The 71,022-nt window shown below is 38.5% G+C and overlaps 6 protein-coding genes and 1 long non-coding RNA gene across 14 annotated transcripts in view; 3 read left to right on the forward strand and 4 right to left on the reverse strand.

Moving 5' to 3' along the window:
* Positions 1-10,944: 10,944 nt before the first annotated feature.
* Positions 10,945-12,957, reverse strand: LOC144091013 (uncharacterized). The gene is made up of 3 exons (XM_077622979.1): positions 12,828-12,957; positions 11,528-11,737; positions 10,945-11,466 (listed from the first exon to the last, which is right to left on the reverse strand). Exons 1-3 carry the CDS (start codon positions 12,892-12,894, stop codon positions 11,312-11,314), a joined length of 432 nt encoding a protein of 143 aa, XP_077479105.1. The 5' UTR covers positions 12,895-12,957; the 3' UTR covers positions 10,945-11,311.
* A 1,379-nt stretch (positions 12,958-14,336) lies between these two features.
* Positions 14,337-19,648, reverse strand: mtfp1 (mitochondrial fission process 1). The gene is made up of 4 exons (XM_077623686.1): positions 19,482-19,648; positions 18,040-18,167; positions 16,852-17,084; positions 14,337-15,782 (listed from the first exon to the last, which is right to left on the reverse strand). Exons 1-4 carry the CDS (start codon positions 19,549-19,551, stop codon positions 15,716-15,718), a joined length of 498 nt encoding a protein of 165 aa, XP_077479812.1. The 5' UTR covers positions 19,552-19,648; the 3' UTR covers positions 14,337-15,715.
* A 604-nt stretch (positions 19,649-20,252) lies between these two features.
* On the forward strand, positions 20,253-26,926 carry lman2la (lectin, mannose-binding 2-like a). Of its 3 annotated transcripts, XR_013305498.1 has the most exons (10): positions 20,253-20,470; positions 20,661-20,779; positions 21,581-21,698; positions 21,784-21,866; positions 22,253-22,285; positions 22,423-22,584; positions 23,763-23,877; positions 24,706-24,828; positions 25,607-25,903; positions 25,981-26,926. XR_013305498.1 is itself a non-coding variant. In XM_077622536.1 (9 exons), the coding sequence occupies exons 1-9, from the start codon at positions 20,269-20,271 to the stop codon at positions 25,747-25,749; spliced, it is 1,098 nt and encodes a 365-aa protein (XP_077478662.1). In that variant the 5' UTR covers positions 20,253-20,268; the 3' UTR covers positions 25,750-26,926. The 3 variants fall into 3 exon arrangements, 2 of the variants coding, with proteins under 2 accessions (XP_077478662.1, XP_077478663.1); XM_077622536.1 differs by having other exon boundaries at positions 25,607-26,926; XM_077622537.1 differs by lacking the exon at positions 22,253-22,285 and having other exon boundaries at positions 25,607-26,926.
* Positions 26,927-27,569: 643 nt separating this feature from the next.
* On the reverse strand, positions 27,570-33,879 carry wbp1 (WW domain binding protein 1). Of its 3 annotated transcripts, none has more exons than XM_077622539.1 (4): positions 33,630-33,879; positions 32,493-32,595; positions 32,237-32,404; positions 27,570-30,624 (listed from the first exon to the last, which is right to left on the reverse strand). In XM_077622539.1, the coding sequence occupies exons 1-4, from the start codon at positions 33,690-33,692 to the stop codon at positions 30,125-30,127; spliced, it is 834 nt and encodes a 277-aa protein (XP_077478665.1). In that variant the 5' UTR covers positions 33,693-33,879; the 3' UTR covers positions 27,570-30,124. The 3 variants fall into 3 exon arrangements, with proteins under 3 accessions (XP_077478665.1, XP_077478666.1, XP_077478664.1); XM_077622540.1 differs by lacking the exon at positions 33,630-33,879 and adding an exon at positions 33,312-33,520; XM_077622538.1 differs by lacking the exon at positions 33,630-33,879 and adding an exon at positions 32,917-33,279.
* Positions 33,880-34,712: 833 nt separating this feature from the next.
* Positions 34,713-40,984, forward strand: LOC144090827 (ADP-ribosylation factor-like protein 3). 2 transcript variants are annotated; one of them, XM_077622681.1, is made up of 7 exons: positions 34,713-34,830; positions 36,453-36,575; positions 37,328-37,465; positions 37,553-37,669; positions 37,767-37,817; positions 39,276-39,461; positions 40,184-40,984. In XM_077622681.1, the coding sequence occupies exons 2-7, from the start codon at positions 36,573-36,575 to the stop codon at positions 40,229-40,231; spliced, it is 543 nt and encodes a 180-aa protein (XP_077478807.1). In that variant the 5' UTR covers positions 34,713-34,830; positions 36,453-36,572; the 3' UTR covers positions 40,232-40,984. The 2 variants fall into 2 exon arrangements, with proteins under 2 accessions (XP_077478807.1, XP_077478808.1); XM_077622682.1 differs by having other exon boundaries at positions 34,722-34,830; positions 36,471-36,575.
* A 22,011-nt stretch (positions 40,985-62,995) lies between these two features.
* Positions 62,996-71,022, reverse strand: part of LOC144091245 (uncharacterized) — a 28,805-nt gene continuing 20,778 nt past the window's right edge. Inside the window, exon 4 of the long non-coding RNA XR_013305654.1 lies at positions 62,996-63,129. This is a non-coding gene — a long non-coding RNA (uncharacterized LOC144091245). The remainder of the gene's footprint in view (positions 63,130-71,022) is intronic.
* The window catches only part of pax8 (paired box 8), a 16,385-nt gene continuing 9,876 nt past the window's right edge, over positions 64,514-71,022 (forward strand). For all 3 annotated transcript variants that reach the window (XM_077623438.1, XM_077623440.1, XM_077623441.1), the window contains exons 1-2: positions 64,514-64,588; positions 66,289-66,464. In XM_077623438.1, coding sequence (XP_077479564.1) covers positions 66,443-66,464 — 22 coding nt within the window. In that variant the 5' untranslated portion in view covers positions 64,514-64,588; positions 66,289-66,442. The remainder of the gene's footprint in view (positions 64,589-66,288; positions 66,465-71,022) is intronic.

The following is a 71,022-nucleotide window of genomic DNA, read 5'->3' on the forward strand; positions in this document are numbered from 1 at the left end:
ATCCCAGTTAACTCCGGGCGAGAGGCGGGGGACACCCTGAATCGGTGGCCAGCCAATCGCAGGGCACAAGGAGACAAAGGACAACCATGCACACTCACACCCATACCTAGTGGCAATGTAGTGTCCAATCAGCTTACCATTCATGTTTTTGGAATGTGGGAAGAAACCAGAGTACCCGGAGGAAACCCACGCAGGCCCGGGAGAACATGCAAACTCCTCACAGGTCGACATGACCTGGATTTGAACCCAGGACACCAAAGCCGTGAGGCAGACGCGCTAACCACTCGCTCCACAGTGCCGCCGGAGTTTGATTTCTCCTTTATAATTAATAGCCCCATCCTTTCTGCTTGGGCGAGATGTTACCTTTATGTGTAAATCTAGCCGAGCTATTTATAGGCCTTTCCTTACTTTGGCGCCGTACGACTCGCTGGGAGAAAGAGACTTGCTTCCCCGGTGATATACCGAACGTGTCCGACGATAGCGGTGCGGTTCGGACATGAATCATTTAACGCCGCTTCATGCATGAGAGGACGTGTTGTGGCACGGTGAGCGAAAAAAGGGAACCGTAAAGTCCACGGATTCCTCCTCGAGCTGCCGGGGAAAGATAAGCATCAGATGGATGAGCAGGGGACTTAGCCTGGCGGTTATTGATCCCTCTGCTCCAGGAATGATCCAGAAGTCATTCGGATAACCTTTTTTGTCCGATAGATCCTTAAAGGCTTTAAAAACGAAGATACTTGCACACACATTGCGGTGCACTTGTGTGCCGCAGGTCGATGAGATTCAAATCCGTTTGAGGAGATCTGTTTCCATATGTCGAATTTTTCCTTCTATCAGGCCCCTACTGACTTGATATGTATATACTTACTATGTGTTTAGGGGGAAAGAAAAGAGGTACAGGGGGTTTTTATCAGGGAAATAAAAAGTGATTCCTTGAGAAAACATAGTTTTCGACTCCATCTCAAAAAGGTATTGCTACCCTCAATGAAAGCAATGGAAATGCCTGCCATTCATGGGCTGGAAGGCTAACTAATGGGTTAACATTTAAAAAGAAAAAAAATACAATCTTGATCCTTTTTTACTCATTTCCATTTCTCTTTTTAAGAAATTAATGTCGGGGGTTTCAGATTGGCTTTTCCGTCTTTTGATGTTTTTTAATTTGGCCCTCGGAGAAAAAAGTTTGGACACCCCTGAGCTAGAGCGATAATGGGGGCTGGTTCACCATTGAACATTTTAATCACAATTGATAGCAGGAGAAACTTGTGGTTAATTGCATTGTTATGGACCAAATCAAAGTGGTATTTATTAAATAATGCCCCTATTTAGGGGCAGTCTAAAATACTGCTTATATCACATGTGTCAAAGTGCCGGCCCGGGGGCCAAATCTGTCCCGCCGCATCATTTTGTGTGGCCCGGGAAAGTAAATCATGAGTGCCGACTTTCTGTTTTAGGATCAAATTAAAATGAAGAGTATAGATGTATATTAAATTTCCTGATTTTCCCCCTTTTAAATCAATAATTGTAATTTTTTAATCCATTTTTTCTGTGTTTTTAGTTCAAAAATCATTTTGTAAAATCTAAAAATTTATTTTTATTTATCTAAAATAAATTTTGTTTTAGATCTATTAAAAAAACTGAATATTCAGGGCTTTTAATCCAGTTCTTTTAATCCATTTATTAAAAAAATCTAAATATTATATCTAAAATGGTCCGGCCCATGTGAAATCAAGTTGACATTAAAGCGGCCCGCAAACCAACCCGAGTCCGACACCCCTGGCTTATATGATGTGTATCCATGCCTGATTACAGAGAAAAGAAAGCAGGAAAAGGTGAATTTGTGATTTTTTTTGTGAATTTTTGTGAACTTGTGAATAGTAAACTGCAATTGAGACCAAGAGATTCATGGTGACTCTTTCATTTAAACATAGCAAACTTTCAGAGCCAATGACGATGATATATGTCCAATCATGTAGCTTTCATTACCATCATTTCAGACTATAAAAAGCTAATTTTCTCTCCCAGTTTGAGGTCGGGTGCGTCTTATTTATGAATTATTACAAGATAAAGAGTTGGATGTCGTTTGGTGTAATATGCACGCTAGTGTGGTTCTTATATGAACAAATATTATTTTGTTATTTAAAAAAAAATGGTGGTTGCGACTATAGTCTGAAAGTGATTATAGTTTTTTGTGAGTTTTTTTTCAAGTTTCATTTGAACTGCGAATAAACGCTTGCTGCTACTGGCTTCAAGATGTTGAAAATTGCTACGTGGAAACCCGACTTATAATAAATCTACAAAATAAATCATCAGAAGGAGCTATCATTTGAGTATTTCCTCCTTCTTGCAACTGGATGAGACAATCACATTGATGTGGAAAGCATGAGAAGCGCTCTCGCTCGGTGTTTCTCCATGTTTTCGCACACCGTTAACTGCGGGAGTGCTCATTAATGATTCAGGACGAGCATATTTCAAGGGAATATGCTCATGCGGACACTGAAGGGTGTTCATCAGTCATACTGTGTTGCCCCTCCCGCACGCACAAATAGCAGTTATCCAGTGGGTATCTTCATCAGTGATTGATGGCTCACTGAGCGCTAAGTTAACACACAGCAAGGCAAAGCAGCAAAGTCTGGCCACGATATCAGATGAGGGTTTCTCTCTTTGTGCAAGTGCATCACTACCTCGCTGGCATTTCCTGGAGCGCGGCAGAGTGCGGCTGAGGAGAATAGATGGTGTGCATTATAATGAACATGGGCTGACACCACCTCATCCATCACGGCACCCGGCAAAGTTAGCGTAGCGGCAGAGTGAGAGAGAGACTTTAAATCACAGGAGCATCTGCAGGTCTCAACTTTGTTGTTGTTGTTTATTTTTATTTTTTTATTTTTTTTAGAGCAGCGCAATTTCATGGTTGTTGTTTTCCTGAGGAGATGGCGTCCTGATTTTTGGTCGGTGCCTGTCACCCTTATGGTTTGTTATTCCTGTGAGCTTTCCTTATTTTGACCCTGCAATAAAAACTGCATTAGCGATAGAGAGTTGTAATTTGGTGCCATATTCAGCAAAAAAAACGGTCTCCAAAGTATTCCGTAAAGAGTTGTATTGGGTTGCAGGACTTCATTTTAACCAAATACGATGACACCTTTTTGCCAATCTGTCAATCTTTTATCCTACGAGTGTATTCATTCATTCATTTTTCCATACTACTTATCCTCTCCTGGCTTGCCGTTGGGTTCGAGCAGATGCGAGTGATTCTTGATTACTTCCTGATGTGTGTATTTAAGCACCACGGAAGTGGTTGTCATTGTCGAATTGTCCTGCGTGATAGTGCATACATCGCTGCAAAGGTACTGTTCTCCATGTTCCGGTTTTGTTTTGTTTTGGGATGTACAAGTCCTTGTTATTTTGTAAGACGTTTTGAGTCATTAAAGTTACTATCATGAGCACAGTTCGTCTCGTCCCCTCCTGCTTCCCCACTACTGGGTCCAAATCCCTCGGATCGCGCCACGACGTCTCGGCGCGATCGTAACAAACGGGCACCAGGCGAGGGAAACCCTGAATCGGAAACAGGTTTTAAAAAAAAAAACGGATCATGTTTTTGCAATGTTTAAGTATTGCTTCATTGGCTGCCTTTGCAGGCCCAGCCAAATTCTGAAAAAAGTGTGACTTATAGTCTGGAAAATATGGTACATTACTTTAAGTATGTATTTACATGACTTAAGTATTTTTCTAACTCACCATTTTCCTCTCTTGTGTGAGCATTCATAAAATTATAAGGGTTTAAACAAATCCAGACTGGTAGCCTTGTGGTTAGGAAGTCTAGCTCACAGTTGGCCTTTTCCATGTTTCAACCTCCCCTTTGAAGCTTTTGACATGGGGTTTTTCCGTATTGACCCGGGTTCCTCCCACAGTCCAAAAACGTGAATCATAACATCAAAGTCATTACATACTCTAAATTGTTCAACAAGACGAATGATTGGTCCTCCATATCGTGTCTCCGATTTGTGTTAATATTTTATGACATCTTTGCATGAGACGCATTGCACATCTGCTAGTCACTAGAATAAGTACACCCCTAAGAGAAATTTCTTAATTTTACCCAAAGTGTCTATATTTTGTGAGGCTGCCAAACACATGCGGCATTCGTCTTCTTCCATTGTAGACATTTACCATCTGTGTAGTCACATTACAAAGACATCACCGAGTCATGCTGAAATCAATATGCGGCGCAAGCACCATCATAACACCGCGCTGACAGAGTGAATCAGTCCAGATGTCACAACGTGCACTCCCGGCAACAAACCAAAATACAACGCCCTACACACAAAACATACCAGAAAAAAAGTCCCTATAAAGCCATCCTTTAAAAAATATCATTATCATAAGCGGTCAGTGCAATTACATTATGTCTCGTTGAGTCAATTCTTGCCTCTGATTTGTGATTTGAATGAAAAATAAGTTTGTGGATGGTCAAATAAGAGCTCCCAAAGGGCGTGGTCAAATGATATTCATTACGCATACGGATATAGTACAACTTTAAAAAGCCTTCCTTCTGAATGACTGATTTATTATCGCAAAAATGTTAAAAGCCAATCCTCATCCTTGGAAAAGCTCTATGATATAGTACAAGTACAACCTAGGCTATTTTTAAAATGAACCTGTAATTATTTATGATGCGGTGGGGAAAAATGATGGGTAATGCTAAAGACCATGTAGCAAATCAAATTTATTTGGCACTTAGTACAGTTGAGGGTTACCAGGGAGTCTTTTCTCACATAAAACTTTTGAAAAATAAATAAATACAAATTATGTAATAACAGTTTTGCCATTGATCTTTGTTTTGGATTTTTTTTCCAATGAAAAATAATTAAGGCAGAATCTAAAGTGTTTAAATATTACATCTGATTGTTGAGGTAATTAAGTCCAGGGGGGGAACTTCAGGAGTACTGGGGGTGCGTTGTTTTTGTTTTTTTACCAACGGTGTCAGACTCGGGTTGGTTCGCGGGCCGCTTTAACGTTAACTTGATTTCACGTGGGCCGGACCATTTAAGATATAATATTTAGATTTTTTTTAATAAATGGATTAAAAGAACTGGATTAAAAGCCCTGGATATTCAGTTTTTTATAGATCCTAAACAATGTTTATTTTAGCTTTTTTATATATATTTTTAGATTTTACAAAATGATTTTTGAACTAAAACCAGAAAAAATGATTAAAAAATTACAATTATTGATTTAAAAAGGGGAAAATCCTAAAATTTAATATACAGCTATACTCTTCATTTTAATTTGATCCTAAAACAGAAAGTCGGCACTCATGATTTACTTTCCCGGGCCACACAAAATGATGAGGCGGGCCAGATTTGGCCCCCGGGCCGCCACTTTGACACCTGTGCCCTAAACTATTGCTATACATCTAAATCATAATATATTGGTTGCTGGATGCATTCATTTTAGTCCGTTCTTGGAGAAAATGGACTAGTAGCAGCAGTCAAAACAATTGGCCTGTCCCTCTTTTCTCTCTCTTAGGGTTAGAGAGCCCAATTTACTTAACAACCAAATCTTACACTAGCACAGAAAATGACTCCTGGGGAAAACGGCAAACAGGATGGATAGATTTTTTTTGTTAGAGAGCCACACTTTTGATGTCAAATTGTCTCAAAACTACTAAACAAATTGACACTAAAGCCTGCCATTATGTTTCATGTGATTACACAGTGTAAATTTGGACTACGGAAAATGGGGGGCACATTTTTGATAGGAAAAGCCTTTTAAAACTCGATCACTCTATTGATCACTTATTGTATTGTAGGTTTCACGATACAGCACACCTGCCTGCCAAGTGGGTCCAAGTCTTGGATGTTAACCATCTCTATAAACCAGTGGCGGTCCGTGCATTTCCTAGTGACGCCTTCAGCAAAAATTATTTTTGGCTATAAAACTACTACTGCAGCTACAGCTGCGACACAAAAAATAATCAATAATAACCTCATACAATTGAAATATTATTTAGGAATATAGCCATATTTTACTCACCAAAAATCCTTTTTAACTTTACACAATATCCATCCTCCTTTCTTCCTTCCTTCTTTTCTATCGCCAACGAAGCTAATGCTGAAAGTCGAGCCTGTCGTATTTCTGGCATTGTCTGTCTTGAAAATGGCTTTAAATCAACACAACAATATATTTGCTTGTGCAGCTCGCTCCAGATACAGTTTGGTAGCTCTGGCTAATCACTAACCAATCGTAATTGGTGAAAGCGATGATGTATCCCTCCGCCTGCGAGAAGGCAATGACGGGCTAACAGACAATTTGGAATTATGTATTCATGGACAAAATATAATTAACATCAGTCCGTGATTCAGATATTTCTGACGGCACACCACTGCTATAAACTGTGTCAGAATCAAAACCAAAATATTGATTTAATTGCCAGTGATAATAGCATCAAAAGATCCGAGATAAGCAGGCGGCCTCTCGACCTGCTCGTACGGCAAAATTTCACGTGCGACATTGTCCTAGCTTCCGTGCGGAGAGATTAGCGCACACGGCGTGCACTAAGTGACCGGCCCACGTTTCCGCTCGGCTGCACCCTCTGATGCCACCTGAACAGAATTCAGCAGGAGCCTTGGAGCTGCTCATACATTATGTATTGCTGAAGGTCTGCTCCGTTTTCATGTTCCCTCTAATTCATCGCACAAAGAGAGAGAGAGAGAGAGCGTGCAGAGCTGTATGACAACCATCAAGCATCAAATCATGATAAAGAACTGTCATGTTGCTGTTTCCCGGGTATCACTCACTTCCCAGATTGCAGCTCCGTGATTGGCAAAATTAATCTAATAACATTGGGGATATGAATCATGTGCTCTCCAAGCCTCTGGTCCTTCATTTGTTTCCGATTACAGGCGGATAATTTTGGAGTCTTGTACAGTGGTACCTCTACTTATGAATGCTTCTACATACAAAATATTCAGGTTATGAAAAAGAGAAAAAAATTCAAGTTAATAAAAGTCAAATGAAACCAAAAATCCCTCGAAAATTGATATTTTTTGGGGTGTGATAGAGTTGTTTTCCCATTGGCCTCTCCCAACACCTGTCTGGGCTCCTATTGGCTAAAACGAAGCTGCATCTCCGTGATGCCGGAACTAACCAAGGTCAGCGCACTGTAGATGGACGCAAGGCCTAGCTTCTTTGGGATAGCAGCAATATATGACAGCAAAAAATACAGCCAATTTATCACATGGGATTGTTATTTACACAAGTTTATTCATATTAAAAAATACTGAAATTCTATGTTCTGCACTGTTTCAATGACTAACTTCATCTAGTGTTAAATCTGAGGAATCCAACCGAATGTAGACTTAATTTAAACTTCTTTTGTGGGCCTTAGTAAATATTTTCATAATTTGTTGCGTGCCAATAAACACTGTATATAGTGAGCTGCAGTTTGGCCACCGCTGCTTTAATTTTAAGCCCTGGCTCTCGACAGGATGTTATGTTGATGTTGCCTCAACTTGTCAGAGTGCTTCTGAGCAGAGCGAGACGCTTGTTTAGATTAGATTAGATTACATTAGATTAGATAACTTCATTCATCCCGTATTCGGGAAATTTCATTGTCACAGTAGCAAGAGGGTGGGAATACAGGCAAAAATACATTTTAGACAAAAATAAAGTGCTAATATATATATAGCAACACTCTTATTTATTTATTAACTTATTTATTACCACTATATTTATGTCTAAAATGTATTTTCCTGTATATATATATATAAACATGCATATACATACATATATAAATATACATATATATATATATATATATAAATCTACATATACATACATATATATATATAAATATACATATACATACATATATATATATAAATAAATATACATATACATACGTCCACATAGATGTACATGTATACCTACGGTTGGTCTTGTTATTGGACTGACACCACAATACTGCTTATACTCAATTTTATTCTCAGTTTGTTTTTGTTAGTTTCTTTTATAACTTTTAGGGGTGTTTCAACAAGTTCAAAGTTGACAATCTGTTATATATTCTCGTGAGTATCGTATAATCTGTTACTATTGCCGCGCCGTACTTGAAGCACGTCCTCAGCGGTTCCCACGCTGTTCTGAACTTGTGCTGTATATAAAATGTATGAGAGGAGTGAAAACATGAAAAATTCACTCTCATAACTCTACATTGTGTGTTTGGCATTTTGTTGTTGGGTCTGTGAGACACCCTGAATTACATTTATGATTTACACTACAAAACAAATTCTTAAAGAGGCAATTTCACTCCTCTTTAATGCAAGAAAAAGGCAATGAAAAGCAAACTCTGCACACGTCTGCTCGCTCTTTGTCTTTCCCAGACATATTTATTAGCAGAATGCACAGTGACGCCATGGCGCCCTCGTTTCTACTCTTGCCGACCTGCTATATTTTCTTTGTGCTGCCGTGTAATGAAGGAGGATGGTCTTTTTTTACCCCCTCCTCCTCTGAGCGTGAAGTCATTCATGGAAATCAATTCAAAGGTATAGCCTTGTCTTCTCCTTCTCAAAACGTAGCCTTGTGCTGACCTCCATAAATCCACCAGTGAGCGTTAAACATTTAAGTTAGTGCCTTGAAAGTGTTCTTTCCACAAACATGGCCGATCATTCAGAGTAGGGGGCTTCATTGTGTTCTATTTGTTTGCATCTATCTGGAGAGAGCACCACAACAACTGCGCCATAATAGAATTTCTATCAATTGACTATAACTATTGACCCTGTCATGCTGTTTTCAATTGCAATTATTTTTGCTCTTATTTTTGTACAGTTATGGTACATAACAAGAGTATGATTTGCTTAGAAATTTTATAAGAACACAATAATTTCTGTAAATATATAAATATATTTATGCGTGTTAACCCTTTTCCACATATATTCTGCAACTGACAGCATGGAAATCATTTAACATTTTTTTTCTTGCAATTTGATGTTTGTATTTATTTTTTTGAATTTCATAGCTACAGCAGGTGTCAAATTTTCTGCTTTGATTAATAATATACTGCCCTGGCTAGTTAATGCTAACATTCATTCATCTTCTGCACGAGGGTTGTGGGGGTGCTGGAGCCTACCCCAGCTATCTGTGTGCAGGTGGTAGGGTACACTCTGAACTGGCTGTCAGCCAATCACAGTTGAGGCACTGGTAATCATTTTTATTAAATGTTATTGAAAGACAATGCAATAACATTTGTCAGTCAAGTTCATGTGTACTTTATCTGTTGCTTGGCTCTTAGCCACCATTTTGTTATAACGGCCCACCCATAACAATTATTTGATCAGTGTATCTTTTAAAGATAGTGCACTCATGTAAAAATAGTTAAGATTTACATTAATATCTGTTTGCATGGAAAGAGAGGTGAAAAAAAGGCATTTATTCTAGTGTTTATCCCCTGTCAAGGCTTTTTTTACTACATGAAAAACAGAGTTGTTGTGGGGGGTGGAAGCACTGTAAGAAAAAAAGAAAAAAACGAGACTTGTAAGAAGAATGAGAAGAGAGGGAGGTCTTTCGTCCACTTGTGGCCTTCAGCGGGCAGGCACCAATCATAGAGGAACGTGGCAATCGGACTGACACATGAACAATGGCTCCATTTTACAACCCCCTGCGAACAGGCCCATCTATCAAAGGGGGGGAGAGTAGGGAGTCGGGGTGTAATTCAATTCATCAGATCCCCCAATGCCACCTGATATTGCAATGGGGGACTTATGACTATGGTGGTGGAATGGATGGGAAACAACTTCATGGTTTGTGTTTTAAAATACAATCTCTAGCCACAATGTAAAATGCAAATCAAATAAATAGAAGTCAAGAAATGGGGAGGACAAAAATAAGGTAGGCCAAATTGTTTTGTTTGTATACGTTAAGGGAGAGTTGATTTGAAAGTCAAGGAATGAATGAAGAATGAATTTAGTCTACATATTCTAAATTTGGAACCTACTGTGTATTTGGGACTTAGTGTGATGTGAGGAATAAGGACCAGAACGACCTCTACTGGTTATTATAGTTAATGACAAGAATTTGCAATTTGAAGGGGTCAACTAGATTATCAGTGCCATTTAAAATCAGATGACCAATTATGTAATGATGGATGATCAAAATCACTTTTGATGTTCAAAATAGTGTAAATTATCAATGAGCAAGTTTTAGGTGTCCATCTTGCTTTGTTCTAAGCATATAATTGTTCATGTATATTAGGAAACATGACAATACTCAGCAGTTATAATAAGCTATTAAATGATTAAGGCTGCAGTGATCAATTATCCCAGGGTAGGTCAATATATTCCCACTTAAGGACTTGTGGTCCAGTCAACTCACAAGGCAGAAAGAATTTAACATTTATGCAGACCTTTGCTTTACCAAAATGTATAATGTCCAGAAAATTATGCAAAGATTCCATCAAGAGTTAATATAAACCTGTGCTTTAGTTTCATATAGAGCACCAGTGTCAAAGTGGAAGCCCAGGGGCCAAATCTAGCCCACCGTATCATTTTATGTGGCCCGGGAAAGTAAATCATGAGTGCCGACTTTCTGTTTTAGGATCAAATTAAAATGGAGAATAGATGTATATTAAGTTTGCTTATTTCTCTCCTTTTAAATCAATAATTGTAATTTTTTAATCATTTTTCTCTGATTTTAATTCAAAAAAATCATTGTAAAATTTAAAAATACATAAAAATAGCTAAATTAAACATTGTTTTAAGTCTATAAAAAATTAATCCAGTTCATTTAATCCATTTATTAAAAAAAATCTAAATATTATATCTAAAATGGTCCGGCCCACGTGAAATCAAGTTGACGTTAAAGCAGCCCGCAAACCAACCCAAGTCTGACACCATTGATATTGAGTTTGATGCTTTAGCACTTCATTTTAGCTCATAGCAAAAGGCAATCACCGTCATTTCATTCTGATTTTATTTTTATTTTTAATCTATGAAAAACCATTCCAAGCACTTTAAATGAAAAAGGTTGCCAAACATCAAGCAAGTATAAAATCAACTACATTCATAACCCTTGTGATGCTAAACTGGAAATACTCAATAGCTGATTGTATTATTTTAATTTGTCTTGACACCCTCGGTTGCTAAATTGCAATACAGTCTTGAGGTAGAGAGAACAAAACTGTTGTTAACACCCACACTGAATAGGAAAAACAATGTAGTTCAGTTTCTCTCAAGTCATGTTCCTCGGTATTTGCAACTAATTCTTCCAAAAAAAAAAAAAACTATACGTTGGACAAAGTAGCTATAGTAGTCATTTAGAGTCAAGCCTCCACTTTGTGTGGCTGATAATGAATGCGGCCTCCTCTCCAGACACACAGGTAGTAGACCAAGCTCACACATCCCACTGCAGACAACAGCAAACTAGCCACCACCACAACCGCTGTCTTCCACGCAGCAGATCCTGTTTTTTTCTCATCTGGATTACCACAACCACAACATTTAGAATTTGCTTTTAAACTAAATAACTATTAACTCACCTTGAAGCGTTTTGAGCAGAGATCTCCTCGCAGTGGTCAATAGGTTATCATAGTCCCAGGGTGGCGTGACACCGTCAGACTCTGGGGTACCCGTGGGGAGCATCTCAATAATGTAGTCTTGGGAAGACTTTCTGAAGAGCTCATCAAGTTCGGCATCCTGCAATTCATCCTCTGGAAAGGTCCACTGGTCCCAGATGTTTGGTGAAGGTTCTGGAAAGTATTTTATATAGGGTTGTGGATGAACATGCATCTAAAAAAAAAAACCCACTACAAGTACTTGTCTGATTTCGGCCAGTTATGCTAAAAGTATATGTTTTTGTCAACAACGAATAGTCAATTCCTTACAAATATCTTTGTAGCTTAACTTTTATATTAGTCAATCTATTTTGGAATAGTCACGGCCAACAAAATGCCAATCTTTGAGAATATCGACATCACTAAGGCTGGAGCTAGGGCAGGGGTGTCCAACATTTTAGATATAATATTCAGATTTTTTTAATAAATGGATTAAAAGAACTGGATTAAAATCCCTGAATATTCCGTATATACACCGTATATTTTTTATAGATCTAAAACAATGTTTATTTTAGCTTTTTTTTAAATATTTTTAGATTTTACAAAATGATTTTTGAACTAAAAACACAAATTGATTAAAAAATGACAATTTTTGATTTAAAAGGGGGAAAATCAGGAAATTTAATATACATCTATACTCCAAAACTTCATTTTAATTTGATCCTAAAACTGAAAGTCAGCACTCATGATTCACTTTCCCGGGCCACACAAAATGATGCGGCGGGCCAGATTTGGCCCCCGGGCCACCACTTTGACACATGTGATCTAGAGGTGACTGTAGTTCCCTTCAAAAAGAGCACATTCAGCCAAAGCACCTTCTCTGTCCATGCCTGGAACTCTAACAATTAACATACATGAACTACCTTCTCTGAAACTCTTTCCCAATCATCTTAAAGACTGGCTGTTAGATGAACAAAATTGCAATCACAACACTGTCAAAACTGGGCTACTTGTGTAGCAAGTAGTATCTGTCATTGTTAATCTTCAACCTACACAAGGGATTAAAGATGGAAATTAGCCCTCAGGTACAATCTTATATATTTACATATAAAGGTTCATTAACATGAATTTGAATATGTTCATTTAGATGTGCTGTCCCTTATTAAATAAAGTCAACTCAATCTCAAGGTTGGACTACTCTACGAAAATATTTTTATATTTTATTGTCGTCTTACACCACCTGGGAAATGGTGATGACGTGCGCAAAATGGACAGGGTTTCTTACCTCCATTATTTCTTGATGTTGCCAAAAGTGCCAAAAGGGCCAAAAGCACCAAATGAAAAAGAAGCATGTCTGAGACAAGAGCCTATGGGTAGGCACGCCTTCCCTTTTAATGCGTACACTTCATTGGGACAATTAGCAACAGCTGCAGATCATTTAGCAACTAATTTTTGATATATTAGTCCCTCACGGGCAACCCCGGTGCAGGAGTGGTTCGCGCACATGTGTCAAAGTGGCGCCCCGGGGACCAGATCTGGCCCGCCGCATCATTTTGTTTGGCCCGGTAAAGTAAATCATGAGTGCCGACTTTCTGTTTTAGGATCAAATTAAAATGAAGAGTATAAATGTATATTAAATTTCCTGATTTACCCCCTTTTAAATCAATAACTGTGATTTTTTAATCCATTTTTCTGTGTTTTTAGTTCAAAAATCCTTTTGTAAAATCTAAAAATATATTTTAAAAAGCTAAAATAAACATTGTTTTCGATCTATAAAAAACTTAATATTCAGGGCTTTTAATCCAGTTCTTTTAATCTATTTATTAAAAAAAATCTAAATATTATATCTAAAATGGTCCGGCCCACGTGAAATCAAGTTGACGTTAAAGCGTCCTGCGAACCCAGGTCCGGACCTTGCATGGGTTTTTCCCGGGTACTCCGGTTTTCTCCCACATCCCAAAAACATGCATGCTAGGCTGATTGAACACTCTAAATTGCCCCTTGTGTGTGTGTGAATAGTTGTCCGTCTCCTTGTGCCCTGCGATTGGATGGCCAAGACTTCAGGGTGTCTCGGCCTGGTGTCCATAGTTGGCTGGGATAAGCTCCAGCACCCCCCGCGAGTCTTGTAAGGACAAGCTTTAAGGAAAATGAATGAATAGTCCCTCACGTGATAGACAGAAAAAAGACTTCCCAAAGAAAAACATGGACAATTTTGTATGGTTTTGAACATTTTCATATTCTGATCTAATTTAGAATGTTTTTAATTGGAATATGGGATCGTGTTTTCAGTGGTTAAGAGAATACATTAAAAAGTGTTGAATTTAAGTTTAACATCAACTATCTGTTGCCAGCCCAGTGGTTGAGTGGTTAGAATGTTGGCCCCACATTTCTGAGATCGAGGGTTCAATCCCAAGTATGTTAAAGGGTTGGTATGATAAATAGACTGGATAGGTGGCCTCGAGTTGGTGACACATGGTGTAGGGCATGAGAATGGGCTGAAATGCGTGAGAGTTAAGAATGCTGGTTTATTTAATTGAAAACTAGCGTTGAATATTTGAATAGAAACATTGGAAAGATAGTCTACAGAATCTCTTGTTAAGATAAAATTTTCCAATTGTTAATCACTTTAAAACCAAGCAATCAAAAAGTAATTTGAGCTCCTTTTCTTACCCCTCAAGCTTTGATAACACCTATTTTACAGTAAATAAAAAAACTGCACAACAGTTAATTATTGTAGTATTTATTTCACAACAGTCGCATGTTTTTTCTAGCGTCGCAAACAGTAGGCGGAGTGTTCACACTTTGACAAATGGGATTTTAATGTTGAGATCCAGCATCCCGCAACCCTGACAAGGATAAGAGGTGTAAAATGGATGAAAATACAGAAAAGGATTAAACCACCCCAGATCCAAACAACCCATCACAATACAAAAATACAAGTATTTCATTACATCAATTATATGCTACACAACTATATCATGTTGTCATGAAATGTTAAAACCGAACATGAATTTAGAGGCATTTCCAGCCTATTTTTCCCTCATTGCTCTTCACCCCCACTTCCAAAATATGTCATTAAATGGAAAACTGAGCATAGTTATTGCTAACATCAAGTACCGGTACATCAGCTCAAATATGCCCAATATTTAAAAAAAACTGCATCTTGTTGCTATTCCCTTATACAGCTCATTGTATACCTCCATTCAAGTATTTCTACACTGCAAACAGTAATCTTGTGCTTGGAGATGGTTACAGATTAGATTGAAGTGAGAAATACAAGTAACATTTATATGTTCACAGTAGTAAATAGCAAATACGGGTTAAACAGTCTTTCCAGTTCCCTAAGATCAATGGCTCCCATAGTTCAAAACAAAGTGCATAAGAGAATAAGATGAAAAGTACCATTGCTGAAATTCACAAGAATATATATATTATTATTTTTCCACTTTTGTGTGATTACTTTTCCCATTTTTACCCCAGACCTAAATTGTGAGGAACAAGGTAGTGAACTAAAGTGGCAGACTTGTTTATAGCAGAACCACAATGTACCTATATGGCTCAAAGCGAGATACACTCATATTGATTTCTAAAATGTAGTATTTATCTATTATGAAAGAAAAGCAGCGTGTAAATAAGATGTTACTGCACAGTGTGTAATCTAATCTCACAAGATTTATGTCTAGAACTGTACTAAGACTGACGTGGAAATGACAGGATATATAAAGAGAAAAGTAATATATGAAGGATCAACGTTCAGATATGAAAAAGATAAAGATTCACGCAAGAAAAAAACTAAACTGCGCAAATTACCGTATTTTCACGACTATAAGGCGCACTTAAGTCTTAAATGTTCTCCAAAATAGACAGGGTGCCTTATAATCCAGTGTGCTTTATATATGGAAAAAAATTAAAATGTGTCATTCATTGAGGGTGCGCCTTATAATAGGGTGCGCCTTATAGTCGTGAAAATACAGTAGCCAAGTACCTATGTGTATCCCGCTTTAAGCATACAGCAAAGTGCATCCCTGCCGTTTCACACAAATCGAACTTTGACTTGATGGTCATGTTTGAAGAGCAACACGTCTGCATAGTGTAATTTACAGTACATAGTTAAGATTTACACGGAAATCCCTTTTTCTGTATGGCTTTGCATATTTGTTGCCTTGTCTCTCGTTATTCCTGCTTCTCGCCATGACCGTAGACTTTCCGAAGGCTAGAATCCAGCAGATAGTCAACAGACCTGCAATTTCAGAGAATATTCAATGAGGAAAACCATTGTACAATGTGTACTGCATATGTACACTACTGTTCAAAGGATTGGGCTCAATTAGAAAAATGTCCTTCTTCCTAGAATACTTTAACATAGCGTTTAAGATTATTATTCAACCAGGCCCTTCATTGAAAATGAGGTATTGAAATTAATCTCTAAAATTAAATGTTTGAATGTGGGAGTTGCGACACCCACAACCCTCACAATTATTGCTAGGACTACTACTACATTACTAATTAGGGCTGACATCATTTATTAGATGAAACTAATTGATTATTAAATTAATCGACTTCTATTTCATTACTGATGAATCATTTGGGGACAGCAAGCTAAAAATAGGCTTTGATTTCTGTAGTACGCTATTAAAAGCAGACTGATTATCTGTTCTACTTAATTAAAATAAGATAATTGCAAACTGCTGCTTTTGGAACAAAATTATAGTTAATGTCACAGTGGTAGTAATGCATGGGATAAGTAGGAAAAAGCTCAATGTGGGAAATCTTTTTTTCCACCCGTGGGGGAATCACCAATTTCACAATGAGACGCCATAATATCCAATCTATGAGCAATTATATTTGCCAAAATGACAGAAGATTCAATTCAGATTTTGATGCTAGTTTCCAGTGGAAATGTCTGATTGATATCGCAATAATATGAAACTCTTCCTGTGATTAAATTACCCTTGTTTTTACAAATTGCCCTTGTTCTTACTGGGCCCAGTATAAATTCAAACATTAAATATTCAAATGTGATCCTGTTAGCCACATATGAATGATAATTCAACTGTTTGCAGTCAACAAAAGCAGAAAACAAACAGGATCAACTAAAATAACTTTTAAAACGGACCATTTTTTCTAAGGAAAATATATATTTTTGCTCACTACCAAAGGTTATGAAAGAAATAATATAAAATATTTAAGGATTTAAGTTTGGACATGATTTTCTTAATAAACAGCAAAAAACAATATTTTTAAAAAAAATCTGTGATTCCAAACCACTGAACAGTAGTGTATTAAAAAACACAACAACAACAGGCTACCTATCAATAGGGCTGATGATAAAAGGGATGGTGGAGAGGCCGATGGCCGTGGTGGTCCACTTGCGCACAGGTAGGGGCAATTTAGTAGTGCGGCCCAACAGGTGCAGCGTAGCGGCACAAACCCGATTGATGGTAAAGCCGGGGATGATAATGGAGGCCAATGCCTGCCAAACGAATGTGTCCACCACTGCTACTCCCACCCGTGTCTTCTGCCCTGGTTCATCCCCGTGCACCTTGACAAGCACAACGACAATCGTGTACAATTATTAATACAGTTGTTGTTATTAATGGAAATTACAGATCATCTTTGCTCCATGCAAACACAATTGCAGTGTATTTTTCACATTATTTAGTATACAGTGGTACCTCTACTTACAAATGCTTCAACTTACAATTTTTTTGGCTTGCATAACACTTTGTATTGTAAATTATTGTTCCAAAAGACAATAATTTGTCCAGGTTAAGAAAGATCAAACATCAAGAGAAAGACATTTGACCAACCCCATTCAGTGATTTCATGTTTGAACTGCTTTTGATTTGTTACTGTTTGATTCAATGATGTGGCGTCATTTAAATGGCTTAACAAATAGTTTTTAAAAATATTTTTTGCTCTGATTTTGCATACACATACATTTGTATACATATTTCATACAAAACTGGTAGACCTTTATCATTTTTAAATGGTTTGTGGTGGCTAGTATAAAAGATAGAGGCGCGAATTATGCTGATTGCATGTAAAATGCTGCTCTACTTACAAAAAGTCCAAGTTACGAAACAAGTTCTGGAATCAATTAATATAATAAATAGAAGTACCACTCCACTGCATTTCTAGTTTAACTTTCAATATCCAAACAGACTGTACATAATGGGGGGATACTGCTCCCCATATCTCACCTAAAGCCAGACAATTTCCAGATTATCATATGGTAATAATGATAAACATTACTAAAACCAAAACAAACAACAACAAAAACAGACACAAATAAATCAATCACCATTGACAGCACAAAGTGTCTATACTTCTTAAAGAATATAGGCTCTCCTTCGGGTAAAAATGTTTTTGTAATAAAAACTTGGCTAAACATCATGATGAGCAATGTAATAGTTTTACTAGTCTTAATAAGTGTAGTTCTATTTCTACGTTAGTTGAAAACGTCAACTGCTTCTCGCCGTTCATCACTCACTCACCGCTGCAGCTTTCTTCCCTTTGTCCACGGCATCAGCGGTGACGTAAGCAGTGGCTATGGCGTAGCTGCCCCACACCAGGCTGACTGGGACCAGTGGGCGGAAGGCTTCCCCGACCTCATTAGCATAACCTGCGGAATAGGGATGTTAGACCAACTCAGTCGCTGTATAGATAAATGACTAACTGTAATCTCTCAACTGTTTTTCTTCAATAATATCATAACAGTTTCCTGCAGTGTAGGAACATGCTGAATTGCTTGTTTGGTTTGCATCACATTTTATTAGTTTTTGTATTAACAGACACGTGCCAGGGCGGTCCAGCGGCACAAGTGTTTAGCGCGTCGGCCTCACAGTGCGCAACCTGGGTTCAAATCCAGGTCGGTCCACCTGTGTGGAGTTTGCATGTTCTCTCCGGGCCTGCGTGGGTTTTGTCCGGGTACTCCAGTTTCCTCCCACATTCCAAAGACATGCATGGTAGGCTGATTGGACACTAAATTTCCCCTTGGTATGAGTGTGAGGGTTGTTTGTCTCTTTGTGCCCTGCGATTGGCTGCCCACCAATTCAGGGTCTCCCCTGCCTCTGGCCCAAAGTCAGCTGGCATAGGCTCCAGCACCCCCCACGACCCTAGTGAGGATAAAACTGTTCAGAAAATGAGATGAGAGATGAGATGAGACATGTGCCAGGCGAGTAGCCTCTACTTAGGAATCAATGACATGAACAGGGCAGCCAAGCGGAAGAATGGTTAGCACATCCGCTTCACAGGGTTCGAGGGTTCAATCCCCGGGGTGTTAGGACCTTCCTGTGTGGAGTTTGCCTGTTCTCCCTGGGCCTGCATGGGTTTTCTTGGGGTACTCCAGTTGCCAAGCGATGGCTGGGATAAGTTATAGCACCCCCCACAGCCCTTGTGAGGTTAAGCGGTATGGAAAATGAATCAATGAATGAAATGAAGAGCTCAAGGATCAACACTTTTTAATCAACAGGGTATCGAACTTAATTATTTTAGGGCCATTATTTGATTTATTTGAATAAATATCTGCTAGTCTCCACAACTATACTACATATTAATAACAGCAACACACAAGTACACAAAAAGAAAAGCGATCCACGCTAGAGTTTATGACGTAATTTCTCGTGAATCACGGTCTCAACTTGCTCAACTACTTTAGTTTGACTTAGTTGCTAACACCCTCCCCACCGACAAAAAATCCCAGATCAAGCACCAAATGCTAAAAAAAAGTAAGGTGTTTGTGTCAACTGTGTGCTACAAAGTGCCCCTGCCATTCACGTTTACTATAAATAGACATTTTGACACCCAGGTGTTTGCCAAAGGAAGTTAGCAACCACGTTAGCTACCTAGCCGCGAGCTCCAGGGTCACCCTGTGCTCTCAACGTTATTACCGGCATTTGTTAAAAAAAATGACGGGAGGGAAATAGACGTCACTCACCCAGGAAGCGGACCCATGTGTCGCGATAGATGTCGACCGCTTTGCTCGGTTTTTCTTCCTTTGGCTCCATGTTTCACCGCAGCCGGTCATTTACTCCATCCCCTCCATGACAGTCAATGTTCGAAAGGGGGGAGTCGCACTTCGGTGCAGCATCCGATTTAAGAACGACGGTTCCGAGTCCAACATACGACGATCGGTTTTACGAACCAAAAACTATTACGAAGTATACTATCAAGAATAGGTTTACTGGTTTAGCGCATATTCATCACAATCGTGAGGTTTAGTTTCAGCTTGGGCTTTTAAATATCTAGCGAACCTCAACAGGTATTGTGTTATTTTAGATGATGTTTTTTTAAATTATTATTATTCATTCAGTAGGACTAGAAAAGCAACTTTAGAGTAAACTATTGTCATGAGATATTATCGATGTAAACATGTTGCAGAAATGTAATCCACGTTTATGTTCATTAACCTTGCATATTAAGCAGATGCTCATGTTGAATAACCGATTGGATCTATCTGGTAGGCCACTACAAAAATGATTTAAAATTATTAAATACTTTTTTTTAAAAATATGCATCGGATTCATTCATTTATTACGCTTTCATAAAAGTATTGCTCAATGCGCATTTTGTCCTTAATATTATACGATAAACCAATGGAGCGTGTGTGTAGTTGTCTACAGCCAATTTGGCCAATCACAGTGAGCCATGCAATCCTTGGAACCAATAGTAAAGACGTTAGCTATGAATGTGGGCGGAGCGGTTGATTTTTGACCTACCTTACTATGGCCGCCGTTAGCAGGAGCAGATACTGGCAGAACGCTAAATCAAAATCCTTTATATTACCCCACAGTAAAATGAAGGCTTTAAAGCTATTATTCTCTTTTATCCTGTGTATTTTGACTATTGGACACGGTTCTGGTGACGATGACCACGAAATGGAGGAATTCTTAAAACGGGAATATTCCCTGACCAAGCCCTATCAAGGTATACCCCTCGATTAATTCATAGAATATTCTGGAATAATGTGATTAGCTGTCATTTACTTCGAAGTTATTTAACATGTAATGACATCCACTTTGACAATTGGTAATATCTTTTAGCGTGGATAAAAACGTAACGTGCCAGACAAATGCTAATTTGTTACAATATTTGTGGGCGTGTTTGTGCTTTTTAGCAGTGGGATTTTCAAGTTCTTCCCATTGGGAACTGATGGGCGATGCTATGGTAACCACGGAACAGGTGCGACTCACACCTGACATGCAAAGCAGACAGGGGGCGGTGTGGAGCCGACTTGTGAGTATAATGTTGTGTGAACTGAAGTTTAATAGACTTACAGGTAAACGTGATGAAGTGATCAAATAAAAACATCAAAAGAAAGAAAACAAATCTAGTAAATAAAGGTGCAAATGAAAATATGTACATAGTAGTAGTTAAGGGAGTGGTAGTCTGTAACATAATATATAATAAATATTACGTGTCAATTCAGGGTCTCAGCAATCTCTGCCAGAATCCCAGTCAAACTGGATTGGACGTCTATTGCCATCAATGGCAGTTATACAAGCCTCAATATTATCTATCCAAATGGAAATCAATATGTTTAACTGTCAAAGGTTCTAGGACTAGAAGTGACAAAATAATCCAAAATTACAAGGAGATTGCAAAATATACATACTACAGTAATCCCTCGAATATCACGTTTAATATAGACTAGACATGGTCTATAATCGAAAAATCACCACTATTAAAACTACCCTTTTCCCCTCCTAGTGGCAAGAGGAAGACAGGGGAGTGGCTTGCGAGTTCCAGCGTGGATTTTCACATTTTTATGAAACTTAATAATAATAATTCAATGATATTTGCATTATATCCTTTGGTCCAGTAAAAACTGGCCAATGCACTGTAGTTTGCTCATGCACATAGAAATTTACACTTTGTTAAATCATTCAACTCTGTTTAAGGTATTTACACTCCTTTTATAAGTTGTACTAGATACAGGACAATAGGATACAAATATCAAACTAAAACTATTTAGGGGTTCACTTTGACCTGCATTAAAGTTAGCTGATTTTATTATTCATGCGTTTATTCTTACAGCCTTGTCATCTGAACGACTGGGAGATGCAGGTACACTTCAAGATTCACGGGAAAGGAAAGAAGAACCTCAATGGTGATGGTTTGGCTATTTGGTATACAAAGGAGCGCATGCAGAATGGTAAATATTATTAGAAACTTTCATTTCCAACATATTCTTGATTATATACTTTACATTTATTTTTTTTAATCGTCACTACACACAGGTCCTGTATTTGGGAATAAGGATAACTTCACTGGATTGGGCGTTTTTGTGGACACTTATCCCAATGAGGAGAAACAGTTAGAGGTATAATCAAAATGGTACTTGTACAATGGAAAGGCTCATGAAATATGAATGTGGATTAATTAGGTGATAATCTACAGTGCCTGTTTTAAGATTGTAAAATATATATATATATATATATATATTAATTTGAATGAGCTTTATTTTTTCATGGAAAATGAGTTTAGCTGATATTTAAGCATTGTGGAACCACAATTAGTCCCATTTTCTCGATTCATTTAAATCCATTAGACATTTGAAACTATTTTAAGCAGAAATTAACTATGGATAGCGTTTTTGTATTTGTGACTGGTCTCCGCCCCTCGTAAAGAATTACTCTTGTAGTAGTACTCATACAGTGTTTAAAGGGGCTGTCTTTTGTCTTCTTTTGTGCACTCACATGGGAACAGGCACAAAAGAAGAGATACACTCCAAGCACACAGGTGACCATTTTTTTGACCGTCCGTGTGTAAGATGTTATTCCTTGCAGCAAATGCGATCTTAATACAAAATGCAAACAAAGATAATAGTGACTGAAGTCATTTAACCCATGCGTCTTTTCCCTCTAACCAAAAACCAGAGGATCTTCCCCTTCGTTCTCGCCATGGTGGGCAACGGCACCATCAGCTACGACCACGAACGGGATGGCCGGCCCACCGAGCTAGGGGGTTGTAACGGCATGGTGCGCAACCTGAAGCACGACACCTTTCTCTTCATTCGATACGTCCGCCGCAGGCTGACGGTAAGGCTCGTCACGCGTTATTATCCTCAAAATTTGTACATTAGTAACGTATTTTCCAAACTATAAGGCGCAACTACAAGACTTCAATTTTCTTAAAAGCCGGAAGTGGGCCTCATAATCCGATGCGCTTCATTTCTGGATGGATATGGGTTAATCAGTGTATTAAAAATTCCTTTTGAACAGCGCCATTCTAGTGCATGTATAACAGAATCCCCTACTACTACCACTACCGCCACAACTACCACTACTGTTTCATAATCGCCTTGTATATGAAACAAATTTTAAGATAGACCATTCATTAAAGGTGCGCCTTATAGGGCGGAAAATACGGTAATCTGAAATGTTCTGGTTTTGCACATCACTGCCTAAAGCACGTGTCAAAGTGGCGGCCTGGGGGCCAAATCTGGCCCGCTGCATCATTTTGTGTGGCCTGGAAAAGTAAATCATGAGTGCCGACTTTCTGTTTTAGGATCAAATTAAAATGGAGTATAGATGTATATTAAATTTCCTGATTTTCCCCCTTTTAAATCAATAATTGTAATTTTTTAATCCATTTTTTCTGTGTTTTTAGTTCAAAAATCTTTTTTTTTTAAATCTAAAAATATATTTAAAAAAAGCAAAATTAAACATTGTTTTAGATCTATAAAAACTGAATATTCAGGGTTTTTAATCCAGTTCTTTTAATCCATTTATTTAAAAAAATCTAAATATTATATCTAAAATGGTCCGGCCCACATGAATTCAAGTTGGCCGCGAACCAACCCGAGTCTGACACCCCTTGCCAAAAGTCAGAAAAATCCGAAAATTGACATTGTTTTGAAAACAAATATCAAACTATTGGTGCTAGCTCAATTAAATAGAAGAGTTTGTATTCGACATCATAAGTCTTATTTACGTACATTTGAAAGATTTTCCAAATTTTCAAATGATTTTATAAGATTTCTTGCCAAATAGGAAGCTTTCTTCATATTTTTGGTGCCAGTTCCAAATTTGTAGTACTATAGTACAGTGAATCCCAGTGGATTTTTATTCAGGTAACAGTGGTGATTCTTATGTGGTTTGGGCCTGTAATAACTGGTACAGAATTATTGCATTATTATCGAGTTGCAGGAATGTGGAAATGCACCATTTAATTTTGAACTCATGAGTGTGGTTTATTGTTGCCATGGGTGCGTCAGGTGATGATTGACATTGACGGTCAACACGAGTGGAGGGACTGCTTGGATTTACCTGGAGTGCGGCTTCCAAAGGGCTTTTATTTTGGAGCAACCGCAATTACAGGAGACCTCTCAGGTAAAACACCTTGCAGAGAGAGACACACACACCATAATTAAGATTGGTTTATCCTGCAAATACCAACAATGAAGGTACATTTACGTTGCGGGTCCAATTGCCCAATTCTAATTTAACGCCGATTTACTGATGTCTGCTGGACATCATATATTCAAATGATAAATGAATATATATGGTATGTAACTGAGTATTATAATACTGTCCCTATGTTAATGCATTATTTGGATTCATATATAATACAGTATTCCTGCAAATTTATTCTAATGTGTTTTGCATTGTAATGCTAGGATTATGTTAACATTAAGACTTTGATCGCCACATAGTGGAGTCTTCTTTTTTTCTTATTATATTTAGTGTATATAGACCATTGTAGATATGACTTGTATGTAAACAATAGTATTGCAATTTTGGGTGAACCAGACGTTACGAGCAATGCGGACTAACTGAAGTTTTTTTTAAATTATCGAACCAGCCCCAACTCCCTTTGAAGGGTTTTGCTGGTGTCTTTTTCAGATGCTTGCTTTGTTTTGCTTTCAAGTCCATGTACTAGATTACGCTGTCTTTTTTGCAGATTATCGACTCGGTCACGCTATCTCCAGTGAAAAATGCAACCTTGTACGCCCAGTGCTCGGAAATATCTTTATGCTTTTATCATAAGCAGCCTCTTGCGGACTAGGCTGTCTTGTATGCTCGTATCTCAAGGCAAATATTTGCTCGGAATTTTCCTCGTGTCTCGAATTTCTCGTATGTTGGGGCACTCGTATGTCTAGGTATTACTGTACTTCACTTGGGCATATAATGAACTTTTCCTATAACTTGAATCAACAGACAACCATGACATCGTTTCACTGAAACTCTACCAACTGACGGTGTTGCGGAACAAACAGGAAGAGGAAGAACTGAAGGATGAAATCACGATACCCAGTGTGGATAACATGGAGCTTCTCAGAGGTAACATGCACACGGTACCCAGAAGTTTTGTCGACGGACAATTCGTCCCCGGACGTTTGGTCGACGGACAATTCGCCGCCGGACATTTCGTCGAAAGGACAATTCGTCACCGGATAATTTGGACAACGTCGGCGGGCCGGATTAAAAAGCCTAACGGGCCGTAGTTTGAAAAAGATGTACACACACGCCAATAATACGCAATTTATTGATAATTTTGAGAGCGAGCGAGCGAATCCGGCGACAAATAACATGTACACACACGCCAATAATACGCAATTTATTGATAATTTGAGAGCGAGCGAATCCGGGAGCGAGCGAGCGAATCCGGCGACGAATAACATGTACATACGCGAATAATAAACAATTTATTGATAATTTTAAGAGCGAGCGACTCCGGGAGCGAGCGAGCGAATCCGGCGACGAATAACATGTACACGCACGCCAATAATACGCAACTTATTGGTAATTTTGTTATTAGATATTTAGATATTAATGCTCTGACATTTACAAACTCTCTCTCATGATTATAATTTTGAGAGCGAGAGATTTCCTGGTTGATCGCTTTCAACAGTAAACTCTCTCTCTCTCTCTCTCATGATTATAATTTTGAGAGCGAGCGAATCTGGCGACAAATTTGTCCGTTCGACGAAATGTCCGTCGACGAATTGTCCGTCGACCAAACGTCCGGGGACGAAGTGTCCGTCGACGAAACATCCGGTCACGCATGCACACACAGGTGAATTTCTTAGCCCCCTCTGACTTCTGCAATGTCTGACAGTGAGTCGGACTGAGGAAGGAATGAGCGGACTGGCTATTTTCTTCACGGTTCTCTTCTCCATGCTGGGCTGCATTTTCCTGGTGGTTGTCGGTCTGCTACTCTACGGTCACTGGAACGAGAGCCGTCGCAAGCGCTTCTACTGACAAGGCGAGCGCTTGGCTTGGTGGATTTGGGCCAGAGGAGCAACAACAACAGCACTGAGTTCACAATGCTGCCGACAGATGACCTGTTTTGACAAAATGCTTCGCGGAGCCAGGATTCGGTTTGCTGATGCAGGACTCGACCTTTTCGGAACAGGTACATCGAACTTTTTCACTGTTTTCGAGGGGTCCTGAAACTTTTTATGCCCTGCTGATTTTATTTTTTACCCCAAGGAAGCTAAGCATAAAGCTGCCCTACAGGCCATATGGACTTGAAATGTATTTATAAGGAAAGGGTGAGGAAAAAAGAAGAATGCATGACATTTGAAAAAGATGAAGAAGCTTTGCAATGCACCTGTCAAAGAGGAGCGGTGAGTGGAATTCTGTATGGAAAATGGTGGGTTTTTATTGTTCCGTAAGGGAGGAATTCAAGAAAGTATGAGTTCTTTTGAACTTCACTGAAGAAATTCCTTTCATTTAGATTTTTTTGGGGGTTTGACCCTTTCAAATTTTATGATAAAGCTAAAGTTTAGGCAAGGCTATCCAAATTATTCCACAAAGGACAGCAGAGGTTTTTGTTCCAATTGATCCAGCATGAATTGTAATAACAAATTATTTTTTTTATGAAAAAAGCAAAAACATGACTGCAATCAATTGACCACCCTATTTTTGGGATGTGGGAGGAAACCGGAGTACCCGTAGTAAACCCACGCAAGCCCTGTGAGATAATTTAAACTCCTAAAGGAAGGTTAGAACCCACCTGGTATTGAACCCTCGATCTTTGTACTGTAAGTCTGACGCCTTGACCACTATTCCACCATGCTGCCTGTAATGCTTAATTATATTATAAATCTATTGACTAGGACATTTTTCCCCCTCAAAATGTTTACCTATTTCATACTATAAGAAAAAGTAATGACATTGATATGTAATATTTGATATTTCATTAGATTTAGACACTCCAACCAAAAAAAGAGTCAAGTGTAGGTAGCTGTTTAATTTTATTAAAAAAATAAAATACAAATGATGACCCACACATCACACAGCAGACATATTACTTAAACCCCCAAAGAAGCATTATCCTTTAGTCAGTGCTTTTTTTTACCCTTCTTTTTTCCATTTTTTGGGGCAGAAAGCAACAATAAGGTCTTTTACAAAATAAAAAGCAAAACCAATCCAATCACTGTGCCTCTATCAAATTCAAATCTATCTTCCATTATGCACTATATAAAATCGTATGTCTCCAAGTACGAAAGGCAGCAGTTAAATATTCAGTGAGTATGTTTAAATCTGGGGAAAAAAAGCCGACATTTTAACGCAATAATACACCACAAGGGATGGACGGAACAATAATAAACTCAGCGAAATGTCAATCAATCAATCCAACATCAACTTCCTAGCAACTTAATTATAAATGATAGTGGTTGATAAAAGCAAGGTTAGCTGTTACTTTCTCCAAATGTCGTAAATGCATAAGATCTGAAAACAGTTACTTTTTAAAGACCCTCTGTTTAAATACGTCCATTGTTACTGTAGCTTTAAAAAATAAAAAATGAGCAAAACAGAACACAAAGATTACAGTACGGTGAAGTGCCACAGTACAGAGTTATATTGCTAGTACTAATACCCACTTGACAGAGGAAGTGGGGGGGCAGCATAAACAGTTTTTGTTTTTTATCCTTTTTTTTGCATAGCCTGTTTGAGTGACGTGTCAACAACACTGCTGATGTAAAATCTACCATTCGGATACAATGAAACTAATCCTTTGGTTTAATGGGCGGGGTGAAATGTGTTAAATTTAGATGCTAAACAAAGCGAAAAGGCGAAAAGCAAAAGGCGTTTTTTTTTGTTTTGTTTTTTTACACAAACATACGCACAATGTTATACAATCAGTTAATGTTTAACTGAAAACTATCAGCCTTAAAAAGATCAGAACGGACATTGAAAGCGGATGCATAACCGTGACTGATATGAATAGCCCTTAACCTCAATAAAAGCGAACTAGAAAGGATTTGAATCTGAAATTTTTCATCCAAAAACTGCATAACCTCATCTTTTTTTCTCCATATTTAATTCACGCCAAAGATTATTTGGGCGTCACTGAAAAGAAAAAGTCCCCCAAATCAAAATTTAGTTTTACAGGAAAAGTTTTTTTATTTTTATTTTTATCCCGAAACATTTTTTTTTAATTTTTAGTCCTTGTAACATGTATTTTATTTCCCTGTTATTTTGACTTTCCTAACACCTCCTTTTTTTCCTCTTAACATTATCATGCTTAAAACAACTTTTTTCTTGTTAAACATTTCTTAAGCTCGCAACTCATTCTAATCTTACTATTTTTTTCATCTTTGAAATATTCTCTATTCTTGTAATTTAATGGCTTATTTTTTTTCCCTTTGTGTCTAAAACACCGACCAACTGAACGCTACGATTAAATCTCTTTTGGGAACCCCTCTTAAAACTAACTATGGATTATTTGCACTAAAACAAAAAGGGGTTTTGTCATTTCTTTCATTCAGCGTGCTCATAAAATAAAAGCCTTTTGGCCTAAATCTACTACACAGCAGAAATATCCTCTAATGTTGGGGGGGTTGAGAATATCTATATACTTGTGAAAACACATTTCAACGCAAAGTGACCCCACTGCAACTTTTTGTGACACTATTGGTCAGTTAATGTGGTGAGATATTTCTGATGTTAAAAATGTGCCTTTCCTTTAAAGAAATTTGGGAAATACTGCACAGCAACCACTCGCAAGGCAAAAAAAACGCCCTTTTTTAATGTCAAGATGACGTAACACATCGTCCACCTCTAATTGGACATGTCATCGGGTTCCATATGTCACGACCCGGTCGTGAAAAGGTCACGGTTGTGGTCGTATGACTTCATGTCTCTACGCCTTATTCGGGGATTACAAGATACACATTCTGATGTTGTGCTGTTTCTTCTCCCTGATATTATTAACTAACGTTAGCTTCCTCCTTTACATTTTTGCACCGGCACGAATATAAAATGTATTTGCATGCTTGTTATTCATGTGAATACATTATTAAATAATTTTCTTTTTATTTTCTCTCGTTTTTGCGGGTTTCTCACATCTTTCATACAAAATTGGGACTATTTTTTATTTCGTAAGTAGGGGTACCACTGCAAATGTGGATATTCGGATGTGCCATAATTCAGTTTGATTTAGGGGTGTTTGGTCGATTTAACATAATTTTTAGGAAAGGAACTCCAATCTTTTTAACTTTTTGTCTGCCATTGACAGCAATAGACGTCCAATCTCTGATTTGAAAGGGTTGGCAGCAAACAGTAAGCCGATAAACAAATTTAAATTGACAGAAGGATTGGACGTCTTATCTTCAAATGGCACTGAAAGAGTTAGCATAAATGTCTAAAAGATGACGACGTTGACATATTTGTGCTTTAATTGACCGATTAGGATTTATATATTGTTACATGCCTAGTGACTAGTGAAATAGTTTTGTTTTAGTTGGAAAATGTGCCAACGCAACCCTCATTTAAATGGCCCTTAGTTCAAGGATTTTTGTTTACCGTACAAATATTTACTGTAATTTGGACTTTACTGTCACGTTGACATGGTTTAGTGATCGAAAGTAACGTGTGTTGCCTATAAACTTGGGTTATGCTGGTGGAGTTCTGCCACATGCAAGATTTTAGAGCCAAAATACACTGTATACACCTCCGCGATTTAATATTGAGTGTATTACGTCGGGATGTTTCCAGAAAACTATCGTGTATTGTAAGATATATCAAATCGGATGATAGTAATTTGTATGAAAGAAGTGATGTATCAAGATTTTTTATTTTTTTTTGGTGAGGAGCTGATAACAAATATTTTGTATTGTAAAGATTATACCTATTTTTCTTTCTTAGCATGTTTTTTTTCCTCGCTCTAGAAATTATGTCCTCAGAATACCATGACTATTATTCTGGAAATTAGCTATGAATGTATACGGAATACAAAGAGGGACTTTTTCAGATAGTAACGAACGGAAAATGAATTATGTCATAAGGTTCCTTTCGATTAAACTGTTAGATTATTCGAGTTGAAACACTAAAAAAAAATGATGATAGTCATGATCAATTGGTGTTAGGATTATAAATGAGGTTTTGGGGAATAAAAATCTCACCTAAAACTTGAGAACCCACATCCTAGTCAATCTTATAATTCATTTGATGCAAAACTAAAGAAGCCGAGAACCGGGTGGGACAAATAAGTGTGTTGTCGAGGGGTTAGTAATCATCGTCATCTGAGCAAATTGTCATTGCGTTAGTGGGGATTAGACGCAGACATTCTCCGTTGTGACAATGCTAAAGTCGGCTTTCGCACCTTGATGGTCGGAGACACGCTAGCTCATACCATGCTGTCTCGGCTGCTGGTGGCTTGGCTGGCCGTGTCGCCGGCGTGCTCCTTGTGTCTGAAGGCGTGCTGCTGGCGGCGCGAGCAGCATTCCCCGCCGGCGGCGCCGCACGCGCGCCGCTCCTCGTCGCTGTCCTCCTCCGAGCCGTCGTCCAGCTGGCAGACGCACACCTCAATCCCTGAGTCGCCGGTCACGTGGCGGCGGCGAGTGACGAGCTCGTCTTCCTCCTCGTCGGGCGGATCTGCGGCAACCTCCCGAGCCGGGGTTGGCGTCGATGAGGCGGCGTTTGAGTTTAAGGCATCGGCGGCGGGCTCGGGCCGTGTTGCTCGCGGGGGTTCGGCCGGCGTGGCGGAAGCACCGACGACGGGCTGACTAACTTGATCGGGAAGGGTCGGAGCGGCCGCGGGAGGGTTTTCAGAGTAAGGGGGCGGCGGAGTGGGCGGATGGCCGACCACCTCCTCGTAGTCGGGAAGTTTGCAGTCATTCCAGAATCCTGAAAAGAAACCAAGCTTCAAAATTTGGGTATCAGCCTACTATGCATGTTTTGGGGGAAGTGGGAAGAAACTGGAGGAGACGGGAAAAACATTCAAACTCAGGATTGAACACTCGATCTCAGAACTGTGAGGATGACGCGCTAACCACTTGTAAGTTTCAAGTGATATTTAAAGCTTTTTAATGCCTTTTAAGACCACTTAGAACATAATTTAATGCCAAAATAATGGAAATGATCCACCTAACCTCACCAAAAAATAAAAAACACATTTACATACGTGACACTATTTCACGCAAAGTGTTGCAATTTAAAATTCAAGGAATTTAAAGCGTGCCTAGGTAATCATCTGAGAAAATATATATATTGGTGCTGGAGAAAATGTTTACTTTTGTGGTGTACAACAGTGATACTTGATTTCGTCAACTTTCAAGTTTGTATTTTTTCCGTTTATGTGTATGTGTGTATATATACACAGTGGTACCTCGACCTACGATCAGCTCTACCTACGACATGCTCGAGGTACGATGAAAATTTCGATCGAATAACCATGACATGAGAGGCTGTTTATCATTGTAGCGCACTGTCTTTTTTTGCCGCATCTCTTTTGTGTATAAAAGATATCTACGAGCACTGAACGATTTATTCAGATGACTTTCTCCTACGCATCGACCAGGAAACGCACAACGCGCATGGGCGGGCTAAAAGAGGGCTTTCTGGGTAATGAAGTATACTCGTGCACACAACACTGATAGCCAATGGCACCCTTTCTCAGAATAAAACTTCATTACCCACAATCAATACGTGGGTAGGCTGTTATTCATTCCTTAGCTCCCGCGATCGCTCATTCAAGACTACTCGTTGGCAAGTGGTCGTGCGTTATCCTATTGTGAGGACATTTGTGTGCATCATTTTCGGAATATTTGGAAGGGAATACAACAGCAAACAGCCCATCGATAGCGAACGTGAGGGTGTAGGCGTGGCAAACAGCTAACCCGTCCAGAACAAAAGTTTAAAAACAAAACAAAATTAGACTTCAGTTTTGTGTAAAATCACATTAAACATATTTTTGAGTGTGTCTGTATATATTAATCCAAGTTAATTTAAATGTGTTTGTTCCGTTACAAGTGCGTTGTCGTGGAAAGTCCCCCTGAAACCCCAACCCGCGCCCTCTGTGCGTCGCTCTCTCCCGTCGGCGAAATCCGCCCAATTTTAGTTATATTAAACACATTATTACTATTAAACTACTAGTTATGTGTTACTTTGTTAATAGATGGCGAATTAGAAGAAATAAAACATTTTTTTCAATCCAATATCCTGTTTTTGGTGTTTTTTCAGAGGGTTGGAACAAATTAATTAGTTTTTAGTTCATTTCAATGGGAAACGTTCGCTCGAGTCACGAAAAGCTCGACATACGATCTCAGTCCCGGAACGGATTAAGATCGTATGTCGAGGTACCACTGTATATGTATATATGTATATGCATATACATATGTATATGCATATGTATATATACACACACACATAAATGCATATATATGTATGCATATTATATGTATGCACGGTCAGTTTTGCCATCTTAGCAAATTGATGAACCCGATATTCTTTGACTCACTGAGGTTGAGTGGTGGAGGTGAAATGAAGGAGCTGGAGGCGCCCTGGTAAGCCATTAGGCTGATCTCTCGCTGACGTTGCTCTTGCTGTAGCCGCATTTTCACCCTGCGGTGCCGATAGGCACAGCAGCAGCTCAGCATGATGATCAAGGTCCAAACTAACCAAAACCCTGAAAGATGGGGAGGTGGAAAAAAAGATCATCCACGGATTTATCAAATAAGATGGCCAAATGTCACGCAAATGAATTGCCAACTTACACCAGAGCTCGTAGTAGTAAGTGCAGCATTCCGTCTCTCCACAGCAGTATCCCATCTCGCAGCGGTATTGTTCATTGTTCACTCCAAAACAGAACTCCTTGCCCTTTAAGTAGAAAAACAAACAAAAACATGCAGATGATTTTCCAATGAATGAACGCTGAATGATTTTAAGGAAAAATGACACCTGAATGAATACAAAATTGATCCGGTACAAATGAAAATGAAAGATTTCGAAGAAATATTCCCCCCAGTACGTGAGCAATCTGATATAAAAATCTATGATTGTCACCCGATTCCATAACAAATAATTTTTACTATTTTCTTTTAACAGTGAAACTTAAAGTGTAATTCTTGTTATTTTCATTACCATCTTTCACAATGATTGGATTTATTTGGAATATACCATATGTATTGAAATACATACCATCATGGTACTGGGATTATTTGATGTTGAGAAGATTGGACCAGTTGTGACTGGTAGTTGACAATCATTCATCATGATTGTTAAAAAAAATCACCTTTAAAACAAGGTGGCTCATCATTTATGAGTTTATTTCAACCTAAAACTGTAAGTGTCCATCTAAATGTTTGTCCAATTGATTTTCAGTTATTTCCTTAATTCAGATTTTAATCATCTTTACTCGCCAGGTACTATGTCACAATCAATATAAAAGTTGTTAAAAACATGTGGAATTATGTTTTCTAATGTTAAAAATATATATATACGTATATATACGAAAAGCGACTCGATCCGTAGCTTCCCCGTCGGCCTACTAAGCTAATATTATCAACGAGATGGAAATAAAGCCGTCAAATCACCCGGTGCCCGTTAGCAAGAGCTAGGCGTGAATATCAAGCGCCGCCGTCCTCAAACTGCAAAATGGAGACATTAAAACGGCATGTACGGTTGTTCCTTGTTCTTCGTCAAGGTCTCCTTGCGGGTGACCGTCGACAAAATCCCCCAAACTTTGCCTAACTGACGTCATCCGCAGAGAACACAACCGGGAGCCAGAGTCAAACCCGAGTTTCCTTTGTGGAACAGACAAAAAGGATGGAGCTGAGGCCTTGGCCAAGCCCACGAGCCTCGGCCTCGCCTGAGAGCATCGTCCGACCTCGAGAGGCTCCGCGTCGGCTTACCTGCACCAGACAGAGGCCGGTACACAGGAGCCCTACAATGGATCCCAGCGTTTTCTGCGGCATCTTCCTGGGTTGTCGGCCGTCGGCACGACGCAAACCATAAAAGCAAAAGTAGGTCAACTATCGACGGTGTGTCCCGGTCACTTCGAGTGGCCGTGGCGGTCTATTTAACGGTTCCGCCAGTCGCCTTCCGACATGTTTATGTTGTTTCTTGACTGAGATGGAGTAATATGAGAAAGTCTATGCGGGCTGCACGCTGCAGGGGGCGCTGTGGATGCTGTTTTGACTAAATAGATGGAGAGATGACGTCATATTTCTACATTCAAGGCTATTCTATCTCAGTTTTTGTCAAACTTAGTCTCGTAAAAATGTCACAGATGACAGTAAATCACATAAAGGCCAGTTGTGATCTAACATTCAAGTTTTTAGCAAGTCTGAAACAACTATAGCAAAAAATAAATAATGATTGAAGTAAGCAAATCATTTTTGATTGGTGGTTTTCTTCCATCAAATATATCAGTAAAGTAATATTGTATGTGAAAATATATTCTGAACCATTCATGTTTTAACTTTTGCCCATATGTAGCTGATTATTATTCGCATTCAGAGATAAAGGGTTAAAAATCCCAGGCTGTGTGGATTTTGCATGTTCTCCCCATGCTTGCATGGGTTTTCTCCGGGTGCTCCCCTTTTCTTGTATCCTGTGATTGGCTGGCAATGCCATGCTTACTGCCCATAGTTTGCTGGGATATGCTCCGGCACCCTCACGATTTTCGTGAGGATAAGCGGCTCGGAAGATGAAATAATTAATAATAATAATAACAATGAATGAATGAATATAGGTGGTAGTGTTTGTGTATTAATATGTATTCTTTTGACAAGTATTTTTTGTTGGTGTTTTGACAACTTGTTCAATGGTATACTGTATTATAGCATTAAGTTTGTGTGCATGTTTTGGAAAATTGAATATATTTTTATATTTCAATCTGCGAGATGTGTAATTTTCCTTGTTATGTGTTTAATATTGCTGTGCAATGGAGTGTAATAATTATATTAGTCTTCGGTATCACTTTTTTAGGCATTATACTGCATTAAGTTTGGGAACGTCTTGACGTCACACTACAGGGCTAAGAGTTAATCTTCTAGGTGGTCAATCCAGTCAGTTTGAGCAGCTGCCACTAATTCACCAGACGCCATCATGGTAAGTTATCAATACGTACGTTTGTGTATTTTGTGAACAATTCTTATTGTGAGATATTTCAAGTCTTTATTTACATGTCTCCAAATGCAAAGGAAAGCTGAATTATTTTAAAATAAATAGTGGACTCTTCTGATTTCACTTCTGATTGCTGTAATTTAACGTAGTAATAGTTTTTATTTATGTGTATTTTCCTCTATTTTCACTTATGAGTAAGTTTTATTGCAGGCTATCTTTTTATATACTGTACATAATAGTTAACACAAAAGTGCAAGGATTGCCTGTGCCAAACAATTAAGTTTATTTAGTATTTTTTTCTCCTCTCCTCAAATAGTTATTGTAAGTTCTTCACAGCTAAGCTCTAATGAGCTGTATTGACTTAATTCCAATTTGTCCACCTCTGACTCGTTGCAGCGTGGAGTGACAGTGTTTTATTCTTAGCCGTGTGGGAATTAAATAGCTTCAGCCAAAGCCTTCCTGGACTCTTTTTGGACACAATCCATTCACGGTGTTCATTCCTAATCGTGCTCAGATGAGGTTTCTTTTCAACTATGCACACTACAGCGATAATAATAGCAATACAGCATAGCCTTTAAGTAAAAAAAAAACCCAAATCTCTTCTGTAAACAGCCGTATACTGTCTCCATTTTAAGAACTGTCCAAACAGACAACATTTTATCATTTTCAAAGGATCCAAATGTGCTGTTAAAGAAATCTGGGTTTTAAAATGTAGTAGGTATTTTGCAAATGTACGTCTTAGCTGAAATCTAGTCATTATATCTTATACCTCTGACATGTGGGTATATTTTTGTTCAAATTTAAAAAGGAAAACAACATTTGGATGTGCCCACAGGTGTTTGGATCAGGTTATGTTATCGGAAAATTACTGTTTTAAATTTTTATTAAAGCTAATCAGTTAATACCAACAGTTATATATTATAAAAAACAGGGGCGTCAGTAGGTTCTAAGGGTAATTAAAATGTAGTAGAGTTTAAGCAATCAAAAACAAAATCTAATTTAAACAAGAACTGGGTAATAACTTTCACACTTTTTTAGAGATATACTCAATTGTTTGAAGCAACCAGTTGATTTTCATGCTTTTTTTTTTCAATGTTAATAACATTAACAACAAACTGACACTACTTAAGTGTTTTTCTTTATAATTGAAAACATATATAGGACTATTATGCAAAAAAATAACAAGGGCAATTCCCTGTGTGAATTGATTTAACATATATAATCTACTCCAAACACAAAAATTAACAATTAAGGCAGGATGTGTGTAAATAAGAAACCCCACGTTAGAAAATGAACAATATTGTGCAATCTCATATTTGAGATGAAGCTCTTTTCTACTTACTGGAACTACTACTACTGACGAAAAAATTATGTTTGTCATTCTGTTTGACAGAATATTCTATTCCAATCAGTTTTTGTTGGTGTTTTGACAACCTGTTCAATTGTATACTGTATAATAGCATTAAGTTTGTGTGCATGCTTTGGAAAATTGAATATGTTTTTATATTTCAATCTGCGATATGTGTAATTTTCCTTGTTATGTGTGTTTAATATTGCTGTTCAATGGAGTGTTATAATTATTTTAGTCTTCGGTATCACTTTTTAAGGCATTATACTGCATTTAGATTGGGAACGTCTTGACGTCATACTACAGGGCTAAGAGTTAATCTTCTACATGGTCAATCCAGTCAGTTTGAACAGCAGCCACTATTTCACCAGACGCCATCATGGTAAGTTATCAATACGTACACCAGTGTATTTTGTGAACAATTCTTATTGTGAGATATATGAAGTCTTCACTTACATATCTCCAAATGCAAAGGAAAGCTGAATTCTTTTAAAATAAATAGTAGACTCTTCTAATTTCATTTCTGATTGCTGTGATTTAACGTAGTAGTAGTTCTGTTTGACAGAATATTCCAATCAGTTGTGCTTTTTAATCCCATTTATTGAACTTCTCGCTTCTGTGCACGTCACTATTTTGAGGGTACTTGGTCATTTGGTCACCCGGAAGGTTATTGATAATTACCATTTAAATCGTTGCTCAAATTCCCTAAATACAAACTGTGAATTATTATTTAGTCATAGTTAATGCCCTTTTAAATATTAGGCTAAAGAAAAGCTCCAAATTTCCCGTACTTTTATTGTTTTTTGTTGGAGAACTTGTTAAGACCCTGACTGACGTTCCTTCCTAAGGGGACAACTCATGTACATACAAACTCTTATACACTCACACGTCGGCTCAGTGAAATTGCTCATGGCCACTGTTAGCTTTTATTGATGCGTAGACCGTGTTGTTTTTGCTTGTTTTGTCGCCGGTCTTTTGGTCGCCCGTTGTTTGGGTCCGGGCAACCAAAAGACCGGCGACCAAAAGACCGGCGACCAAACGACCGCACACAATTTTGAGGAATTAATTTCCACCAGCAGTAATGACTACTTATTTTCCTGCAAATTTTTCGTATTTTTATGATTGTACAAAAAGGGCCTGCTCTCAATCATGCGGAGGTTAAAGCAAGAACAGGAGGTACGCTTGCTCCTACTCGGCCTGGACAATGCCGGCAAGACCACGCTACTCAAACAGCTGGCCGCCGAAGACATCAGTCACATCACCCCAACACAGGTTAAAAAAATAACACACACACACACACGCACACACTCCACAGCCATAAACAAGCGTCCTAAGTATGAAACCACAATGTGTGAGCAGGGCTTTAACATCAAAAGCGTCCAGTCTTCTGGCTTCAAATTGACCTTGTGGGACATCGGGGGGCAGCGGAAAATTCGCCCCTACTGGAAGAATTACTTTGAGAATACACACGTGCTGGTACGTCCTGCAGTACCTTGCTACAGTGTATGTAATGTTGTTTATGCCATGTACTGTTAAATCTTTGGACTGCTTTGATTATTGTATGTGATTGCAGATCTACGTGATCGACTGCTCGGACAAAAAGCGCTTTGAAGAAACAAGTATGGTGAGATACTGATTATTTTACAGCATTGGATGAATCAGCTCCATTTAACGTATAGAAGAATTATTTACAAATGTCCGACAGTCAAAGGTTTAAACATTTTCTTCATTTTTGGAGGTATAAAAATTCAGCGATTTGCATTCTTACTTTTCACAATCGCTTCATTCATGGTGCTGCTGAATTGAACTTGCGTATAAATGTGAAATTACTTAATAAAAATCCAAATTATGAATGTGAAATTACTTAGTAAAAATCCAAATTATATTAAGTAAAAAATGTTAATAAATATAACCTTCCCAGCATACAATCAAAACTATTAAACATTTGCAATCAAGTAATACTAAGAGACATATTTAATATTATTTTTTTCTTCTGAAAATGCAGAGCACAATGAAGCACCTTTTAAGTAAATGCCTAGTGACATACTTTGCTTTATATTGTCAATTAAGTCAACATTAGTATTTTTGTTGATTTAGCTTATTTAAAGACTGTTGCAGAAAGCCTGCCAGAGTTAAATGAATACAAATATTGCTGAGTGTATGTATTTAGGCTTCAAAATGGGGAAAATTAACCACACCCAAATGTCGACTTGTTACTGTAATTTTTTACAATGTAGAAATTAAATATTTTTTTGCCATTTCCCATGCCCACACAATTCATTACCACAATAGCAGGGCTTTGGGAGGGGGGCACGTCAGTGGACACTTACCGTGACCGGACGTTTGGTCGCCGTCTTTTGGTTGCCGGACTTTTGGTCGCCCGGACCCAAACAACGAGCGACCAAAAGACCGGCAACAAAACATGGTAAAACAACACGGTCTACGCATCAATAAAAGCCAACAATGGCCATGAGCAGTTTCACTGAGCGGACGTGTGTGTATAAGAGTTAGTATGTACATGAGTTGTCCCCTTAGGAAGGGACGTCAGTCAGGGTCTTAACAAGTTCTCCAACAAAACACAATAAAAGTACGGGAAATTTGGAGCTTTTCTTTAGCTTAATAATTAATAGGGCATTAAGTATGACTAAATAATAATTCGCAGTTTGTATTTAGGGAATTTGAGCAACAATTTTAAATGGTAATTATCAATAACCTTCCGGGCGACCAAAAGTCCGGCGACCAAACGGCCGAGTACCGACACTTACGGTCTACAATTGGCTAGAATTTGAGTAAATCTCAGTATTGCAGCCGACCGCACGCATACATGGCCATGCAACACAATTAAAACTACAAATTCAGTGGACCCTTGGCAGAACTGTAGTAATGTCATTAATGCACTGGTGGACGCTACTACAAAAGACACCATTGCCTGTAGGGCTTGGCAGCGACGCCACATCATTGCTCGCGCTCCTAGAGTTGTCTAGTAGGGAACATAAAATACATAAACAAACAAGAGATGACGGATTTGGGAAGTCAGGGGCCGTAATTTGAAACTATTGCAACTGGATGTTTTTTTGCGCAGGAGCTGGCCGAGCTTTTGGAGGACAACGATCTCAGCGGCGTACCACTACTGATCTTCGCCAACAAACAAGATCTGTCCGCGGCCATGTCGGCCTCCGAGCTAGCCGAGGGTCTCAACCTGCACACGGTCCGAGATCGAATGTGGCAAGTCCAGGCCTGCTCCGCCATTACTGCCGAAGGACTGCAGGTACACATGGCAATGTACACAGCTTGATTAGTTCACACTCCCTGACCCCGATTTAGGAGTTTTTCCTGTCTGAAATTTTGACTTTAGTGGTACAATTCTAGGGCGGCCCGGTGGGTTAGTGTGTCGGCCTCACAGCTCCATCTGTGTGGAGTTTGCGTGTTCTCCCCGGGGCTGAGTGGGTTTCCTCCGGGTACTTCGTTTTCCTCGAAAAAACATGCATGGTAGGCTGATTGGACACTCTAAATTGCCCCTAGCTATGGGTGTGAGTGTGCATGGTTTTCCGTCTCCTTGTGCCCTGCGATTGGCTGGCCACCGATTCAGGGTGTCCCCCGCCTCTGGCCCGGAGACAGCTGGGATTGGCTCCAGCACCCCCCACGACCCGAATGAGGATAAAGCGGTTCAGAAAATGAGATGAGAGGAGATGGTACAATTCTGATCATGATTTCTTCGCTTGGCCCAAACAAACATTTGTTATGGGTACTATACGTGTATCTTTTATTATTATTTAAAATTGTTCCTTTCATTCCAAATTGGTGTATAATTCCGGAGCAAAGCATAAATTTACTCAAAGAGCAGAGCAGTAGTACTCTTTTTTTTTTTTCTCAGGTTGATGTTGGGATGTTCTAAAATACTGCAAAACTGTAATAAAAAATCTTGAATGCATGAATCCATACATACAATGAATAAAGTAACCCCACTAAAACTGTCTTTTTCCTAACCAGGACGGCATGAGCTGGGTGTGCAGGAATATAAGGTTTCGGAAGAAATGAAGATCAGATGGGTTTCTCGAAATATCATCTTTTGTTTGTAAATGTTAAATGGAGCATTATTATCAGATTTTGTCAATCCCAACATCTTTTGTCAATTTACATCTCAATAAGAACCAAAATGAACTGTACTGTATATAATGTAAATATGCCATATTCAAGTGAAAATTGCCTACACGATGATACAAAAATCTGTGTTGTTGCAATGTCCTAAAATACACCATAGAGGGAGACATTACACTGTTCACAAATACATACAGAATTGATAGAGAGTATGGATTGTGTCCTTAGACTACAATTGATTGTTTTTTATAGCAATCCAATTTGTATTCGGTGTCCCAGTACCAAATACAAGGTAGCTTACTAGAGAAAACTGATTAATTATATGAGTTTTATGCAGACATTGTATGAACATCAATAGGCAAGTACTTACAGAACGAAGGTCGTGTCAGCAAAAAAAATGAAAAACTGCAAATTGAAAGTATGCAGACCTATAAAAATTCAAATTGGGGGATTCAACCAGAAAACGGAACTACCAGAAAGAACATTTTCCAACAGAAACAGATACAGACTGAGGGATAAGTGAGATTTTCTGTCCTTAGAGTTCAGAAAGCCCAGGCACAAAAGTATGGCTTTTTGCAATTTGGGTTCTACCAATTCTATGTGAAATAAAGGAATGAAATGCAATAGAAGTCAGGAAAAAATGAAAGTATCTTTCCCAAAAACAAATGTATTCTCTGTCGATATGGCGTTATATGGCATTGGAGGGTTTTTGAACCTGTTGGTTGGACAAAGTTCTCTGACAGCAAGGGTTGGAAATACGATTTAGCAACTGTGAAACTTGAAAAAACAAATATTGGAATGAGAAATTTTGGAAATATCATTAGAGTTTTGGTGGTTTAAGCAGTGGTGGACCGTCAGGGCCTGCAAGGCTTTCTTTGCTGGCCTAAAAAATATCAGGTTATCATTGATGCTTTTTTTAATGTGTCGTAGCTGTAGCTGCAGTAAAGGTTTTATAGCCATAAAATAGTTACAGTGGTACCTCGACATACGAGTGCCCCCGACATACGAGCAATTTGAGATACGAGTAAAATTTTGAGCAAATATTTATCTTGAGATACGAGACCAATTTTGATATACGAGCAGACAGCAGACGTGAGAGGCTGCTTATAAGAACATCATGGGCACTGTCTCTCTCCCCGCAACTCCCTCATGTAATATCCCTATGAGCATTGGGCGGAGCGTTGCATATTTTCAGTGTTTTTTCCCCGTTGGTCAGTGCGAATGGCATATATACTACTTCTCGTTGGCAAGTGGTCGTGCGTTATCTTATTATGAGGACATTTGTGTGCATCATTTTGGGAATATTTTGAAGGGAATACAAACACAAACAACCCTCGATAGGTTGCATCTGAAAGTCAGGGTGGAGGCGGGGCAAATAGAGCCAAAGGAGAAGAAAGGTATCAAAATGTCAAACAAAATTAGAATTAAGTTTAGTGTTAGGTTAGATTAAACTTATTTTTTAGTGTGTTTGCATCGTAATCCAAGTTCATTTAAATTAGTTTATGGTATGTTACAAGCGCGTTGCCATGCAAAAATCCCCCCCCCCCCCCCCCCCCCCTGCGAAATCCTTATAATTTTAGTACTATTAAACACATTTTAGTAATATTAAACCACTAGTGATTTGTTACTTTGTTAATAGATGGCAAATTAGAACAAATAAAAAGGTTTTTCCAATCCAATATTCAGTTTTGGGTGTTTTTTCAGAGGGTTGGAATGAATTAATTTGTTTTTAGTTCATTTCTATGGGAAACGTTCGTTTGAGTTACGAGAAAATCGACATACGAGCTCAGTCCCGGAACGCATTAAGCTCGTATCTCGAGGTACCACTGTATTGAGGGTGAGTTTGATTCAGATGTAGCACTACTGAAGGCCTAGGTGCGAAATGCATGGTCCACCACTGTGCTTAAGTCTTATTTCCACATTGCAAATTGAGTGTGTTTACAGCTTTCCTAGTTGGAAAGACTTTGGTTTCTATTGTGACTTAACGGAAACTGTGTCAAATATAATAAAAGAGCATAAATTCAAACAAATGATACATTAACGAATACATTTGCAAGAGATTACATTGAATTTTGCTTTTGTTTTCAGTTTGACTTGAGTGGCACATTTGCAGCATTAATCCAAAGTGACCAAGTGCGCCGCCATGGTCCGACAGGACATTTACATAAAAGGCTTTTTCCACAACTAACAGCTCCCCACTACAATTTGCATTTATATAGGCCCCTTTGTATTGACATGATTTGGTGACTTTGCCCGTGATAAAATAAACCTCCTTTGGCCTTGAGTTACTGGCCTGCCGCCACCCGTGTAAGCTTGGCTGCTTTTAATAGGAGCAGAAATCCCCCAAATGAACTTGTACTGCAATCCACGGTCGGTGTCATGTTTTCAAGAAGGCGCAGAAACGTGCTTAGCGTTTACCTGTCCGAGAGGTCACGTTCCATATTAGGCGCCAAATCTCTTTTTTGTTGTTTTAACTCAAGTCCAATGAATGGATAGCCAATTTAAAACAAACAGAGGTCCCCTATTGATACAGCAGCAAAATGATGTATATGTAAAATACATCCAAAATAAAACATCATACCTACATATTAGGACTGACAGACAATCAAAGAAGCATGCTAAACAAATTACTCCTATTACTCCTTATGAGTGGGACATAGGACATAAAAAATATGACCTCCCTGTGCTGCTGAAGTTTATTTCTAATTCGTATTGCTGTAAGGTGTGATTGAACAAAATCAACATGTATTGATCAAATTCAATCGTTGAAATATTCTTAGCTTAATTGCATAAACCCTGAATCCGAGAACTGTGATACAGACTTAATAATCAGCTCTTCACTGTGTTACCCAACGAATGCAAATGCATCCAATCTTGTCTCCAAAGCAGGACAAAGTCATGAATAAGGAAATGAAAGTCCGCCATGTGAGACTGAGAAGAAAACGACACACTTCACCTCACCTTTTTCTCTCCCACCGGGTTGCTTAATCATTAACATCAAATCTATGTGATAATCAGCCGAGCTTTGAGGAAAATATACCCAATTAAACACATAGGTAGTCTGAATTATTTTTCTCCCCAATTTCTTATCAAAGCGTGGCACCGTAGCGTAAAGCGCCTGTGCCTTTTCCCAAAGTGGGATTTGGACCAAATCAAGGGGAGATTGGAGCCTTTTGAGTTGCGGTTAACTGTGTGGCTCAATCTCCGTGAGATGAGAGGCAGTCAGGCCTGCAGAGGGCCATAAATCACGGGACTTTCCCAGCTTCTCAGCCCTGCACGCCGGCCTCCCACACAGGGGACGCCAAGGCCACAGTCTGATTGACTCCCGAGGCCTCAGAGGGGGGAGAAAGGTGAGTGGATCCGGTGACTTAATTATAGTGGGGACAGCCTCACACTTGGCAGATCAAGTCAGTGTTAAATCGTTTAATAATTTTATATATATATATATATATATATATATATATATATATATATATATATATATATATATATATATATATGTATATATATACATTTCTATATGTATCTATATATATACTACATATATATACACACACACACATATATATATATATATATATATATATATATATATATATATATATATATATACAGTGGTACCTCGTCATACGACCGCTCGTCATACAAAATGCTCGTCTTACGGGGGAAATTTCGATCGAATAATTCGCCCGTTATGCGGTCAAAATTTCGTGATGCGACCAAGCCAGGTCTTTTTTGCATATCTTTCGTGTATAACAATATTTACGAGCACGGAACTAATTAATTCAGACGAGTTTCTCATACGACCAGGAAACGCACAACGCGCATGCAAAAAGAGGGCTTTCTGGGTAATGCACACATTACCCATAGGCAATGGCAACCTTTTCTCAGAATAAAACTTCTCTTATGTTTTTTTAATTTATTTTTTTATCTCCATCTGCCATCGGCTGGCCACCGGTTTAGGGTGTCCCCTACCTCGTGCCCGACATCAGCTGGGATGGGCTCCAGCACCCCCCGATACCCTAGTGAGGATAAAGTGGTTGAGGAAATGTTTGAATGAATGAAAGGATCTTTAACTCTATTGTTTTTTTCTAATTAAAAACGTGTAACAGTAAATATTCTTGTTTGTTTTCAAAATTTTAAATATTTCTCTTTTCATCTTTCAATCATTTGTTTTCTCATTCAAGGAACTACAGACAGTAGCATATTATAATAATATTTTTTTCTTTACGTTAAAAAACAAGTTGAAAATATGGAAATATTCAACTATATTTTATTGTTAAAAATCACAAAAAAAAACAAATATTACCACTTTTTATGAAAAAATGTATTTTTAAGGGAAAACTAGTAAGTGTTATCTATATACTCTCTATAATCTTCATTTGATTTTTATCATAAAACATGAAATCAAGACAGATAATTTACTTTAGCGGGCCATACAAAATGAGGTGGCGGGTCGGATCTGGCCCGCAGGCCGTAGTTTGGACAACCCCGTTTTAGGACGACTACAACCTCATATTTGGATAGCCGATGTCTTCTCACTACTTTCAAGCAAGTTGAACCTCAACGAATGCGGATAAAACTCGGATGATTTGTTTAATTACAAATGGACAACATTTTTCGCTCGGCGCTTGTGAGGCTCTTACACTGTAATTCACGTCAATAGGTAGGGTTGGGAAGAAGAAGAAAAAAAAAAAAGTAAATGTTCCTCTGTGTCGTCTTTGATTAAAAGTTGGTGGGCGACAGTCACTAAAAGGAAATTGGCCTGAACAGCAATTACATGCTCGGGGACTGTTTGTTTGGCCTGCGGAGTCCCTCCTGGCTCGTTCCTGGGACACTCCTTTATGATGGAGCAGATAAGGCCTGCGAGCGGATGATAAAACTAATAGCAAATGTCCACATTCCTCCCGTCGCACCTTTGATGTGATGCCGTGTGTTCTCATAAAACCGCAGTCGCTCACAAAAAGCGAGGGGACTATAAAAATGATCGGGGTGTGCTATCAGCGTGGGGACAGTAGTGGGCACCAGGGGTGCGAATAGGAGAAAAGTGGGGGTCAGCACAGGGGGTGGTCCTGGTTGGGGGTCCTCAGCTCTGTTTGATGTTCCCCTTAGACGGAAAGCATCAAAGTTGTCCTATCCAAATCACTACAAAGGTTGATATGGATGTTGGAACATATATGTTTACAATCTGCTTCCGGGTGCTTAAAAATAACTCAGCGAATGCTTAAATTAATTTTTATATGAAGATAAAATGTGCCGTTCTAGAAAAGGAGAGCATCCGAGGGCTCACTTTTCATATTTTGAAGAATCTCCATGGAAAAAATGTCTAAATGTGATGTTTTAGTGCAAATTTTTAAAAGGCAGATAAATTATACACATGATTTTGTAAAAAAAAAAAAGTCCTGAGTACCTAAAATAATATTTTCTTTTGTCCCACCCCTGATGATGTAATTGAATCTGAAATAAAACTGTTCAAATTAAATTAGAATTCGATTTTGAAGGGGGTGGGGGAAGTATTTGAACTGTTATCACAAAGTTCTAAAAAAAAGCAAGGAGTTCCTACTTTGGCCGAAAAGAAATAAAGCACAAATGCAAAAACTCGCAACACGAATGCAAATAGCATTCATAATTTTGCTGCTGTACAAAGCAGAATATCAAAGGGTAAATTTATGAGGGAATTTCTGTAACTTAGATTTTCAAGCTTTGTACATGTTTGTTTTGTTGTAGAACAAATAATATCAAAACAATTCAACACAAAATACCAAAATAGATGCCAGGTTTATCAGTCAAATTGACTGATCCTCCTCGCAAAAACAACTTCCGGTTCACATAACATAAAAAATGCTGACTTTTGTTCTCCTAATATTACCCCAAAAGTAGTTTTGTGTTGATACATAGCCAAAAGTCTCAGCCCTATAGAAACTTCCAGTTCAGAGAATGCAAAAAAAAACAAGCAACAATATAGTAATCCTGTAATATTATAATTTCTGACTTCATTCTCATAATATTGCAAGATTAAAGTCGTAACATTACAACTTTTCTCTCATAATATTACAAGATTAAAGTGGTAACATTACGACGTTTCTCTCATAATATTGCGACTTTAATTTCCTATTGTTTTGCCTTGTTTGCTAATCTATTTTTTTGTTGACTGGATGTTGAGAAAGGACCTGGCAACTAAAGTCAGGTGAATGAGAAAACATCCTAGTCGTCGCCGAAATCTATCGCAAAAACATCAACTCGACGATGTCCTCTGCGGCGCGAAAATTAAACGGCGACACGCGGGAAATATCAACGACAATCGCCCTTCCCCTTCCAATGACTCTGCACGGAAACTCGTTGCGCAAGGAGAAAAAGACCCCCAGTTTGAACGGCGAATTACATTTTAAAAAGCAATTCTGTTGTCAAACATAGCCTGTGATCCATATAACACAAATGCCATCCGTTTTGGTGTCTTATCAGCACAACATTGAAAGCGCAATTACGTGTGAAAAACCGCTTGGAGTTAATGAAAGTGTCACAACGCCATACTAATGCTAATCCATCCTCTGTGTTTGACCGGACAACCTGATGCGGATTGACGTCGTGAGCAGATTTATAGACCACGTCCATCCTGTTACACGCACTTAGCTGCTCACATTGCCGCCAGCAGGAAAATCACGTCCGCCAGACGATAATGCGCGTAAAGCGCGCGCCGGCGAATCAATCAACGGCAGAGCGACCGCTCTCTCGCTCATCGCTCGCGTAAAGGTCGGAGTTCCCGCTCTTGACCCCTCTCTGACCTTTGACTCTCAAGCGCACCGGCAGGAAATAACACTTTCCGTCGTCCAAAACGTTTCCCGGGTTGACTGATTGCCCTTATCATTTGACGGATTCGCTCCGCTTCTCTTTCCCTGTCCGCGTACCCCCTCCTCGTCCCCCCTGTCCCACCACTCTTGTCCCTACCCCGCGCTCATAATTTGACTTTTTATCACCTCGCGGCGCGAGAGGGACGCGGCGCCATCCGTCACCGCGGTCGCACGCTGACAGCCGCTCGCATGTGCATGGATTTTTACATTCGACTCGATTGGAGGAATTACTTCACTGTAACCGATTCAATATTCCGCAAATGAGCCGAGCGAGCTCTTTCGAAAAAAAACTCTCCGTCGATACGGCCAGACCTCGGACGCTTCGGAAGAAAAATACAATTAATCATTTGACTTTTTTGCGAGTTGCGTGTTCGAAGACGCGCTATAAAGTTTGAAGGAAGGCTCCTATTGAGACATTGGATGAAATCGCAGGCAGTCCCGACCGATTGGTCACCGCTGGGAGAGCTCATTCGGAATGTCACCAAAAGGTCATTTAAAGGTCAAACGTAATGCTCAAATCATCCCAACCATCTATGGCACACAGTGGCGGTCCGTGCATTTTCTCGTAGCGCCTTCAACGAATCAATCCAACCCTCAAAAACTATTTTATGGCTATAAAACCTCTACTGCAGCTACAGCTGCAACACAAAAAATAATCAATAAATTAATGCGCAAAAATGGGGTACAATCCACTTCCGAGCAGCATTTAATGATTACATACAAACACTGGAGCTTTTCAGATATCAGAACCGGGCCCACAATTGAAATATTATTTAGGAATATAGCCATATTTTACTCACCAGAAATCCTTTTTAACTATACACAATATCCATCCTCCTTTCTTTCTTCCTTCTTTTCTATCGCCATCGAAGCTAATACTGAAAGTCGAGTCTGTCCTGTCGTATTTCTGACATAGTCCGTCTTGAAAATGGCTTTAAATCAACACAACAATATATTTGCTTGTGCAGCTCGCTCCAGATACAGTTTGGTAGCTCTGGCTAATCACTAGCCAATCATAGTTGGCCAACTCGAAATCTGATTGATTAAAGCAACAGTCTTATCGACGCTTGTTTAATGCAGCAGAGCCTGCAGAACTGATTGTGAAGGCCTTGAGGCAGATTTCTGACCCTGGCAACAAATAATGGCTGAAATGTGATTGGTTAAATACTTCAATATGAAAACACACATCTGGAAGCAGTGCAACCAGGGGGAAAAGCAATGAAAGGAAGCTAACAGACAATTTGTACGACTCGTACGGTGTTTGTAAGGTTTTTTGGGGGTTTGTAAGGGGAATCATAATCATTTCTACGGGCAGTTATCGGGAGAGGTTGACAGGTATGGAATTCTATGGTGCAAAATCTTGCAGTGGAGGAGGAGCTATGTGATGGAAGATTTTGTAAACTAAGGTGGCATCTGCATATTTAACAGTATACTGTCCAAGTTCAAGTTTTTACTGTGTACATGCCCGTTAAATGATTCAATACAAATATTTTTACTGACCTTACATTTAGCACCGGTGCACAGTCATGGTTAAAAATTTTGCACTATTCAATGCACTTCAGACATGCTGTCAATTTGGGAATGGCCTCTACAAGTTCCAAAATGACTTTGCACCAGTGTAGAAAGTATGGTAAGGACATAAATGAAATGTTGATTAGCTTTGCAAAGTCTTGAACCTCAACCTACTGGAAAACTTTACTTAGAAGAAAAAAAGAGACCCTCAAAATCTTACAATCATTATTCGAATCCATGTGAAAAGCCTACTTGGAAGAGTTGAGGCTGTTAAAACTGCAGATGGCCAAACATGGGGTAAATGTCAATGGAAATTACAGCCGAAAAGTGAATACATTTTACAACGTAGTGTTATTTTTAGCTTTGCATTGACATGCAATCGTAGTGACTCACTCTCTTTTTGTGTGATCAAGGAAAATTAGCTTTTGAAATGCATGCATCGCTATAAATCAGCGTTTAATAGAAGAAATGCTTTTGGGGGGGATAAAGCTGACATTTCAGCACAGTGAGGTCATGTGGAAAAAGTCATGTGAAAAATGTCTACTACACAAGCATGGTATCTTGAATTACCCCACCAAAAATCTGAATCAATCTTAATTTTACACAAATAAAGTTGTGATGATTGAAATAGAAATTCCAATTGGAATTTTCAAGTTTTTTTTATCCTTTTTATGCTAAATCGCAATTTAAAAGAGTTAACTGGACATGATCTGCCACTTAAAAAATGAAATGTTCATAATAAAATGTGTAAACAGAAAGAAGGACTAATATATGCCATCAATGTAAAAATATATTAATATAGTAGTGAGAAAGACAAAAAATATGCATTGCAATGAATGGAAAATAATGAAAAAAGACAAAAAATATGCATTGGAATGAATGGAAAATCATGTAAAATAATGAAAAAAGACAAAAAAAAATATGCATTGGAATGAAAGTAAAATAATGTAAAATAATGAAAAAGACAAAAAAGAATCATTGCAATGAATGGAAAATAATGAAAAAGACAAAAAATAATCATTGCAATGAATGGAAAATAATGTAAAATAATGAAAACGACAAAAAATAATCATTGCAATGAATGGAAAATAATGACAAATAATGCAAAAGACCAAAAATAAACATTGCAATTAATGTAAAATAATGAAAAAGGCAAAAAATATGCATTGCAATATATGGGAAAAAATGTAAAATAATGAAGAAGACAAAAAATAAACATTGCAATCAATGCAAAAATATATTAAAATAAAATAAATAATCAGAAAATAAATCTATCCTCTGTATGTAAAAATAAACATTTCCTGTTATGTGACCACTATTTATGATGTGGCTCTTGCATTGCAGAAACACCGACATGAGAAAGGGCCAAATATTTTTCCTGGGGATTTTATTTTGTTTGTACATTGCTGCAGCCTTTTATCGCCAGCTTGCGCGTGCGTGCATGCGTGCGTGCATGCGTGCGTGCGTGCAAGGCGGCAAAAAGAGGGAATAGAAAAGAGGTTCTCAATTTCCTTCTAAAAAGAAAATTCATTTGCAGTTGCTAATGTAATGTCATCGTTGTGTTTACTGAGCGTGGATGATGTATAGGGGATGTTGCATTGAGTGAGACTGCTTAATGATGCATAGAATTAAGTCTGTGGCTTTCAGCTGAGCTCCCATACTCCCCCTACACACCCGCACGCACTCACACTCACTCCCTTCCCGCTTCCTCCCGTTTTACCTCCTTTAATCCACACCCTCCTTACCTCTCTCTTCTTTCCTCTCCTGTCGTGGACTGTTGGCCACACGTTGCTCTGTGCTCTGTTGCCTTACTCCATCCATCACCGCGAGGGGGTGTGCCCGTGGTGGCTCCATGGGGGAAGGCGGGTGGGTGCCCAGCACTTTAGTTGAAGGGGGACATGGCAAGAGGAGGAGTCAAAATAGCACACGGCCCAAGAACAATAAGCAGGGTGAAGATAATGATGTCCCGATCCGATGCTCAGTATCAATATACGAGAATACGGCTATTTTTGGAGGATCGGATTTGATCTCGAGATCGGATCCAAACAAGGATTGGCATCCGTGCTGTGGTGCTTTTCGGCTGATGTGAATCAAGCTACCCGGAAAAGGGTACCCGGCAATGTTCCCTCTAATTTTTTGTTTGTCTGGGCAGAAAGACAACCTCCCTGAGCACACTGAGCAACATCATCATTGCTCGCTATTGGCACACACCAGTATCACACCTGCCATAAGCGGGTGTATGTCTACTACACATAACTGATTTAGTAATAATAAAATGTAATGATTAATATCTATGAATGGGCGGCCTGGCGGATGAGTGGTTCGCGCGTCGGCCTCACAGCTAAAAAAATAAAAAAATATAATTGGGATTTTATTTTGTGCGCTCCATATGATTTGCTGTGCGCAGAGAAGACGAGAGTAGTGCACAATTGCGCACGCGCGCAGCTTAGAGGGAACATTGGTACCCGGACATTTCGTTGACGGACAATTTTCGTTTTATTTATTGCCTTTTATTTTAATGTCAAAATTCCTTTAAAAAATCTGAAGTAAAAACTCTCGCTCGCTCTCATGATTATAATTTTGAGAGAGAGAGATTACCTGGTTGATAATAATTATTTATGCAACAAAACAATCGTTCGCGAGGTTGAGGTTAGTGTGGAATAATCTTAAGTAAACAAGGAATGTTTCAAAAGGAATCTTAAGTAAACAAAGAATGTTTCAATACGTATCATAGAGACCTTCAACATCATCGGTGTCACAGTCCTGATGCATCTTTCTCATGGAGCCATGCACCTTTGTCATAGAGAATTTGTATGTCACGAAATCTTGCCCTAATTAAACAGTTGATGTAGAAGCAGAGTGGTCGGAGATTGGAGAACGGAGAGAGTCGAAGATTGACCGGATCGGTCTTACGCAGAGTAACTCTGTCTGTTCTCCATCCGTGCTTTCCTTCTGCAGAAGCGTCAAAATCTCACTCATCTGTCTTGGCGTGCTTACGTGTGTTCGACCTTGTTAATGTTCATCGTGGACCGGACAGTTAGGTTATCCCTAACCTTAACCCCTAACCTTAACCACTAACCTTAACCACTATCCCCTAACCCTAATTCTAACCACTAACCTTACGAATTGTCCGTCGACGAAATGTCCGGCGACGAAATGTCCGGTCGACGAAGTGTCCGGCGACGAAATGTCCGGTCGACGAAGTGTCCGGCGACGAATTGTCCGTCGACAAAACGTCCGGTCACGCTGGAAAAGTTAGCTGAGTGTAATGATGGTAACAGAGCATCGCGAGCAAAGCATTTGTTGAGAATGTGGCAGTAAGGCTCAATGAAAAATAAAAAATAGGCTTGTCGAACAGAATATAGAACAGAACAGAACAGAGTAGAGCCACGCGATGACGTAGCGGTTCTTTCACCTGACTGGCAGCTTGGGATTGATTCCCACTGGGACTGGAAGTGCGAATGGTTGTCTGTCTCCTATGTATACAACTGACTGGCGACCAATCTCGGGTGTAGTCCACCTTTCACATGAAGTCATCTGGGATAGTCTCCAGCTCCCTGCGACCCTAATAAGAACAAGTAAATGAATGAATAGAACAGAATAGTTCTTTATTTACTATGGAGTAAATACACTTGCCATTGCAGCATAGAAAAAACTGAGAAAAATATAGTAATACAGTTGTACCTCTACATACAAAATCTTTAGGTTCCAAAACTCTTTGATATGCAAATCACTGTTCCAATACACGAGAACAAGCTCCAAGTTACGAAATGCCCCAAAATGTCAACACATTTCCGGAATCCATTATTTTATTTTGAAATGGTCGCGGTAGTGTTGCCTCCTGCTTGACAATCTCCCTGCACTACGCTGGCCTCCTTTTGGCTCTACCAACAATAACTCTCCATGTTTTTCGAACATAGTTTAAGCAACTTTGTTCTTTATTTAAAATTAGTGGTGTGAATGAAATGAAGAAACGGGCCCTATTATCCATCCATGATTGATATTGCAAGGAAATACGGCCGTAATCCACCTACCATCGCTACCATGTAAAAGCAGAAGGAAGGATTCATTAAAAGCGACAACTACTGTACTGAACGATTTAATGATAAGTTGTTTTGAATTCATAATTTGACGTTTTTGAGATCTATGTTTATGTGCTGGTGTTTATGTGCTTTGCTTGCCTGTGGCCTAAAAAAAAGTTAGCCTTGGAACAACCTCAGTCACAGTCTGCAGAAGTTCCCCATCTTGTGGAAGACTTCCTGTGTGTGGTTCCAGTTTTATCCAACTCTACAACGTCTTTTTCAACGTCTGTATCCGTTTTTGCTACTGCAACCAAGATGGCGCCGCTCAAGTGGCAGCCGGTAGCGGTAGCTCCGTCCGCTCTCTTGCTTGTTTTGTGTTTTTGCTGCTTTTCTGTCTTAATGATTTGATTTAATGATGCCATATACTCTGCTTTGCTTTGTACTTTGTGCTTTTTTGCTTTTTTGCTTTGTTGTTCTGCGGCCTTTGCAACTGTATTGTCTAACTTGTAACTATGTGTAACTATGCCTTTCCTGTATCTGCATTCTCACCCTATTTCTAATGTGACAATGAAATTTACCGAATATGGGATGAATAAAGTTATCCAATCCAATCCAATCCAACATCCCTGGATGACAACACAACTATATGATTGCTCATAAACTTTACAAGATTGAGTTTAATGTCAAACTATTATCCAGTTGGTTTACACACCCCTGTGCAGATGCTGGATTTTTGTGATATAAAAGGTTAGGTAAGATTATTCGTTCCAAACTTTTCCCACTATTAAGTCAGCAAGACCTGTGCTTCTCATCTAATCAGGAGTAGAAATGAATACAAACATCTGAAATCATGTGGTTGCACAAGTACAGACCGAACTGAAAGGTTTCTACCAAATGAAACGATCACATAACCGCTCATTTACACGAAATGACACGTAATCAAGCCATTAAAATAGCAATTATCAATAATTGTCCATTTGTCTATTACGAAATCTGTCACATTTGCCAAATAGGAGTTTCCTTTGGACTTGTAGTACAAACATCAACTTGTTGTTGAACATTATTTGAGGTTTTTAACGTGCGTGTATGTTGAATTTCTCTCTCTCTCTCTTTTACTTTCACTCAGTCACTCGGTCGGTGCACCTATGATGCGTTCTGTCCGGCCCCATTCATCATCGCCACGGCGCGCACACCCAAACACGCGCACGGACCGAATTATTATTTCTCTGACGGGCGAGCGCTCGAAAACAAATCCATTTCTCCGGCCATCAATTTATCATTTGGAATGGCGGAGTCACAGTTGAGTTGTAAGGGGCGACGGACACGCGCGTATGTTTTCACACACATAAGTGGATTTGTGAGTTTGTCGTGCGTGCGCCAGAGATCTGGGAGAATTTGGGAGAACTTAATTCTTTCAGTTATAAATATCAAACCGTTTCAATTGTAAAGGCTGTCATTGAGTGATCATGTTTCCCTGACGGTGATGGACGTCCAATTCAAGTTTTTATTGGCCAACAGAAAATGATAAAAACATCATTGGATATGGCTCGCACAAGAATCTTGAATTCAGCTTACATTGCATTTCTCATCTTAAACACTAGATGAATCTTGGCCCTTAAACAGCGGCTCACCATTGGCTGAGAGGTCAAAACTTGACATAGTGTTGGAAAAAAATGTAGAAATCTGTGCAGATTTTTTTCATTAGTTTAAATATATAGTCTACTAGTTTTAGTAGTTCTAATTTATCAAAATATGTATATATGTACATATGTATATACATATATATATATACATATATATACATATATATATACATATATATATATATATACATATATATATACACATATATACATATATATACATACATATATATACATATATACAGATATATATATACATATGTATATACATTTATATTATACATATATATACATATTTATATACATATATATTATACATTTATATTATACATATATTATACATATATTATACATATATATATATATATATATATATATATATATATATATATATATATATATATATATACATATACGTATAACCCGATAGTTTAAAAAACATTTTTTACCTGATTATGATCGTCTGTGAAACAAACAAAAGTGGACAGCCATTACATAAACTGTAAAGTAATACTTTAAATGAAATGAATTTTAAAAACACTGTGATTGCTGCCATCCCTCCGAGCCAAAGTGGATGTCTCACGCTGTCAAAGGCAGCCAATAAGTTAAGAAGCCATTTTAATTTGTCTTTTTGTTCCATTGATTTGCACGAATATCAGTAACTTCTTATATGCTCATCACTGATGGAATAAAAGTTACATTTTAGGAGACATACAGTCTTTAATAAGATTACGGGGAAACCACAAGATTTCTGTATAGCATGAATATGTTAATCGGCATTGCTAAGCCTTATAATCACAAAATATATAATTCAAAATCCTATAATTGGGGTACCAGATAACATAGCCGTAAAGTGGAACTACATTTCCAGACCGATAATGTAACCATGACAACAGGAACATATTCTTTATCCTCTGCAAAAAACAAGGGATACAAAATGGTGAAGTGAAACATTTTTTTTAAAAGCACAATTCTTCACAGTATATTCCATTCCAACCCTCCCAGTCAAAATAATTTGGACGTCCATCTCCGCCAATGGCAGCGGTTGAGTTAAAAGTGCACGTTCGCCCGCGCGTGTCTGCGCGTCCTTTCCTCACCTGACGTCTATGATCATTTATCTCTCCTCCTAGCTCGGCTGACAAACTATTTGCAGGAAAATGAGTTTTTCCGCTACGGATTTGTCCTCTGGGAATAGAAAAAGCGAGCTGCCGCGTGTGCGTGCGTGCGTGTGCGTTTTATTCCGTCGCATGGAGATGAATGTTTGTGCGCGCACACTCATGGGGACTTGAGGTCTCCAGTATTTATTGGGGGGAGAAGAAGGAGGAGGGGGGGGAGCTCGAAGATAAATGAGGTAAATTAATAGAGTCACTGAGGGAAAAGATCCGCTTCCGCACCAGCAGATCTGCTAGTGATGCACACCACACACACACCCCCGCTCACACACACACACACACCTGCCTCGGCCCCCTCCTTCGTCATCCCCGCGAGCCCCCCGTTTGCCCTCCTGCAAGATGACAAATGTAACAGTGGGCCATACAGCCATCAGAGCATAATGTCGTCTTAGATCAACACTGGCACAAAAGCAAATATCACAACATCAACACTGCATTACAAGCGTGCGGGTGGGGGGCTGGGGGGGGTCGTCCACACGCCATCACGGCGCCGGCTGACCAGAGTTGACCCGACACGGTTCTCCCTTTCGAGCCCATCGAGCGGGATATTGACAATGTGCTCGGCAGAGAACTACAAGACAGTAAAGGCCTAATTAGTCGGCTGTTACAGGTGGTCGTCCGTAATCGTCCCCAACGCCAGCGCGGCAGTGGGACGGCAACCCCCAAAATAAATCAGGCACTCGTCGCAGCCCCCCCAGGCCCGTTAGCGTTAGTGCGTTAACATTTTTCTCCGCTTTATTGTCCGCTGACATCAGCTGAACGCAGGCCAGCTCGTCGGTGTAATGAATGTAATAAGTAGTCGATTTGGGGTGTTAAAAAAGACTTCATTTGGGGGGAAAAGTCTGATTGTGTTGAATATATTTAGGAGACAATTAGTGTGTTTCAGCTTCATTGTGCAAAAGCCACGAGGACAGTTTCGAGGACAAATGGGCTCCTATTTGTCGGAATGGCCTAAAGTGTTTAAAACAGCAAACTATGCAGCATGTATTATCACCCAAGTTGAAGTTTAATACGGCTTTATTCAGTGAATGGGAAAAGTAAATATGTTAAATTGGGTGTTTCTGGTCTTGGATTTGCAAGTACAGACGCTCCCCTACTTACGAACATTCAACTTACGAACAACGGTACATACGAACATGTCTGCAAATTGCGTTTAAGTCGAAAAATGTTTGTAAGTCCAATTTTGTATTTTTCTCCGAGTAGTGCTTCTTTCCGCCGCTAATACGCCTGGCATCTACCTTCTTCGTTGCAATGCGGAAGTGCGTGAAAATATCTCCAGTGGGCAAAGAACCTTTTTCATTTGTATCATTAAATATCTCGTGCATCCATTATTGAATATGGTTGGTGAAAAGCGAAAGGCTTCTATTGAGGGAGGTGCAAGGAAGAGGCAAGCCATTTCATTTGAAACGAGTGGCAATAATAACGAAGCTTGATGCGCGTGAGAGTGGTGAGCGTTTCACGGGCATACAACTTGAATCGTTCGACCGTCAGTACCATTTATAAACAGAAAGATCGAGCAGCAGGACCCAAATATTGAACGTTGCACAAAGTTTGCAAATCAATTGAATGATGCCATACAGTGCTACCGCATCCTTTATGATGAAAAAAAGAAGAAAACTGTGCAATCGTCGTTAGATCGCTTCTTTCGGCCAGTTTCTAATACATAAATCTCTCTCTCTCTCTATACAGTACTGTACATATTCTCTCCATTTTATTAAATGTTTTTTTCAGTACAAACCAATGCGTGTTACTTATACAAGCCTTAAACAGACAAATGCACTTATATAAACCTTCAATATACTTATATAGGCCTTAAACATAAATTATAATACAAAATATAGCACTGAATCAACTTTCAAACAAATTCAACTTATGAACAATCGCTCGGAACCTAACTCGTTCGTAAGTAGGGGAGCGTCTGTAACGTATTTTCGTACTTTTAATGAAGGGCCAGTTGTATAATATGTCTTAATTTGTTTTCACTTTGACCGCCAGCAGCTTGTTATGTGTGTTTTTAGGCTTTCTTTATCATAAAAAAAATTAAAAGGTGTCTATTATTGTCTGTCGTTCCCTAATTTACCATTTACCAACGTAAAATGTTTTTTTTTACCCATTCATTTTCTGAACTGCTTTACAATATCATAAAAGTGGCATATAGACCGTAAAGGAGGCAGTGCATTTGCAGTTTTTTGTGTAATCAAACTTTAACATGAAATACCTTGAATACATTAGCAAACCAGAACTAAAATCTTTTATTTTCCAATCCATGTCACCACAGCAAGTACATTTTTTTTTAAATCTGGGAAGCAGCTATTTAGCCAAATTTTGTAGTCTGGTGGCTTCTGAAAATCACAAGTCAGGGTACTAGCATGTCTATTGGCAATATAGCACATGGGGGTCCATCTAGTGTTTAGTAGCCCGCCCCCCTTCGGTGACTCCTGCAGACGAGATTGTAATGACAGCATGTCGCCATATGGACGATGGCCACGTTCGGGCTTGTTGAAGCTCGTCCTCTACATTGTCATGTCCCGACACCCCCCTCACTCCCACCGCCATCCCGCGCCATCTGCTTTGCTCCCTCATCTCTTTCTACACTTCTCGGCCGTCCACCTTTGTCTGCCGCCATTGTTCCTCTATTTCCGCTTTGGTGTCGCCCTCTAACCCCGTCGCCCTTCCTCCGCTACCCAACTGAAGAGTCCCTTCCCATTCCCCTCCCTTTCTACTCCCATCAGCACCCCAAATCTTCTTGTTCTTCTCTCCGTCACCCCCTTCTCTTCGTCTGGAGTCTTTTGGGGGAGTGCGCAAAATCCCAGCACACTGACTTTTGTGCAAGGGGGTTCGAGACAGGGTGGCTCGGCCCCTCGACTGATGTTCAGGTCGCACGCGACCAAGAAAATCATTGCCTCCTCCTCAATTCTGGGAATTATGTGCGTGTTCTTGTGCTATTTTTTTCTTTATTTATCATAACTTTACTTGAGTGTTTCTTTTTCTGTTAACTGTTTCTGTGTTTAAAGCGTCAGTGTCACAATTCTGGGGACAAGGGTTCGATCCTAGGTCGGTCCTCACTGTGTGGCGTTTGCATGTTCTCCCCATGCTTGCGTAGGTTTTCTCCGGGTACTCCGATTTTTCTCCCACCCCCAAAACATGCACGATAGGCTGGTTGAACACTCGAAATCAGGGGTGTCAGACTCGGGTTGGTTCGCGGGCCGTGTTAATGTCAACTTGATTTCACGTGGGCCGGACCATTTTAGATATAATATTTAGATATTTTTTATATATAAACGGATTAAAAGAACTGGATTAAAAGCCCTGAATATTCAGTTTTTATAGATCTAAAACAATGTTTATTTTAGCTTTTTTAATATATATTTTTAGATTTTACAAAATGATTTTTGAACTAAAAACAGAAAAAATGGATTAAAAAATCACAATTATTGATTTAAAAGGGGGAAAATCTGGAAATTTAATATACATCTATACTCTTCATTTTAATTTGATCCTAAAACAGAAAGTCAGCACTCATTATTTACTTTCCCGGGCCACACAAAATGATGCGGCGGGCCAGATTTGGCCCCCGGGCCGCCACTTTAACACATGTGCTCTAAATTGTCCCTAGGTGTGATGTTAAAGTGAGGTCAAACTGCAGTAATCTATACCATTGTTAGATGGTTAGCGTGCAGGCTAGCTGCCATGGTTAACAATGACATTGGAAACAAAACAATGCGGCTACAGCCAGTGTTGTTGGCCAAAAGTGCATTGGGAAAAAAATCCCAATTTAATTTCTGATGAGAAAATATTCATTCTCCCCCATCTTGAGTGGGATTTTTCCAGGTACTCCGGTTTCCTCCCAAAAAACATGCATGCTACGCCGATTAAACACACTAAATTGCCCCTAGGTATGAGTGTGAGGTTGTCCATCTATTCATGCCCTCCGATTGGCTAGATTGGCTGGGATAGGTTCCATCTTAAACCAACCAATTGAATCAGTAGGCTTTATTTTATTTTTGCTCTTTCTCCTCACTTTTGGCTGGAGGAGGAAATAAGTGTCTGTCAGCTGACTGGGGGACATCAGAGGGTGGGAGACAAATGCACCGCATGCGGCTCACGGACACACTCGGGTAATTGTGACATCAGAGCGACCGGCCGAGCTCGTCCGGATGCCTGGCTGTCCCGTGTGATCTCTATGGTAACGGGATGAGGTGGGTAAAAGAGAAGTGGTGCCTCGAGATACAAACTTAATTGTCTTGTAACTCAAGGCCTGTGTATGCAAAATCATTTTTCCGCTTTGCAATAAATGGGTTAGTCTATAATCTGCTTCAATGGGGACAGATTCGCCCTCCCAATGACAAAATTGAAATATACTGTGTCGAATTTGACCATTTCTGAAAATGTTTTGCTTCACTTCACTGTCTTATAGCTGCTGTTTTTCCCCCCAGAGGATAAAGAATATATGCCTGTTGTCATGGTTACATTATCTATCTTGATCAGGGGTGTCAGACGGGTTAGTTCGCGGGCCGCTTTAACGTCAACTTGATTTCACGTGGGCCGGACCATTTTAGATATAATATTTAGAATTTTTTAATAAATTGATTAAAAGAACTGGATTAAAAACCCTGAATATTCAGTTTTTATAGATCTAAAATAATGTTTATTTTAGTTTTTTTTTAAATATATTTTTAGATTTTACAAAATGATTTTTGAACTAAAAACACAGAAAAAAATGATTAAAAAATTACAATTATTGATTTAAAAAGGGGAAAATCAGGAAATTTAATATACATCTATACTCTTCATTTTAATTTGATCCTAAAACAGAAAGTCGGCACTCATGATTTACTTTCCCCGGGCCACACAAAATGATGCAGCGGGCCAGATCTGGCCCCCGGGCCGCCACTTTGACACATGTGCTCTAGATCGTATGTACTTCCTCTTTCTATGTTCAATTATCCATTCAATCTACTACCCTAATTAAGGTTAGCAATGCCAAAGAACATATTCTATGCTATATCAAAATGTTCTAAGCAGCTATTGCAAATCCTGCAAATAAACAGACAAAAAGACCAATTAATCATTGGTCTCTTAACTTATTGGCTGCCATTAACGTCCAGTCCATTTTGACTGGGGGATTAGCAGCGAGCATTTGTTGGGTTTAAAATGTATTTCATTAAAAAAAAGTACTACACATCACCTTTAACAGGTATAAAAAATGTGTTTCAAAATGTATTTGAAGTATTAATTAATTGGCTGATCATCCAATCGCTGCCAACCCTTCCAGTCCAAATGGATTGGACGTCTATCGCCGGTGAAACATGATCCATCAATGCAAACCTTTGCAATTGAAAAGGATTTGACGTCTATAAATGCCAATAGTAGGGAAAGCGTTAACAGCACCACTTCCATTACATTGATAGAAACGATCAATACTATAAGAAAATCCAAGTGTGACAATTAAGGATGCAAAATTGTGCACACCCTCTTATGACTGACATGTTGGACTTCAAAAGCATTCAACCAATCATAATGTTAAGTGGAAGTCAGCATTTCAAATCTACAAAAAAAACTATAACTGATCACACCATGGAAAATGATGACATTATCAATAGCTGGCGTGAATTTGATTATTCCATTTCTAATGTATTTGACGTCCCATAAACCAGCACTTTTGATTCTAAAGGCACATTAAAGTAACGCAGAAACACATTATCTAAAGATTTGATTGGACAAAAAAAAAAGAGGAAAAAAAGGACCATCCACAAACACAGTATTCGAAGTTCAGTGAGCATGTATAAAAGTTGACTTTCTAAATATTAATCATACAGTGCGTTTCAAACTACATGCACTGTAGACACACTTTTAAATCGGGGCTGACTTACAAATGTCCTCATGACAAAGAAAAGATTTCTCATATTTATAATGCACTCTGCTACTTTTTGATAAGTTTATTGAATGAAAATTGCACGCCCAATGTGTATTCTTATTTTGTTTTTGTTTTGGGGTATGAAAATGTGATATATAGAGTTGCAATCCAATGTAAAATGTGTTTTTTTTTTTCAGCATTGAGTGCAGGGGGGTATGGGGGGTCTAATGGGCTCATCAATAGCGAGACTATTATGACCTCATTATCTGCCTCATCTCGACTCACTGACCACAAACACACATGCGCCCACTTATAAAATTGTCATTAGGTGTTTTTTTTTTTCCCCGAGAAGCATTTATCTTAAGGTGGGGTGGTGGGTGGGGGGTGGGGGGGGTCAAGAAGCACGGGCGCGCAACCCACCATAAATGGCTTCATTGCAGGGCTTGATTTGCTTTTGCCTCGCTCACTTTTTGTCAATTATTATCAAGAAGTTTCTCCATTTTTTTTGAAGGAACCAAGAAAGAAACTGATTGGTCAGCATAGAACCGAGTTTAGAAAACAGATTGGCTATTGGGAAATGTTGTGGTGACCTTTCACCCATCACTGCCACCTGTCCCGGCAAGTCACAACACATTTTTTGCCTTTTTGTGGGCTTTTTTTCCCCTTATGCTTATGCCCAACCTCTCTCCTCCCACAACCTTTTTCTCCCTACATATTCACTGGCAATTTTAGGTAATTATTAACAAGCAATGCTCGTAATATTAATAGATGTTTAGTTATTTGATAGCTTTAACCCTTTATACGGCAACTGACTTTTTGCATCACTTAAAATATCACATATATACGGAAACATATATACATACAAATACATAGATACACATTTGTTTGTATATCTACATTCACACACTATATATATATATATATGTGTGTGTGTGTGTGTGTGTGTGTGTGTGTGTATGTGTTATGGCCTCCACTAACACCGCAAATTACGTTTATTTTTAATTTCCATGCATTTAACTGATTGCTGCTGACAACAATAAACATCCAAGTGGTTTAAACTGGGAAAAAAATGAATGTAAATGCTCATGTTTCAATGCTGTTATTCGCTATCAGCCTACTCAGTCAAAACGTATTGGACGTCTAGAGTCGGCAATGGCAGCTTGGAATGTGCTTTCAAGGAATAAAGTGCATTAAAGTGAGGGGTATTTATATATTAAACGAGAAGAATATAACTTTCAAAGCTCCCAGAATGATGCACATTTTTTAATGACATTATCTAGCATATGGATTATTTAATAATTTATTTACCACAATTATTATATATTATTTGTGCAGATCTACAAAACACTGCAGAAATATGCAATTGTCACTGTCAGAGCCAATTTAAAAAATCCCCAGAATTGCTTTAGAGTTGATTTAGTGCAGTATGTCAAAATACATATCTATCTTTGACTTTTTTTTGTTTAAATATGATTAACCCCAACCACTTTACACACACACACACACACACACACACACACACACACACACACACACACATTCAGGTACACACACCCACAATAATGGCATCAGTGTGTCCTTTTTCAGGCAATAGAGGATCCCTATCATTACCCAGCATAATCCCCACATCAGTACCATGACATGTGATAGCAATCTGTAGTTGTTGTTTTTCTTATCCCTTGTTAAACTCCCACTAACCTCTCTCCTCCATCTTGTCAACTTGTCCCCGCAGGCGTCATCTTCTGCGTTTATCGTTAAAACACTCGGCCCATTGTTTTGCATTGCTGCGAAGAGGAAGAAAAGCTTTCAATCAGTCATCGGAGAAGCATCCGTTCTTGCAATTGAAGGTGAAAAAAAAGGGACAAATAAAAATCCATCTGTGTGAATATTAAACAGCCACGAGGGGGGTTGTATTGGTGTCATTAGAGGTCTTGTGTTTGTTTAACAGGGTGCTGAGAACAACTTTGCAAGTGTTGGCACCCTGCTGACACCTGACGTGAGGCCTGCCTGCCTGCAGACTTACTAACTTTTCTTTTCTTTTTTTTCTCCCAAATTCTCCGCGGAAAAAACACAGCCGTGCTTTAGAAAAACACGATTAAGTCATAAAACAAGTAGAAAAATGTCTAAGATCTAATGCAAAAAAAAATAACCCCATTGCCTCCATGAAACAGCTTTTAAACTACTTTCTTGATTTTTTTCCCCAATTCAAATGAACTAATAAACATCATGTTTTAAAATGAATGGATGTGTTAACATGTGTAATATAATATGACAACTGAAAAAAAAATCTTATCACTGGCCCCTCTTTAAAAAAAATAAGGCAAACATTAAAACCTAGAAAGACACACATTAAGAGCTATTTATAATTACACTTACTAAACACACAAACGCATTCAATAATAATAAAATGGAGATGTCAAAACTTTAAGTTACAATCATATGATCATATAATCATACTTGTATAATGAAAATAAAAGCATTCAATTCAATTCAATTAAGAAATAGAATTACAAAACCCCTACAAAAATACACAATAGTCATAAACTGATGGAATGTAGTAAACTATAAAAAGTTATAGTTCATAAAAAAGGATAAAACATTTTTTTAAATTACAAAACCTCATGAAAAACATCTATAAAACACGCCATAAGAAGCCACATCATCCAAAACATGAACTCACATTATTCAATATTTCTTTAAATTGTGATTTTTTAAATATTTTCCAGTACCCACAACAAGTGTGTAATATTTATCATAAAAGATCAATTGATATTTTAGCAAATGAACATCTTAAACCATGAAGAATTTCCCTAAAGCCTCTGAAAACAAGTTCAAAAGCAGTAAAACCTCACTTTTATTTCAGATTTTTTTTTCCTTTCTTGTCAATTTCCTTAAAGAAAATAATAATCCAAATAATAAATCCTAAATATGTATTCGCTGGGCTTCGGTGTGCTCAACCTGTCAGCGTGGAAATGGTGACAAATCGACGCAAATCACGCACTAAATTGCGTGTGAAAGCGCAGTTGGGGACGGATGCGCGCGCGCGTGCCTGTGTGGCTCCTCCCTCTTCCAGCACTCGTCCAATGGCCGCAGAGGGACCACCGGCGCGCGCTCCCGCGTCGATAAAATGCGTGTCTGTGCGCGAGCGGCGTGCAAACACACACTGTGGCCATCGCGGTATTTGGATAATAGCACGCAAGATCCGTGGAAATCCACTTTTTTTCCACTCGCGCTCGTTAAAAGGTAAGAATTGCCTTTGTTATTTGCGCCTATAAAGTTTGTTTTTTAAATTTGGAAGCTGCATTGTTTATTTCTAAACACATACCTGGCATGCATCTTTTAAAAAAAGGGCAAGATTACATAGAAATAGCTGCTTCCTTGTGTAATTCTGTTTAAAAATAATAATAAAGTAATGGCGATTTGATTTAAAAGGATGCGCAAATTAACAATTTGCCAATTAAATTGCTCAAGAACATTTAAATAGTTGAATTGGCCTTGAAGCAACTTCAATAAAACTTTTGAATTGCACAGGGACGTTTTTAAAAGCTTTTTTTCCCTGTTTGTCATTCACATCTAATTTATTAGGTGAAATCTTATTGAGATTTGACATGAAATGTAAATGCATCTTCATGTTTGACGATTTTTTTTTTCAAATTCGAGATTCAGAACGTGTATATTCATGTGTAATACACCTAGAAACCATTGCACTCAATAAATGGAATTCCTTATACATTTATGCATGTGAGTAAATGCATGAATAAAAAAATAAAATGACTAAAATAACGTCTTGCAGAAGTTTTTAAGTTGAAAACAAAAGCTATTTTTTTGCACATGACGATTCAAACTACGCAATAATACATAAAGAGTAAATAATTTTTAATCGTTAAAAAAATAATATTAATGTGATGAACTATTTTGTTAATCATTTAATCAACATACAACAATACTAATGTATTCATCTGCATAAAATATAAATAATTTTGGCAGTTTCTATATGATTAAAGTGACTGAAGATGTATTGGGAGATGGTCTTTTCATGTTAAATATCTTTTTGATCTTGTAAAAAGATTTCTCTTTTTTCTCATTATGATGGAAGTTACATTCTTTCCCCTCTAATTAAATCGATGAAATTGTTGCTAAATTTCTATTTAGCCACAAATATTCAGTGACACTAATGGAATATTTGTGACTGACCCGAGACTTATGATTAGTAACTCATATTCATAAAATAAGAACCTGCATCATGAATAATGTGAACGCATTAAAATGACAAGTAAAAATATTGCTGTGAGACGACTGCAAAAAAAAATGATTTTGGCGTTTCTCTAATTGACATTAGAAAATGCTCATTTCTTTCATTGTGCTCCCATTTTTTTCAGCCATTTTACTTTGCCGACAGCGACATTTACAATTGTAAAATTATTCAATACCGCTCTTATTTAAAAAAAGCTACGTACACTAAAAAACACAACTGTAGAGCAGAAGCCTTTACTGGAGGTTATTTTTTTTTATCTAACTTAAATTTATCCAATATTAATTTCCCTTTTTAATGTCATTTTCCTGAAATGGCCTTTAGCATTACATAAGATACATTTTACGGGGAACACCTGTCAATTTGTTCTGCTTATTATTGAAAAACAGCTGATGCAAAGTTAAATACAACTGAACTGAACTGTACAACAAGTGCACTGTGTTGGATTATTTAAAAAAAAGTTTTGGTCACATGATCCATAATTTCAACGGTTCAATCAGCAAACAAGCTCAAACAAACAAAGTCATTGGCTCCAACTGATGGCAAACCAGAAAAGTCCAGTTTCGTTGATTCGACATTTTTGAAAGAAAATAAAGTCCGTCCACTTTTTTTTGGGAATATATTTTTTATAATATAATAATTTTTAAAAAAATCTATGATTAAATAGGTTAACGTTATCGTATTTCTGCAGAATTGGGCGGGACGGGCCAACCTCATGCCCGTCCAGGCAGTTTGGACGTGCGGGAAATAGAAGAAGAAAAAGAAAAGAAACGACAGGCAGGGTGGAGGACGAGAGCTTGCTGGCGTTTGGTTGGTGGACCAGCAGGGAGAAACATCTCAGGGATATGTCCACTGGCACTGCAAGAGGTAAATAGGCTACAACAGCCTTCCCTCACAAAGTGTAACGCTAGACGAGAGTCCTCCGAATACTAACTCAATTATATCCAATTATACTAATCACAAGATGAATTGAAGAACATTACTGCTGATCAAAGTTAACGCTTTAACTCAGGCGATCAAATTTGAAACCTGAACCCATACAGTTCAGTTGTATTTAACTTTTCAGTTTGGCCCAGTACTTTTTTTTTTTAAATATACTGGACAATTAAAGTAGATTTTAACATAACATAACCTTAACATAGCATTTTTGATCCATGAATTTTGAGCAATGTGATATTTTCTTTAAAATTTTCTTAAAAACTAATTATCAAATGAATTTGCTACAAATTTAGGACATATTTCTAAAGTCTTTTCATTCCGACAGACTATGAAAAGCGTGTAATTTTTTGGTCAATTATTCAGTGGTTTGGGCTTTAAAGAGTTAACTATTTTTTGCCAATTTATAGATTTTTAAATTTGCCTTTGTAAAAATAATTTATAATTAATAATATAATTCATTTCAATTCCATGCAATTATTGGCAAACACACCAGCAATCTTTTGTCACTCTTGTAACAACTTTAATACTATTTCCTAAATTCAGTAAAACATTCATGTTTTTTCTTATTTATTTATTTTTTGTTCTCTCCCGTATCTTCAAGTTCATGTTAATGTTCAAACAGCGTGTTATGTTTTATTGGCTTACATATTATGTCCTTTTTTTGGGCTCAAATCTCATCTTGTGGCCTTTGAGTGTCCATTTTAGAACAAGTGACCTCAAGTATCTCCGCTCCAACGCAAAGTAAGCTAAAAGATCAGTTGTATTTAACTTGAAAATACAGTTTAATTACATTTCATCTTCAACAAAAGTTTGTTTTTAAAATGCACATTTAGGTACTTTTGTAACTTTACATTTTAATTGAATCATTATTGAGGAGGGGAAAAAGTGTCTCCAGCATGTGTTTATCCTTATATTGTCTTGCTTTGAAAACATATGTTTTTACAAACCTGAATTTTCCTTATTCCTTTACATTCGATGATTTTTATTTAAGAGCACATGTGATTTATTTTTTCTAAATTATGAGATGGCTTGACCGACAGATAACTTAAATTGGTTTGGCAGTTTGTCAGTCCAAAGAAAGGACAAAAAAAAAGGAATCCAGTAAACAAGACAGCAGAATTGTTAGCATAAAGCTCACAAATGTATATATATTAAGTATTGTCTTTAAAATCTTCAACTGTATGGTTAACAATTGTCACATGTAAGATCGCTGATTATTTATTCCGCAGTACACATATTTCTTACTCATATTCACACTAAATAAGACAAAAATATTTTATTTTGTATATTTTACCCATTCATTTTTTTTGCATTTATTCATTAACCATGGTCAGGTAGGAGTACATTTTTATTCATTCTTTCATTCCTTTTCCATACCGCTTATCCTCACTAGGGTGCTGGAGCATATCCCAACTGACTCGGGTCATGGGAGGGAGACCCCCTGAATTGGTGGCTATTTTTAAATCTTTTTTCCCTGTTTCTCTGTCTCTGTTTTATTTTTTTGTCAGTAAAAATTATCAAGGAAGAGTAAGTGATTACTTTTTGTTTCATTTCTTATCATATGTGTGAATGTGTTTGCCTTTTTCATTCATCCATGTTTCCCATGTCTTTTTTATGAGTAACAATTAGCCAGATCATTTTATTCAATCTTTTATTATTGTAATAGGCAACCTTAAATCAAAATTCTGTTAATTCAGAGTAGTATTGACATTAAACATTACATAATTATGATAACTGATGAAGAGTTACTATATATTTTTCCTACTCAATTATTAAGAATTAAGACTGCGGATATTTATTTTAATTCCTCCCAAAAAAGTAATGTCCACATGTTTACTGACATTTATAATCTATATAAACCCTTAGTAAAGGCACATAATTATTGATTATTACTTGTATTATTGTTGGAATGTAAACAATTAGTACTTAGTTAGTGTTTCGATCATTGTCATCCTTTTATCGACCATGCGGTATCTTTCCATTCCAATTTGATAATGAATGCATGCTTTGTTTAGGCACGCACTTTATTTCTGTGCACATGCGCCATATTGTGCCTCTTCACCCTCCTACCCCTCACCCCCCTCCCCCAAACGGGAGGGGCGGTTAGGGGGGGGTCGCCCGACTTTAATATCCTGCAGGTTGATGAAGCTTGGCGGGGAGATTTTTTCTCCACACTCGGCTGCCAGCGTTAATAGAGAGACCCCCCCCTGAAGCCCTCAGTCTCCCCCCCCCACCCACCACCACACTCCTCACTCCGTAAAAGAGACCCCTACCCCACCCAGAAGTGTGTTTGATGTGGAAATGAAAGCTGGCAAAAGGCTGAGAGAAAGAGACGTGACTCAATGGGTTAAATTAAAAGCCAGTGGCGGAACAAATGTGAACAGGGCCCGGTTGCAATGGTTATCATCGGGCCCCTCTAGTGGACCGTCCGAGGGGGTGGATAATTATTTGCGGGCCCCTCCCCTGTTCCGTGGCACGTATGAAACTATAATTAAAAGAAAAACCGACAACTATCTGAAAGCGTTCAAACAAACCAACTAAAACAAATTGCGATTCATTCATTCGTTTTCTGAACCGCTTATCCTTACAAGGATCGTGGGGGGTGCTGGACCCTAGCCCATCTGACTTCAGGCTCCAGGCAGGGGACACCATGAATTGGGAGGCCAATCACAGGGCAAGAGGAGACGGAAAACCATTTATGTTCACACTCATAGCAAGGGGAATTTTAGAGCGTTCAACCAGCCTCGCATGCATGTTTTTGGAATGTGGGAGGAAACCGGAGTACCCGAATAAAACCCACGCAAGCTCAGAAAGTGCATGCAAACTCCACGCAGAAAGATCAACCTGGCATCAAACCCAGGACTCCAGAACAATGAGTCCCATGCGCTAACTACTCATCCACCGGGCCGCCTCCGAATTGCAATCAATTAAAATTAATTCATGTTTTTTTTTTCCATTTTCTTCCCTTTGAATCCTCCTCCTGTCAAATAGCTCGCAATAGGAAAACTTCATTAAAAAAATGTTCATCTCTCAATCTAAATTTGATCCAATGGCAAAATTTATTACCATCATAAAGCTAGCAAAGTCACAACCAAAGCTTGATTAAAAGAAATAGTAATTTCAGTAATATTCATGTGACATCAATATGACTTACTATTCACTAAATTAAAGTTATTTAACGTATCCCAGCGGCCGAGTGCTTAGCGAGTCGGCCTCACAATTCTGAGGTTGAGGGTAAGATTCCCCCCGGGCTTGTGTGGGTTTTCTACAGGTACTCCAGTCTCCTCCAACATCCCAAAAACATGCAGGGGAAACTAGTGGAACATTCTAAATTGCCCCTTTTGACCCTTATGAAAGCGGTTTATAAAATGAATGAATGATTGTAAAGTTATCGAATAATATGAGATAACTCAAAGGGTTTCACTCAAATAGATTGATATCATAACTTAACCTTTAAACGATACACTTAAGATGCTGTGACTGACAAATTTGAACACACATGCTATTGATAGCTTATTTTGAGAATAATGTGTAATGATCTTTGCATTTAAAACATAAAAACAAAGAAAATTGACAAACGGGAGGCGGACTTTGGACTGTTGGTTAATTGCCATTAAAAAATTAATTCCTTGACAGCAGTTATACAAGTGCGTGTCCAACCTGACCCATAACAAATGGAGCACAACAATTCTTTACCATTGCTCACTAACTCCACATATTTAAATGCGACAAAATATAATATGATATAGTAATTGAATTTGCACGCACACTAACAATTAACCAATCTGCCATTTTGCAAGCACAATTTAATCAAAGTAGCCTTTTTGCTAAAAAGAAAATGTAAAACTATGCAAAATGTAACACAATCATTAATTATTACTCTTAAAAGTTAGCACAGAGATTAAAAAAATAATAATAATCTTAATATATGGTCCGGAAATTAATTTACTTTGTAGTTCAATATAAATTAGAATGTATAGATATACTCCACAATTACTTTTTTTGAAATGTTGATAAATACAGCCTACACTGAATGAAACTGACAAATATTTCACATGCTAGAATAGTTTGTTTTCACACTTTTGTCTCAGAATTTTTTTCCCATAATTTAAATTAATGTGTTAGCTACTGTATTAAAATGTTGTTTAAGTATGTTGGGTCTGTTCTGGCTGACCCATATCTTCAGGAGCAGGCAGAGAAAGAGTGAGACAAATTTGAAGGAACGATATGTTTGTTACCAGACTGCAGTATGGGGAGAGCTCGAACAGCTGTCTCCGCACAGTCTGTTCCTTGCAACAACTCCCAGTACGAACCAAAGTTATAGAGGCTTTGGACCGACACGTTTAGACATCTTCAGGGCAAAGTCTCTATGACACGTGTCTAAGTGGCGGCCCGGGGGCCAAATCTGGCCCGCCGCATCATTTTGTGTGGCCCGGTAAAGTAAATCCTACTTTCTGTTTTAGGATCAAATTAAAAAGAAGAGTAT

The sequence above is a fragment of the Stigmatopora argus genome, chromosome 16, assembly GCF_051989625.1.
Source record: "Stigmatopora argus isolate UIUO_Sarg chromosome 16, RoL_Sarg_1.0, whole genome shotgun sequence".
NCBI classification, from domain to species: Eukaryota; Metazoa; Chordata; class Actinopteri; order Syngnathiformes; family Syngnathidae; genus Stigmatopora; species Stigmatopora argus.

Bases quoted from the DNA above. Each gene is read 5' to 3' on its own strand.
- LOC144091013 (XM_077622979.1), bottom strand. From the start codon at position 12,894: ATGCTTCTTTTTCATTTGGTGCTTTTGGCCCTTTTGGCACTTTTGGCA. The intron at 11,738-12,827 runs GTAAGAAACCCT...AATACTTTCCAG, and splicing joins AACATCAAGAAATAATGGAG to AACCTTCACCAAACATCTGG. The intron at 11,467-11,527 runs GTGAGTTAATAG...GTGGTAATCCAG, and splicing joins TCTGCTCAAAACGCTTCAAG to ATGAGAAAAAAACAGGATCT.
- mtfp1 (XM_077623686.1), bottom strand. From the start codon at position 19,551: ATGGAGCCAAAGGAAGAAAAACCGAGCAAAGCGGTCGACATCTATCGC. The intron at 17,085-18,039 runs GTGAGTGAGTGA...GTGCTTGTCAAG, and splicing joins AAGGGAAGAAAGCTGCAGCG to GTGCACGGGGATGAACCAGG. The intron at 15,783-16,851 runs GTAGCCTGTTGT...CTGAAATTGCAG, and splicing joins ATCATCAGCCCTATTGATAG to GTCTGTTGACTATCTGCTGG.
- lman2la (XM_077622536.1), top strand. From the start codon at position 20,269: ATGGCCGCCGTTAGCAGGAGCAGATACTGGCAGAACGCTAAATCAAAA. The intron at 20,780-21,580 runs GTGAGTATAATG...TTATTCTTACAG, and splicing joins GGGCGGTGTGGAGCCGACTT to CCTTGTCATCTGAACGACTG. The intron at 22,286-22,422 runs GTGACCATTTTT...ACCAAAAACCAG, and splicing joins GATACACTCCAAGCACACAG to AGGATCTTCCCCTTCGTTCT.
- wbp1 (XM_077622538.1), bottom strand. From the start codon at position 32,991: ATGATGAATGATTGTCAACTACCAGTCACAACTGGTCCAATCTTCTCA. The intron at 32,405-32,492 runs GTAAGTTGGCAA...CCCATCTTTCAG, and splicing joins TTACTACTACGAGCTCTGGT to GGTTTTGGTTAGTTTGGACC. The intron at 30,625-32,236 runs GTGAGTCAAAGA...GTTTCTTTTCAG, and splicing joins ACCTCCACCACTCAACCTCA to GATTCTGGAATGACTGCAAA.
- LOC144090827 (XM_077622681.1), top strand. The intron at 37,466-37,552 runs GTTAAAAAAATA...ATGTGTGAGCAG, and splicing joins GTCACATCACCCCAACACAG to GGCTTTAACATCAAAAGCGT. The intron at 39,462-40,183 runs GTACACATGGCA...TTTCCTAACCAG, and splicing joins TTACTGCCGAAGGACTGCAG to GACGGCATGAGCTGGGTGTG.